This window comes from Theropithecus gelada, chromosome 11 (genome assembly GCF_003255815.1).
Source record: "Theropithecus gelada isolate Dixy chromosome 11, Tgel_1.0, whole genome shotgun sequence".
In the NCBI taxonomy this organism is placed as follows: domain Eukaryota; kingdom Metazoa; phylum Chordata; class Mammalia; order Primates; family Cercopithecidae; genus Theropithecus; species Theropithecus gelada.
This window is the reverse complement of record NC_037679.1, coordinates 97333206-97402420: the sequence shown is the minus strand read 5'-3', so window position 1 is coordinate 97402420 and position 69215 is coordinate 97333206. Positions and strand designations below refer to the sequence as shown.

At 41.2% G+C, this 69215-nt stretch overlaps 3 protein-coding genes across 3 annotated transcripts; 2 read left to right on the top strand and 1 right to left on the bottom strand.

Moving 5' to 3' along the window:
* Window positions 1-6: 6 nt before the first annotated feature.
* On the top strand, window positions 7-3766 carry LOC112635236 (eukaryotic translation initiation factor 4B-like). Its single transcript, XM_025403260.1, has 4 exons — window positions 7-208; window positions 792-953; window positions 1247-1319; window positions 1702-3766. Exons 1-4 carry the CDS (start codon window positions 108-110, stop codon window positions 1780-1782), a joined length of 417 nt encoding a protein of 138 aa, XP_025259045.1. The 5' UTR covers window positions 7-107; the 3' UTR covers window positions 1783-3766.
* A 26349-nt stretch (window positions 3767-30115) lies between these two features.
* Window positions 30116-54281, top strand: ACSM4 (acyl-CoA synthetase medium chain family member 4). Its single transcript, XM_025403184.1, has 13 exons — window positions 30116-30316; window positions 32299-32509; window positions 36316-36523; window positions 43020-43163; window positions 43911-44067; window positions 46614-46693; window positions 48313-48436; window positions 49129-49209; window positions 49353-49454; window positions 50191-50318; window positions 50417-50516; window positions 52890-53009; window positions 54195-54281. Exons 1-13 carry the CDS (start codon window positions 30116-30118, stop codon window positions 54279-54281), a joined length of 1743 nt encoding a protein of 580 aa, XP_025258969.1.
* A 4062-nt stretch (window positions 54282-58343) lies between these two features.
* LOC112635459 (THUMP domain-containing protein 1-like) lies at window positions 58344-59727 on the bottom strand. Its single transcript, XM_025403603.1, is given in 3 exon segments — window positions 58344-58750; window positions 59498-59654; window positions 59656-59727. Coding segments are annotated over 3 exon segments (612 nt in total). The 5' UTR covers window positions 59704-59727.
* Window positions 59728-69215: the final 9488 nt, after the last annotated feature.

Genomic DNA, 69215 nt, shown 5'->3' with positions numbered 1-69215 from the left:
GAAGGAGAGAGAGTGAGAAGTCTCTAGAAAATGAAACACTCAATAAGGAGGAAGATTGTCACTCTCCAACTTCTAAACCTCCCAAACCTGATCAGCCCCTAAAGGTAATGCCAGCCCCTCCACCAAAGGAGAATGCTTGGGTGAAGCGAAGTTCTAACCCTCCAGCTCGATCTCAGAGCTCAGACACAGAGCAGCAATCCCCTACAAGGTGAGTCAGCTTGGAAACAGTAGTTGGTTAGCTGTGCAGATTCTAAAATACTGTGATGTAATGACAGAAGATGCCCTACAGGATGCCAGCATTGTATAGCACCTTACAAGTTATGCTGGCTTTAGTCTCTTAGTGTGCTGGAATTGGCTCATAAGACCTAGTTCCATTTTCTGGAGTTTTGATAGCCAGTTGACATCACTTTGGTAGCTTGAAATCAGCTATGATGGGAGTACTAGTGCCGCATAAATCTGCAAATATAAGTCAGAGGCTTGAGCCCGGGAGGTGGAGGTTGCGTGAGCCAAGATGTGCCATCGCACTCCAGCTTGGGCAACAGAGTTAAGACTCCAAAAGAAAAGAAAATAGCAATACTAATCTTGCATGATGTGATGATTAGAAAGCATATGGCATTTAGTGTTCAAATGATTGCTTTCATTGCTTGCTTTCCCATATTTTAATGTTCCATAACATTGAGTATGATTTTGTTTTCTGTAAAGCTTACCTACTGCATTTGGAAGATGATAAGTTTCTTGGCTGTTTTCTCCCTGAAACAACTGATGAATGTGATTACCTGTTTTCCTTCTAGTGGTGGGGGAAAAGTAGCTCCAGCTCAACCATCTGAGGAAGGACCAGCAAGGAAAGATGAAAATAAAGTAGATGGGATGAATGTCCCAAAAGGCCAAACTGGGACCTCTAGCCGTGGACCAGGAGACGGAGGGAACAAAGACCACTGGAAGGAGTCAGATAGGTATGCTTGTTCTCTTTCTCATTATCATCTTTCCTCTGATCCACATGTTTGTGTAATTAAGAAATTAAGTTCTTGGTTCTCAAAGCACTGTCAGATCTCTCATTGTGAGCAAACTAAAGTCAGCCAACATAAGACAGTTAAGATTCTGAAAATCTAGAAGTAATACATCATCCAGACAACAAGGACCGTTGGCTAGAGGTGCCTGTTCAGTGCCTTGAAACTGCATGCATGCACATATTTGTATTAGGCGAGTCCTTTCCTAAAGATGTGGTTTTATGCTTACGTCTCTGCAGGAAAGATGGCAAAAAGGATCAAGACTCCAGATCTGCACCTGAGCCAAAGAAACCTGAGGAAAATCCAGCTTCGGTAAGTGTTGAAGGCTGCTCCCAATTTTTCGTAGAATACTTTTTGCTGTTGGACTTCTTTCCATTTGGAATACAAAGTGTTTGGAAATAAGACATTGGTCTTTATCTGAAATAGCACAAGAAGTTTAGCTTTTTCCTGGTTTCTGCCTTCCTTTGTTCTCATCCCTTCTGCAAGGTGTAGAGGTGGTATGGGACTACAGTAAGATCACATGTGCCTCTGACCCTCTTCCCTAGCTCCTCTCCAGTGGACCATGCTGATGACTAAGCAAGTGGGTGTCATCTGACTGTCATCCCCCATTGCCAAAGGATCAGTATTCTGTGTCTTGGGTTTTGATGTGATAATTCAAGGCCTTCATTATCCTGTCACTCTCGTTGTGTTACAGAAGTTCAGTTCTGCAAGCAAGTATGCTGCTCTCTCTGTTGATGGTGAAGATGAAAAGGAGGGAGAAGATTATGCCGAATAGACCTCTACATCCTGTGCTTTCTCCTAGTTTCTCTCCACCCTGGAACATTCGAGAGCAAATCAAAACCTCTATCCAGACAAGACAAAATAAAACTCACCATCTCCTGAAGACCTTTCTTACCTTTTTTTAAAAACAAAAAATGAAATTATTTTGCATGCTGCTGCAGCCTTTAAAGTATTGAAGTAACTGGAGAATCGCCAATATAGCCAGAGAGAAAGGGACTACAGCTTTTTAGAGGAAGAGTTGTGGTGCATTATGTCACCACACAGTTGCCAGTGTGATTAGTGCCTAGGGGCCTCCATTTAGCAGAAATGGTAATGACAGTGATATAACGTCTGGAACCTAGTTGGGCAGTAGGGGAGGGAGGTAGAAGGAAAATTGTGAGATTTCTACCTTTTAGTTTTTATCCTATTGTGGCATATATGAATTCTCAAAACATTATCTGAATAAATTTTCCACTCTTGGAAAGGTAGATTTAGCCTCAAGTTGTTTTAGTCTCCAGGAGGCTGCCAGCCCCTCCTCTTATTTAATTCTGAGTTTTGGGGGCCAGCCTAGGGGGAATTTTTTTTAACCCCCCAGGGGGGTAGTTGGGAGTGAGACTATAAGCCATAAAGAATAGGACTGCATTGGACCAAAATAAATGGAAAATCGTGGTTTGAAAAGAAGCTTTTGGGAAGTGATGAGTCATTTTGTACCAGGTAATAGGGGAAAATTGTGTGACCTCCAGCAAACACATGAATGGTTATTTCCTGGAGCCGGAAGCACTTGGGGGTCGTGGTAATTCCCAGTGTTTTCTGTGTCCTAGTTTTACCCTTTCTAAACACTGTCCTTTTTGAAAGTTTGAATATATCCACATTCTGTTGAAACCTTGAAACTAAAAACTTAGACTCTTGTCGTCATCTTAAGTTCTTCGTGCTACTCTTAACCTCCCAAAAAGCAATCTCTTAAGTCACATAGGTGATGTCTTGGGCATTTTCTCTCTCAGCCATGGAGAGCTGTGAAAGGAAGAATCGCTGCTTTTCTCAAGCAAATCGGTTTCTTGATGTCTTTTGGTTCTCACTCCTTGCCTGCTCCTGATGCTTTGACCCTTTGATAGATCAGAGTGCTCTAGAATAATGGATGGTCTTGGATGGTGGATAAATAGGGACAGGGACAGTTAAATTGGGAGCCTTTTTTACAACCTTGATGAGTTTTTTTCCCCCCACATTTCCTTCTCCACTGAAATGCTACACCAATGCTTGTTGGATTCATGAGGTAGCCAGACCAATGTGTTGTTTTTCTTTATTATTATTTTTTAAAGCTTCCCTTGAGAGAATAAATGGTAATGGAGAGAACTATTTAACAAGGTCCTGGTTTCTCTTGCAACACAGTAGCTAAACTTGCCTGCTTGTATGTGCATTTTTGTAGGGATCGGCTTGGTAGACAGTATTAGCAGAGAAACGACACCTTGATCTTGGTTTGCAAGCCAGTCTCCCATCAGTCCTAGATTAGGCCCTGTTCATCCATGCAGGGGTGTTGGTTTATGCGTGCTGCAGCAGTGGGCATAATATAATTTACCCAGTTGACAAAGGTGTGTACCAAGTGAATTTAAATAATTGGTGTGGATTGGCCAGTAGCTAAGAAGTGGGCTTTTAAAGAGTGTTGAAGATTGAAAGTTTTTTTTTTTTTTTTTAAAAAAGGAAAAACCATTGATTGTAGATAATGAAAAGCTGGGGTTTGCCCTCTTCATGTCTACTCTCCTTCCAAATAGTTATATCCAAAACTGTTTTTCCCTCTCCCCTGCCTTGTCCTCCCTATTAAAATAGAAATGGGGATTAATGTCCCGCTCCTGAATACATGTAAAATTTGTACAAAAATATCTTCTATGAAAATGATTTGTAATCTGTAGACTTATTACCTGGGAGATGTCTTGATGTAAAATCCCATCCTTTGGGTTGTGGGTTTTTTTGTTTTCTCCAAATAAATCTGATCTTTAAAGTTCAAACAAACAAACAAACAAACAAAATACCAGGCGAAACTGGGACTTCTTTCTGCATCAGAAAGTAAACAAGTGATCAAAAAACGATATTGATATGTCAAAAGGATACAAAAATCAACTAGAGAGAGCTCTCACTGGCCAAATTTGAGACAATTTATGTATCAAAAAGAATAATCAAGGCAATTGGTTAAAAAAAAAACATAGAATCTTTAACATTCTGAGTCTACAGTGATACTCAAGGTGGACTGGGGGATGAAAGGGTGGAGGGAGAAAAATTATTTTTAGAGGAAAACTCTGGTTAGTAAAAGTAGAAGGAGTAATAGAATTTAGAAATCCTCATTTTGCAGTTTCCAATGATTGATTCAGGTAAGGATCATAATTGGATACTATGTCCTCTAGGTGAAAGTTACACTTGTAAAATGTGGCTGACACCATCTGAACCAACTGAACAAATTTAACATCATCAATAGTGGGACAATCTGACATCATGTGCCTAGTAAGATGGTGCAATGCATTATACATGGATTATTTATGAAAAGTCCTGCTAAAAGTGTTTAGCCTGAATCTAATCTGGCTCCAGCTTAATTTAAACCTAAGTCTGTGAAAATTTTAAAATATATTACCCATTTCCCTCCAGAAAGATGACCTCAATTTGCACTCTCAGCAAAGTAGTAGACTGCCAGTTTCCCTGAACAAGTTAATTGAGACCACGAGGACAAAAAAATACACATGCAGTATGTGAGATCCTCATCAAGACAACTGACATGGATTCTTCTCAAAGACAATGGGGAATAAAAGCAAGAGAATTTTTCTACATTGCAGGAGACCTACTTGAATCCTGGATTTTTAAAAATGCTATAAAAGACATTTTGGGACAATTGACATTTTTAGTGTGGAATGGTTATAAATGATATTTAGGAATTATGAATGTCTTCGATGTGAAAATATCTAAGGTCATAATATTCTCCTATTATGGCTATGTGGGAGAATGTCCTCATGTTTTAAAGATGAATGCTGAAGAATTTAAAAAAGAAAATAATGTCTGCAACTTACTTTCAAATGGTTTAGAAAAATCATGTAAATAGGGCAAAAAGTGAAAATACCCCCAATTCTTCTGACTCCGAAGGTCCACAAAACATACTTGAAAAGCCACTGGGCTACGCAATGAACAATCTGGATTCTCCAAATGAGTACTTATGATGGTGGCTGGGTGGAGCTCCTGGAAACCTGACATCTATCCATTTGTGTATGTCTCTCCCAGTGCCTCAACACCTGGGGTTCCTTAAGGCAGTTTCATGAATGAATTTGTTCCCACCGGTTCTTTTTCTGACATGTGAAAGCTTTTATAATCTCAGATCCTGTCTCTTTATCTCAGAATAAAGAAAGCTCCCCTCAGCATCTATGTCAACACAGACAAAGGGTTCAATCTGCCAAAAATGCCGCAGCAAAGTCTGGCTCTTGACTACAATTGGGGTGTGGGACGAGGTGGCTTTTTCCTCTGATTTCACAACCTCTCAAGCAAATGGAGTTTTATTGTTTCTTTTTCTTCTGTAAGCTAAAGGAACTAGGGCTCTAGGGTGGCTTCTACCACTAAGTTTCATCCTTTACCACCAACTGACTCAAGAAAAAACTGTGCAATAAGAGACCACAAACAACGTCCTGAAACATGAAAATAAAATGCATGTATTTTCACCTGAATATTTAGAACAATAGGACTTAGCATTAGAAGACTGGGTTCAGGTCCTGATTCTGCTTTTAACAAGTATTGGACGGGTTATGGACAACTCACACCCTGTTAAGTCTCAGTCATTTCACCTGTAAAACTGGGGGGCTAATGATAATAATAGCTATGAAAATAAAATGAAGAATAACCATGGAAATGAGTTAATGGCTATCAACGTGCTTTGTATTATGAAACGGCTATAAAATGATCCTAGCTAGTCTAGCTAACTGAATTAATAAATGAATAACCTGAAGTCCAACAAAGACATGACTTGATTGACATTATAGCACAAATTCAAATTAACAAATGAACAATCTGAGGTTCAACAAGGACATGACTTTATTGACATTACAAAGCAAATGTATTTATCTGTTCAAGAGTATCTCTCCTGGGTTAGGACTTAACACTAAAATATGGAGATGAATGAGACTGTCCTCTCAATGCACGTAGATGTATTTGTAGAGATCCATATAGATACATAAGAAATACAGCTGTCTTGCCAAATTTACTGAGTCGTCACAGCACCATACTAAGAGTTTGGGTATACTACCTCACTGAAGCTTATGACTGTCCTATGAGATAGCGCCTATTATTATCCCCATCTTATGAATAAGAAAAATGATGATACAAACGAAGGAGAGATTATAAAGGCCTGAAAAATATCAGTGAGAATGTAGGAGAAGGAATGAACTTTAGACTGAGCAGGTTAAATATGCAGGACATAGGAAACCAATGGGATATAAGGATTAAGGAAAAAAGAGATGACAAGAAACTGTGTTGCTATAATTGGGCAAATGTTACTGCCATACAGAGGGAAGAATAGGTTGGTGGGGAAAATGTCCACTCATTTAACCAATATTAACTGAGCACTTAATATGTGTCTGACAATATTATAAGCTCTAGGGATATAGCAATAAACAATATTGGTAAGAATTCCTATCTTCCTGAACTTATATTCTAGGAACAAGAGAATATGTTCAAGAATTGTTATGTTCTTGATTTTCTGAGGTGCTCATTGAACATTTGGGTGAAGATGTCCAGCAAATACCAGGAAATAGTTGGAGAAATGGGTTTAAATCTCAAAAGAGTTGCTTAAATGAGAGATGAACTTGGGGAATCTTCAGTGTATAAATGGTGATTGAATTTATGAACATGAATGAGGTCACCCAGGCATAGAATATAGTTCCAGAAGAACAGCAGGCTAAAGGTGAAGCCCCTGCAATGCCAATATTTAAGAAGAGTCCAGGAAAGAGATGAAGAAGGAACAGTTAGACAGGTAAAAGGAAAGGCAGAAGAGAATGATATGATAAAAACCAAGGAAAGAGAAAGTTGTAAGAAGAATTGGTTAATAGTTTCAAATGCTGCTAAGAGATAAATATGTATAATGAAAAACTGAATGTGGCACCCAGAGGGTCCCTATGATTATGGCAAAAGCAGTTTCAGGAGAGAAGTTGGGGCAGGAGGCCAATGTAGTGTGTGGAGGGGTGTCTAGAAGAAAAGGCTGTAAAAGCCTCAATTAAAGTGAACTTTTCTGTTGAGAACTTAGCCTGCCAGCAGGGGCAACATAGTGATATGTCATCTTTACAAAAAATAAAAAATTAGCCAGGCATGGTGACACGCACCTGTGTTCCAGCTACTCTGGAGGCCAAGGCAGGAGGATTGTTTGAGCTCCGGAGTTTGAGGCTGCAGTGAGCCGTGATCAGGCTACTGCACTCCAGCCTAGGTGACAGAGCAAGACTCTATCTCAAAACAACAACAACAACAACAACAAAAAAGAACTTAACCTGGAGAGAAACATTAATATAAGCAACAGGAGACCTAGAGTGAGGTATTGGCTTTTAAGATAGAGGAACAATGTCAGTGTGTTTGACTGCTTGTGAGAAAGGGTCAGTAAGAGAGAAGCTGGAGGAGAAAAGAGAGGGAAAAATGGGTGAGGCCACTGCAGAGACAAAGAGGAGGGATCCAGAACACCCTCCTCCTGACCCTGGGAGCAGGGAAGATGGGATGTAGAGAGAAAAACTGAGTGAAAGGGAAAGATTGCAAGTTGAGGAACTTGTTGCTGACGGCTTCTGCAAGGAGGAGATAATTTTACCTATATTTTCTCATTTTCTTTTACTACAGTTTTTTGAGACAGGAACTAAAAAAAATAGTTTTGTGAGAAACTATTAGTGTCCTCACTTCATTAATGAGGAAACTGAAGTTCAAAGAGGTTAAATGACCTGCTCTTGGAAATTGCGGGGTCAGAATTCAAACCCAGACATTTCATTTTAAGTTCCCTAGTCTTTCTTTTTCTTAATGATCGCTAGAGAGAGAAGTTTAAGGAAAAGAAACATCAATGCCTTCAAACCCAAACCTTCAGAATGATGGTAACCAGTGAGAGAAAAGAACAAAATGGACAGGAAAACAGGATAGAGCAAAGGCCATAGGTACAATAATCGTAATAAAAATAGGTATTTATCTATAGCGTTATCTCTTTTTTCTCCCTATAAAAAATAGTTAAACAGTATAAACTATGTAAAGGGGCATGAGAAAATAGAAACTGCAAGACTTGCTTCTAAGGAAATGATTGTTTTGTAAATATATCGTAAGGACTCATCATTAAAATGACATTTTGTAATTATATTAGTTAACGGCAGACAAGAATGATTTATTCAACAAATACTTATTGAGTATCTACTATGTGCCAGATATTGTTCTAAACCCTGGACATATAATAGTGAATAAATCAGACAAGAGCTCTACTTTTTTGGAGTCCACATTCTAATGAGGAGACAGGCAGGAAATAAGCAAATTAATCAGCAAATAGCTCATGTAAAACCAGATGAGGAGTGCTACTTTAGAATGGGCAGTGGAATGAAATTCTGAAGACATGACATTTGGGTTGAGACCTCATGAACAAGAATCAGTTATATGGAAATCTGAAGCAACACACTTAGGTTGAGGGAACAGTGAATGCCAAAGTCCTGAAGTAGGAACCACCTTGGCATGTTCAATGAACACACAAAAAGCGTGGTGAGCAAGGGGAGGACAGTGGCAGGAGATGAGGCTGGAGATGTGGGCAAAAGCAGACACGTAGAGCAGCAGTTCTCAATCCTCACTGCTCACCAGAATCCCCAGAGGAGCCTTAAAAATATAGATGACTGGGTCCCCACTCCCAGAGAAGCTGATTTAATGGGTCTGAGGTGGGACTCAGGCATAGGTCTTTTGAAAAATGCCCTGGGGATTTTTGGCTCAAGAAGCACCAACTAATAAAATGTAAGACTTTTTATCTTCCAAGCTAACTCACATGTACTGAATTGGTAATATGTACCAGATATTGTATACTAAGCAATTCACTAGATGATCTAGTATCTTCACAACAATTTCATGTTATCTGTGAGTAAGACCCGATTTAGAGAGGACAGTACTCATCTTGGAGAGATGTAGTGTCTTATGTAATGGCACACAACTATTAAGTAGCAGAGGTGCATCTCCCTGACTCGAAGTCTATGATCATTACTGCTGCAAGACCTAGTTTGCTGAGGTTACAAAATGGCCAGTCTAATTTTTCAACTACTGCTCTCTAGGAAAGTGCTCTCGGGTTCTGTTAGGAAAAACTACACCAGCCGGCCATGGAGGCACATGTCCTTAGTCCCAGACACTTGGGAGGACAATGTGAGAGGATCACTTGAGCTCTGGAGGTCGAGGCTGCAGTGAACCACAATAGCACCACTACACTCCAGCCTGGGCAATAGTGTGAGACTCCGTCTCAGAAAAAATAGTTATTTGCCAGAGATTGGGAAAGAAAGAAGAAAGAAAGAAAGAAAGAAAGAGAGAAAGAGAGAAAGAGAGAGAGAGAGAGAAAGAAAGAAAGAAAGAAAGAAAGAAAGAAAGAAAGAAAGAAAGAAAGAAAGAAAGAAAGAAAGAAAGAAAGAAAGGAAGGAAGGAAGGAAGGAAGGAAGGAACTTGGCAGAAATAAAATCAATCTAGAACACTGTGGTAAAACAACTGTGGTAGTTATTACCCAGTTATCCACCCCTGTATTAGTCTATTCTGTTATTGCTATAAAGAAATACCTGATTAAAAAAAAAAGAAAAAAAAGAGGAATACCTGAGACTGGGCAACTGGGTAATTTATAGAGAAAAGAGGTTTAATTGGCTCATGGTTCTGCAGGCTGTACAGGAAGCATAGCAACTTCTTGCTGCTTGAGGGACCTCAGGAAACTTACAGTCATGGCAGAAGGCAAAGGGGCAGCCAGCATTTCACGTGGCTGGAGCAGGAGGAAGAGAGATGGGGGGAGGTGCTACATACTTTACACACTTCTAAATAAACAGATCTCATAACTCACTATCAGCACCGATGGGATCGTACTAACCCATTCATGAGAACTCTGCCCCCATGATCCAATCACCTCCCAACAGGACCTATCAGGCCCCATTTCCAACACTGAGAATTATAATACGACATGGAATTTGGTGAGGACACAGATCCAAAGCATATCAACCCCCTAGATAGTACTACAATTTCCACTTGGACCATGTGACAAGCTCTGGCCAATGAATTATGAGCTGGAATGATGTACACCATGTCTAGGCTGGAGCACATAATTGCTTCCTTTCCCACACTTATAATGGGTAGTTCCATCAGCTGGGTCATAGATGATCTCTCAGCTGACCCATACTGGACAAGTAGTGAGAGCAAAAGATTGTGGTGTTATAGATCACCGAGATTTGGAGGATTATTTATTAGGTAGCATAGCCTAGTTCACCCTGACTGATACAAACTGCATCCTTTCTCTCTGAGTTTGTCTAGAGATGACAAATTACCAGCTCTACTTACGCATCACACATGCCCAAAAAGTGTATGTGTGTGTGTGTTTTGTGTATGTGTGTGTGCTTTATTTTGTTGCTAATAAATCTATCAGAAGTGGAAAACTCTAAGTCCATCAGCAGAAAACATTCCTGTAGATATTTCTTCAGTACAAAGGATGTCAGCTGTTCAATCTGACAAGGCAATTAATGAATGAGAAACTCAAGAATACCCACATGCAGTCCACAAATACTTCCCTTGGAGAAAGATGCATACATGGGCCAAGCAAGGGCAAAAGAAAGGTCCCTAAAGAGCCCACACAATGATGTTGCTCTGGGAGAAATGTATTAATTTATTTAACAAATAAAAAAAGCTACTATGTGCCAGGCATTGTCCAAAGTGATAAAAATAGAACAGTGAACAGAACAGACAAAAATCTCCCTTTTTATAGAGTTTATATTCCAGTGGAGTGAGGGAAGATAATGACATGGCTCTAAAAGCATTTAATTGTTCTAGCATAGACCTTCCCCATTTCTCATGATCTGCTCATCCAGCTGAATAAATGAGAAATGTGACAAGCCCATCACCCCCCACTAACTGACAGGGTAAAGTCTGAAGCAATATATGGGGTAATCCAACCTACACCATCTGGAGCCCTGAAATGCAGATCATTAATTTGGCTTAAACTCTTAAATACTGGTTTCTGATTTCCATTCATAGGAAACAACAGCTCTTTCTTCTTCTGGCTGCACCTGGGGTTCTGCCCACTGGCCTAGAGGAAGAAATGAAATTCATGTTTTGATCACTACATCTGGCACTGGAATCCCTTCATCCACTTGAAAACCTCTGAAGATCTGAGTACTGTTTAAGAGCAGACTCCCTAGGGCAATTATCTTCTCAGGCCAGAAGTCTCAGGAGGTAGAGGTTGGAGTCTATGGCAGCACCATCTCTGACTAACTGGTCTGTCTGCATAGAAAATACTGCAGCTCATGTTTAGTTATTGTCTAATGTATGTGCCATCAGCTCCTAAGAGGACAAAGACAGAGTGACAGCCCCTTCCAGTGACAGTTACTATGGGACTGAACGAAGGAGGATGAACACAGAAGACAAAGACAAAGATCTGTCTTAAAAGAAGGGATTGGGGGCTCCTTGTTTCTAGTGAGCAAGGGCCCTGAGCTTCTACAGCCCTTTGTATTTGTTACATAGAATCAACAGGGAGGAAAGGTAACGGTTGGTCAGCTGCTTGATTTATCACAGGTTCACCTAATTGCTTTCTTTATACCATGGGCGTCAGGTGTTCCTATAGATAACCACAAGGAACATTGTGTTTGGGACGTGACTGCCCTCAGCATTCCTTCTGGCGGCAGATGCAGTTTGTTAGTTTGCCAACATCCTGCTTTTGTGAGAACAGTTTGCTGTTGGCTCATATAGCCTCCAGTGGTATACTGAGGTGGTCATGACCCTCATTCTTTTGGCCTCCAACACTTTCCCATTTCCTTTATTCCAATAACTGTGCTGTTGTGTATCTGTACCTTGTGTACCTCTAAACTCTCCACTGAGTGTGATACAAAGTACATTAACTAGTAAATATTTGAGGAGTAAATAATCCTGTGTTCCAACCAAATATAGACTGATGCAGACACATAATGCTAAGTCACAAAAGAGGAGGTCTGTTCAGCTTCCTGTCTTGCCTCATGGCTCCTTTCTGATACTGTGCCCTGCAGGCCAATAATGTTAGTTACTAGTCTAAGACTATACTACAAGGCCTAACGTGGTTAGTCATTCTTGTATTAGTAAAGCTCAACAGCAAATAATGGTTGATTTACTGATTGTCAAATACTATTTCTCACTAAAGGAAACCAGAACTCTTTGGTGAAATGGCTGACTTCAGAACCCTGACAGGAAATGTACAAGATGAACCTGGGACATCTTTTTTGTGCCAGAAAGTAAGAAAGCTTTCAAAGACAACTAAGTCATGTCAAAAAAGGACACAGAAGCCAGCCTGAAGGGGCTCCCTCCTGAGTCACTTTGGGACAATTTGAGCATTAAAAAAAAAAATGACTGCATTGGGTAGAAACACTTTGTGTGTATATGCATATGTATATAAATATATATAATTGCATATTTATGAGTTCACAATCATTCTTTAAAAACTCACCAGTCACCACTGCAGGTTGCTAGGGTACCAACCTATTATGCTGAAAGTTGGTAATAATAATAAAGACAAAGAATCAAGCATGAAAATAAGGCTTGGTCCTAGACAGTTTACTTAACCTCTCAGAGCTTGTTTCCTCATTTATGAAATAATAGTACTGGTAGTCCCTACTTCACAGGATTTTTGTGAGGATTAGATAAAATAATAACATATGAGATCCCAGGAAATTACAATGTACTATACGCATGTAAAGAATACCTGCTATTATTATGTGGACAGTTTTCAAGTGAAACAGATCTCTGATGATTTATAGGCACCTGGTTTGGGATTGATGTGATTATAAGACCTTGAGCAATTCAACATTCTCAGCCTCTGGTTCAAAGAGCTTACCTAAGGGGTAGATTCTCTGTTCTGTATGATTTGCCATTTTCCCTTTGAAATCCATGCAGGGCTAGAATTACTTTAGTTCCTCACTTGCCAGGGATGGAGTATACTCCCTAAAGGCCCAGCTGATGATCAAGCTGCATGTACATATGCTCCCTGGGCTCTCCTGCATAACAAGGTCCCTGGTGCTTATTACAACTGGAAGAAATCTTAGTCCTTCCAGAAGAACCATTAAAGGGCTGGTGGCAATCCAATGGTGACTTGTTACCTGGCCTTCCTCATTTAAGCAAGTGAGTCCCACAGGACGCCTGTATAACCAAGAAAGAAAGCATGAAATACCTCCTGCTCCTTGTAGAAGGGAGAATCCAGCTCTTACAATCCTTTTGCAGCATTCAAAACCTTCAGAGATTCTCAAAGAGCCAAATGGATCCCAAATGAAAGGGTTGAATGACTTCAGCCCCAAATACCAGATGAAAGCAACTGAGAAGTTGAATTCAGGAGAAAGTTGTCCAGGAATTAGTGATTGTTTTTTTCATGACTTCTCAAAGAAGATGGGGCACTGCCTCACATCCCCAACTGCTGGAGCTGAACATCGTATAAAATCAGCATTAACCTAGTGGGGCAGAGAGCTAGGATTGTATGCCCAGCAATCAATTTCTTGGAAGAGCCAATCCTCTCAACTATATGGCCAACATGACTGCTCCCATGCTATTTCTTGACCCCATCCTCATCTTGGCTTCTGTGGATTGATCCTGTGGTTGGAAATTAACCCTATCCAAAGCTCTTCTCCAGAATTTCTCAAAGTATAAATAAAATAGCCAATCTCTTGAGTGGCAGGCTGCTTAAGATGAAAAATATAAGAATTGACAAAGTCCCGTGTTTACCTCCATGTGGAGAAAGTCAATCTTCGGAAAAAGAAATGCAATCAATCCACATAGAGAAACAGACAAGAAATGGAAAGACAGACTCCTGATGATGTTTGAGCCCCTCGTTTTTCTAAGGTCCCACTGTATCTTGTTCTTCATATGGTTTGACTGATCAGTACATTCTTGATTCAGCAAGCCAATAAATTCCCTCCCAATTCTCCACAAGTTGTATTGATTGGAATTCTGTCACTACAACCAAAAAGGTCCTGACCAATATAGTATTGGTTCCTCCCACTTTCACGTTGGGATAGAAACAGAATTCAGTAACCAACTGACCTTTCTATGGATCATCGCCCAACTCTTCTCTGCCTCTGGAATCTTCATTTACTACACATGCTCCAGATCATTGCCAGAGTGACCATCCTAAAATATCTCTTCTTTTTTTTTTTTTGAGATGGGTTCTTACTCTGTCACCCAGGCTGAGTGCAGTGGTATGATCATGGCTCACTACAGCCTCAACCTCCCGGGCTCAAACAATCCTCCCACCTTGGTCTCCTGAGTAGCTGGGACTACAGACTCATACCACTACATCCGGCTAATTTTTTGTAGAGATGGGGTCTCCCTATGTCGCTCAGGCTGGTCTCAAACTCCCGGACACAAGCAATCCTCCTGCTTCGGCCTTCCAAAGCACTGAATTTAGAGGCATGAGCCACTGTGCCCAGCCTAAAATACCTCTTCTTTATAAAACATTTCCTGGCTTCCACATCTCTTTCCTCACCACAATCAAGGTATAATCCAGTACTCCCTTCATAAACCTATTCACATGTTGACCATAATATAATCACATTTTCCTTATCCACTCATTGATTGATGAGCATGTGGATTGGTTCCACATTTTTGCAATTGCAAATTGTGCTGCTAAAAACACTTGTGTGCAAGTATCTTCTTCGAATAATGGGTTCTTTTCCTCTGGGTAGATACCCAGTAGGGGGATTGCTAGATCAAACGGTAGTTCTACTTTTAGTTCTTTAAGGAATCTCCACACTGTTTTCCATAGTGGCTGTACTAGTTTACATTCCCACCAGCAGTGTAGAAGTATTCCCTGCATCCACACCAACATCTACTATTTTTTGACTTTTTGATTATGGCCATTCTTGCAGGAGTAAGTTGGTATCGCATTGTGGTTTTGATTTGCATTTCCCTGATTATTAGCGATGTTGAGCATTTTTTCATATGTTTTTTGGCCATTTGTATATCTTCTTCTGGGAACTGTCTATGCATGTCCTTAGCCCACTTTTTGATGGGATTGGTTTTTTCTTGCTCATTTGTCTGAGTTCTTTGGATATTCTGGATATTAGACCTTTGTCAGGTATATAGATTGTGAAGATTTTCTCCTACTCTGTGGGTTGTCTGTTTACTCTGCTGGCTGTTCCTTTTGCCACGCAAAAGCTCTTTAGTTTAATTAAGTCCCAGCTATTTATCTTTGTTTTTATTGCATTTGCTTTTGGGTTATTGGTCATGAGATCCTTGCCTAAGCCAGTGTCTCGAAGGGTTTTCTCCAATGTTATCTTCTAGAATTTTTATAGTTTCAGATCTTAGATTTAACTCCTTAAACCATCTTGAGTTGATTTTGGTATAAGGTGATAGGTGAGGATCCAGTTTCATTGTCCTACATGTGACTAGCCAATTATCCCAGCACCTGGGGGTAAGGGTGTCCTTTCCCCACTTTATGTTTTTGTTTGCTTTGTCAAAGATCTATTGGCTCTAAGTATTTGAGTTTATTTTTTGGGTTGTCTATTCTGTTCCATTGGTCTACGTGCCTATTTTTATACCAGTACCATAATGTTTTGGGGACTATGGCCTTATATTATAGTTTTAAATAATGTAATGTAATGCCTCCAGATTTATTCTTTTTGCTTAGTCTTGCTGTGGCAGTGTAGCTCTTTTTTGATTTCATATGAAATTTAGATTTTTTTTTTCTAATTTTGTGAAGAAGGATGGTGGTATTTTGATGGAAATTGTATTGAATTTGTAGATTACTTTTGGGAGTATGGTCATTTTCACAATCTTGATTATACCCATCTGTGAGCATGAGATGTGTTTCTATTTCTGGGTGGCCATTTGGGCAGAAACTGAGCTAGCTGTAGGAGTTCCTTTTCATAGCCCAGTGGCACCTGGAAAGTCAGCAAGACACAACTGTTCACTCCCCTGGGAAGGGGGTTGAAGCCAGGGAGCCAAGTGGTCTAGTTCAGTGGATCCCACCCCAGAGAGCCCAGCAAACTAAGATCTACTGGCTTGAAATTCTCGGTGCCAGCACAGCAGTCTGAAGTCAACCTGGGACACTCCTGCTTGATGAGGAAAGGGGCATTCGCCATTGCTGGGGCTTCAGTAGGTGGTTTTATCCTCACAGTGTAAACAAAGCCACCAGGAAGTTCAAACTGGGCAGAGCCCACCACAGCTCAGCAAAGTCACTGTAGCCAGACTGCCTCTCTAGATTCCTCTTCTCTGGGCAGGACATCTCTGAAAAAAAAAAAAAAAAAAGGCAGCATCCCCAGTCAGGGGCTTACAGATAAAACTCCCATCTCCCTGGGACAAAGCATCTGGGGGAAGGGATGACTGTGGGTGCAGCTTCAGCAGACTTAAATGTTCCTGCCTGCCAGCTCTGAAGTGAATGATGGATCTCCCAGCACTGTGCTTGAGCTCTGCTAAAGGACAGACTGCCTCCTCAAGTGGGTTCCTGACCGCTGTGCCTCCTGGCTGGGAGAAACCTCCCAGCAGAAGTTGACAGACATCTCATACAGGAGAGATCTGACTGGCATCTGGCAGGTGCCTCTCCGGGACAAAGCTTCCAGAGGAAGGAACAGGCAGCAAACTTTGCTGTTCTGCAACCTCTGCTGGTGATACCCAGGCAAACAGGGTCTGGAGTGGACCTCCAGCAAACTCCAGCAGACCTGAAGCAGAGAGGCCTGACTGTTAGAAGGAAAACTAAAGAAAGGAATAACATCAACATCAACAAAAAGGACATCCACACCAAAACCCCATCTGGAGGTCACCAAAATCAAAGACCAAAAGTCAATAAATCCATGAAGATGAGGAGAAACCAGCACAAAAAGGCTGAAAATTGCAAAAACCTAAAAGCCTTTTCTCCTCCAAAGGATCACAACTCCTCGCCAGCAAGGGAACAAAACTGGATGAAGAATGAGTTTGACAAATTGACAGAAAGAGGCTTCAAAAGGTGGGTAATAACAAATGGCTCTGAGCTAAAGGAGCATGTTCTAACCCAATGTAAACAAGCTAAGAACATTGAAGAAAGGTTAGACAAACGGCTAACTAGAACAACCAGTTTAGAGAAGAACATAAATGACCTGATGGAGCTGTAAAATACAGCACGAGAACTTCGTGAAGCATACACAAGTTTCAACAGCCGAATCGATCAAGCAGAAGAAAGGATATCAGAGACTGAAGATGAACTTAATGAAATAAAGCATGAAGACAAGATTAGAGAAAAAAGAATTAAAAGGAATGAAAAAAGCCTCCAAGAAATATGGGACTATGTGAAAAGACCAAACCTACATTTGATTGGTGTACCTGAAAGTGATGGGGAGGATGGAACCGAGTTGGAAAACATTCTTCAGGATATTATCCAGGAGAACTTCCCCAACCTAGTAAGGCAGGCCAACATTCAAATTCAGGAAATACAGAGAACACCACAAAGATACTCCTTGAGAACAGCAATGCCAAGACACATAATTGTCAGATTCACCAAGGTTTAACTGAAGGAAAAAATGTTAAGGGTAGCCAGAGAGAAAGGTCGGGTTACCCACAAAGGAAAGCCCATCAGACTAACAGTGGATCTCTCTGCAGAAACCCTACAAGCCAGAAGAGAGTGGGGGCCAATATTCAACATTCTTAAAGAGAAGAATTTTCAACCCACAGTTTCATATCCAGCCAAACTAAGCTTCAAAAGTGAAGGAGAAATAAAATCCTTTACAGACAAGCAAATGCTGAGAGATCTTCTCACCATCAGATCTGCCTTACAAGAGCTCCTGAAGGAAGCACTAAACATGGAAAGAAACAACCGGTACTAGCAACTGCAAAAACATGCCAAATTGTAAAGACCATTGATACTATGAAGAAACTGCACCAACTAACGCACATAATACCAGCTAGCAACATAACGACAGGATCAAATTCACACATAACAATATTAACCTTAAATGTAAATGGGCTAAAAGCCCCAATGAAAAGACACAGACTGGCAAATTGGATAAAGAGTCAAGACCCATCAGTGTGCTTTATTCAGGAGACCCATCTCATGTGCAAAGACACACATAGGCTCAAAATGAAGGGATAGACGAATATTTACCAAGCAAATGGAAAGAAAGAAAGAAAAAAAGCAGGGGGTTGCAATCATAATCTCTGATAAAACAAACTTTAAACAAACAAAGACCAAAAAGACAAAGGCATTACATAATGGTAAAGGGATCAATGTAATAAGAAGAGCTAACTATCCTAAATATATATGCACCCAATACAGGAGCACCCAGATTCATAAAGCAAGTTCTTAGAGACCTACAAAAAGACCTAGACTCCCACACAATAATTGTGGGAGACCTTAACACTCCACACTCAATATTAGACAGATCAATGAGACAGACAACTAATAAGGACATTCAGGACTTGAACTCAGCTCTGGACCAAGAGGACCTAATAGACATCTACAGAACTCTCCACCCCAAATCAACAGAATATACATTCTTTTCAGCACCTTATCAGACTTATTCTAAAATCAACCACATAATTGGAAGTAAAACACTCCTCAGCAAATGCAAAACAACAGAAATCATAACAAACAGTTCTCAGACCACAGTGCAATCAAATTAGAACTCAGGATTAAGAAACTCACTGAAAACCACACAACTACATGGAAACTGAACAACCTGCTCCTGAATAACTACTGGGTAAATAACGAAATTAAAGCAGAAATAAAGATGTTCTCTGAAACCAATGAGAACAAAGACACAACGTTTCAGAATCTCTTGGACACAGCTAAAGCAGTGTTTAGAGGGAAATTTATAGTACAAAAATCCCCACAAAAGAAAGCAGGAAAGATCTAAAATCAACACCCAAACATCACAATTAAAAAACCTAGAGAAGCAAGAGCAAATAAATTCAAAAGCTAGCAGAAGGCAAGAAATAGCTAAGATCAGAGAAGAACTGAAGGAGATAAAGACACAGAAAACCCTTCCAAAAAAATCAATGAATCCAGGAGCTGGTTTTTTGAAAAGATCAACCAAATAGATAGATCATTAGCCAGACTAACATAGAAGAAAAGAGAGAAGAATCAAATAGATGCAGTAAAAAATGATAAGGGCAATATCACCACTAATCTCACAGAAACACAAACTACTATCAGAGAATACTATAAACACCTCTATGCAAATAAACTAGAAAATCTAGAAGAAATGGATAAATTCCTGGATACATACACCCTCCCAAGTCTAAACCAGGAGGAAGTTGAATCCTTGAATAGAGCAATAACAAGTTCTGAAACGGAGGCAGTAATTAATAGCATACCAACCAAAAAAAGCCCAGGACCAGACAGATTCACAGTCAAATTCTATCAGAGGTACAAAGAGGACTTGGTACTATTCCTTCTGAAACTATTCCAAACAATAGAAAAAGAAGGAATCCCCCCTAACTCATTTTATGAGGCCAGCATCATACTGATACCAAAACCTGGCAGAGACGCAACAAAAAAGGAAAATTTCTGTCCAATATTCCTGATGAATATTGGTGCAAAAATCCTCAATAAAATACTGCCAAACCAAATCCAGCAGCATGTCAAAAAGCTTATCCACCATGATCATGTCAGCTTTATCACTGGAATGCAAGGCTGGTTCAACATATGCAAATCAAAAAATGTAATCCATCACATAAACAGAATCAATGACAAAAACCACACGATTGTCTCAATAGATGCAGAAAAGGCCTTCGATAAAATTCATGCTAAAAACTCTCAGTAAACTAGGTATTGATGGAATGTACTTCAAAATAATAAGAACTATTTATGACAAACCCACAGCCAATATCATAAGTAATAATTTTATTTTAATTCTATAGGAAAAAACCTCAAACTTGCCTTCCTTGTTGGAAGTGAGCTGAAACTCCAGAAAAGAGGCACCTGCTTTCCATCATTAGGGAAGCCGGAAAACTCACCTTCCTTGTTGGAAGTGAGTAAAACCCCAGAAAAGGAGTTGTACAGCAAAAGAAATCTTAGATATCAACCAAATTTTGGGAGATCAGCGATTTTCTGGAGCAGGGAGCTCCCCAGACCTGAGCAGATTGTCCTATTAGTTGGAGCAATAAAGATCGTTCAAGCTGGCACCAAGCACCAATAGGACATTTGTCGGTCAGGATCACCTCCACTTGGATTCCCTTCCACTGGTTGCCAATTTGTAAACCAAAAAGTATCTGAGACAGGTCTCAATCAATTTAGAGGTTTATTTTGCCAAGGTTAAGGGCAATGCCTAGGAGAAAAAAAGCACAGAATCACAGAAACAGTCTGTGGTCTGTGCCTTTCTCTGAAGATAATTTTGAGGGCTTCAATATTTAAGGGGAAAAGCAGGCTGGAGGGGGAAAGGAGAGGGTATGGTCACACTACAGAACCCACATGTTGCAAGAGAAAAGGAGCAGGTAGGTGAATAGTCAATTATATATTCATCTCATGCTCAGTAAATTGGCACTTTACCTAAGTAGCTACCTGTGCAGATAGGTAACATTTTATCAGTAGGAGCAAAAAGAAAATCAGCTTCTTGTATGACTTGGCCTTCAGCTTAATTTTTTTTCTTTCAGCATAATTAATTGAGGTCCCAAGTTTTTGTTTTCCTTCCACAGATCTGGAGTCAAAAGACCTGAGTTCCAGTTCTGCCAGCAACCTTCTGTGTATCCCATCAAATCACCTCTCCTCTTGGGGCCTTCCTATTAGTAAAATGAAAAGATTGGTCTGTGTACTTTCAAAGACTCATCCAGCCTCAACAATCTAACAGTCTGCAGGTTTCATACCTGGGAAGAGGGAGTACCTGCTTTTAAACAGGCCATTACTTTAATAGCTGTTGAGCTCCTACTGTGTGCATGGCAGACATCCAGCAGTGGTCAGGATGTGTGCAGTCTCTGAGGGTATTAGTTTCCTATTGCTGCTGTAATAAATTACCACAAACTTAATCGTTTAAAACCACATAGTTTATCATCTTACAGTTCTGAAGGTCAGGATCCTGCCATCAGTTTCACTAAGCTAAAATCAAGGTGCCAGCAAGCTTGTGTTTATTCTGAAGGCTCAAGAGGAGAATGTATTTCCTTGCCTTTTCAAACTTCTAGAAGTCATCTGCATACCTTGGCTGGTGGGCTTTCCCTGCACCTTCAAACTAGCAGCACAGAGTCATCATGTCACCTTCACTGATGAACCTTCCTGCCTTTCTCTTATAAAGACCCTTGTGATTATATTAGACCCACTCAGATATTCTAGGATAATCACCCTATTTCAAGGCCCTTAAGGTAATCAAATCTGTAATGTCCTTTTTCCTATTTAAAGAAATATAGCCGTAGGTTCTAAAGTTTAGTACGTAGATATCTTTAGCAGGGAGAGCCTTTATTCAGTCTACCATCCTGGGCTTAGCTTCATTTATTTATTTATTTATTTATTTTTGAGACGGAGTCTCGCTCTGTAGCCCAGGCTGGAGTGCAGTGGCTGGATCTCAGCTCACTGCAAGCTCCGCCTCCCGGGTTCACGCCATTCTCCGGCCTCAGCCTCCCGAGTAGCTGGGACTACAGGCGCCCACCACCTCGCCCGGCTAGTTTTTTGTATTTCTTAGTAGAGACGGGGTTTCACCGTGTTAGCCAGGATGGTCTCGATCTCCTGACCTCGTGATCCACCCATCTCGGCCTCCCAAAGTGCTGGGATTACAGGCTTGAGCCACCGCGCCCGGCCAGCTTCATTTATTAAAAGACCAGGAAGCTCTCTTCATATATGAGCCTATAAGAGATACTCTTCTCTGGATATTATAAGGGGTACCGATGAACTCTTAAAGGGAAAAGTGCCACCATCTGACCACTGTCACCATCACTGTCACCAACAAGCATAGACTTTGTGAAACCCAATTCCTGTTGCCAGCAACTGACATCCACAAGGGCATAGACAGGCAAAGTTTATGTTCAAACCCTTCAGCAACATTGTCTTAAGATAATTTCCAAATGAGATAACATCAGAACGGATATCCAGGAGCAGCCAGGCACACAGTAGATGCTCAACAAAAGCCAGGAGTTTGGAGGTTTTCTCATAATCTTCATTAATCAGTGAGTTGAGGGTTCTGATATGCTTTTTGGCTGTACTACTTTGGTAGGTTTGCCAGGCCAGATCCAGTTATGTCACAATAATCAAGCATGCCAATGCTTAGCCTGCTTGACAACAACGTTGAGAGGCTCTGATAAAGACCACTGGACAAAGGTCAATCTCTTTATCTTCAGCTCTGTGAATGAAAATAATCTGCTAATGCACTGGGGCTTAGCCATTGTTTGGCACTGACCTATGAGAGGAGGTTGCCCCTGCACTGCCTTTCTCTCCTCCCAGTTGTGTCTTATAAGCTGCTGTCACCTTAACCACAGGTTGTCCAGAGAAACGAAAACTCTCCTCCCAGGGGATTATGATCCTTCCACCTACACGCCAGAGACTTAGGGCTACAATGGCATAGATGCCACAAAAGAAAAGGAGAAAGGAACTGACTTTCTGGCAGATACAGAACTGAGTCTCTGTGAAGGAGTTAACAGCCTTTCTGGATCAATAATATCATTTTCTGGTAAGGAAACAATGCATTTGGTAACATGGAGGTGACTCTAGTAAATGAGAAGTTGGGAAAGTACCACAGTAGTAAGAGAAAAGGCATGTTGGCCGGGTGCACTGGCTCATGCCTATAATCCCAGCACTTTGGGAGGCCGAGGTGGGAAGATTGCTTGAGCCCGGGAGCTTGAGACCAGCCTGGGCAACATGGTGAGACAAAAAATTTAAAAATTGGCCAGGCATGATGGCACATGCCTGTGGTCCCAGCTATTCAGGAGGTGGAGGCGAGAGGACCACTTGAGCCTGGGAGGTCCAGGCTCCAGTGAGCTATGATCATCACTGTACTCCAGCCTGGGTGACAGAGTGAGACCCTGTCCCCCACCAAAAAAAAAAAAAAAAAAAAGAGAGAAAGAGGCATATTGTCTTGCCATAATTGGATAACTGCAGACCCAACCCTAAAAAACTGTCCTCTGACAGGAAAATAAAATGTTCTCCTACTTCATTAAGGCTGATAGAAATGTAGCAAAAACCTGGTAGTATTTCCTTGCACAGCTTTGGAGACAACAAAGGTGGGCTGGAATTTTTGCTGCTTGCTAGATGGATGGCTTTTTGATAAGTTGCTCACTTCTCAGTACCTCAGTGACCTTATGCATGAAATAATAAATTGCATATACAGAAAATAAAATGCCTGCCTCCTAGTGCTGTTGAAGTATTTAATACAACCACACACCAATTGGTCGATCATTTTTTTTCACTGTTAATGTTTCCCTTAACACTCTGGAAATCACTAAAACTTTTAAAATCATCTAGTTTGAGCCTTAATTTTACAGATATTTTCTGGATACTGTGTTACATTAATTTATATACAAATTTCAATGAAGATAATGTTTTGAGCTAAAATAGTCAGTGATTGTCATATTTGACCCTGGAATCATATGAGCTTTCTACAAAACCCTAAGTCAAGAAATGGTTCTGTTCAATGCAAAATGGCAGCTTTTCAGAGTTTTGTGATCTCCTTAAAGGTCTATTCACACCAAACCTAATCTGGAAATCAAAAGCAGATCAAAGAGTTAAAAAAGAAGTAATGTTGTTGGCAAAAAGATTTTAAAGTTTAATTGAAAAATTCTACTTTATAATATCTTAATTTATATTTTATGACTAATCATTATGTTTGCATATGCAATATGTATTTCACTCTATATATATACAACACAGGAAATGCTGAAATGTATATTCAGAGCTGATCTGTTGACATTTAGTTTTAGATCTGTTGGTATGTTAATTGGGTGTTTTCTTACGATTTAGAAAATTTGTCCATAGAAGCAAGGAATAAAAGAGCAATTCATAAAAAATCATTTTTCAATTTAGAGGGGATGGAGAAGAGATTTGCATTAAAAACTATCCACTATATTCTCTGCACTATTTTCTTTAGGAAGCAAGAATGTTCCAGCTTCCCCCATCTTGGAAGTTTTTCCACTTAATCATTAAACTGAGACCAAGAAAGGACAAGATAATGGAAGTGAAAGTTAAACTGCTTCAGACTGATGGAGGCTCAGCTCAGCCCCAAGAGCTTGGAGCACAGTAACAGTGTGCATTATAAGAGGCAGAAACAAGATAACTTAGCAGCTCCAATCCAATAGCTTTTCTTTGTTGTTGTTGTTGTTGTTTGAGATGGAGTCTTACTCTGTCACCCAGGCTGGAGTGCACTGGTGCAATCTTGGTTCATTGCAACCTCTGCCTCCCATGTTCAAGTGAGTGGCCTGCTTCTGCTTTCTGAGTAGCTGGGATTAAAGGCAGGAGCCACCATGCCCAGCTAATTTTTGTATTTTTAGTAGAAATGGGGTTTCACCATGTTGGCAAAGCTGGTCTTGAACTCCTGACCTCAAGTGATCTGCCCACCTTGGCCTGCCAAAGTGCTGGGATTATAGGCATGTGTAGAGGACTACGTGCTCGCAAACAAGACGTCCCCGATAAGTCCTGCTCTTGCAAACGAAGCAGGGAGTTCCCAATAAGTACTGCTCTTGCAAACCAAGCAGGGCATTCCTTCCCTGTAAACAGGGAGGACAAAGGAGCCAGCTGCAAACAGCAGACCCTAGGGGCTTGTTTATGTGTAAACATCTTGAAAATCCAGAAAGTCAGGGAAAGGTCAGAAAAACAACAATGTATCTTGTGACTTGGCAACATTCCACAAACGACTGTATAAAATAAAGCAGAGCGTGCCATTCGAGGCGGCTGCCATGTTTGTCTTACCTTGTGTTGTCTTGTGTGTTCATTCCTTTGTTTAGGAAACACGCGGACCCCAACATCTGGCGCAGTAAGCAGGGTCCATGGCTCCATGAGAGCAAGGAACCGGAGGGGGAACACCCCGGGCAGGTAAATAAAGAAAGGGGGACCCATGGGAAAATTATGGGGAATTCCACCTCTCTGGCCTCTGCATATTTGCGGTTACTCCAGGGACTGTTGATGTCTATAGGAGTAGAAGTTAGTTAAAGAACATAAGACTTTGAAGCGATTGTTTGCCCATGTTGAACAATATTGTTATTGGTTTCAATATCAAACCAAAGTGCAGTTAAATCGAAAGGAATGGTTACAAGTGGTTAAAGTCCTGCATCAAGCTCATCAGCGAGGGCAAACGATGCCTCTGACTTTGTGGACTTTGTGTAGTTCCATTACGCAGGCATTAGAGTTACTTGAAACTGACTCAGAGCATGGCAATACTGCCACAGGAGGTGAGGCGTCTGAAGCTTTAGAGAGGAATGATCCTAGAGGGGAACATATTTACGCCCCGGTTGTTGAGGACAAGGAATTGGAAAAAGAGCTAATGCCTCCTTCATCTGAAGGAAATTCTGATTTGCAGCACATTTTAGAGATGTTACAACAGTTGTTAAAATTGCAAGGTACCGCTGCTCCTGTTTCTCCTCTCTCTCCACCATGAGCCTTCCCTGTTACCTTCCCTTCTGTTCCTTTGGAAAAGGATTTCCCTTTGCCTCCACCTCCAACCTCTTTGCCTATGTCAGGTCAGGTTTTCTCTGTGCCTCTTCCTCCTGTAGGAGAAAAGAAGGAATCAAAGGAAAAGGATGATTTCGAGGAATTAGATTTATTCCCAATAACACGGGCTGCTTTCGGCCCCAATGCTCAGTTCCCAAACGGTGGCCAGAATGTGACTTTTACAGCCCTACAACTTAAATTTTTGAAAGAAATGAAAGCTGCAATTTCTAATTATGGACCTCAGTCACCATTTGTTCTTGGCCTTCTCGATTCCTTCTCTTTAGAACATATGATGATTCCTATTGACTGGGAAACGTTGGGACAGGCTGTCCTTGATCGTTCGCAATGGCTTCAATTAAAAAGTTGGTGGTGGGAGGAAGCAAGAGTACAAGCTAAAAAAAATGCTACCCAAAATCCCCCAGGACCTACTGAAGAGCAGCTTATGGGTTCAGGACAATACGCCACTCTTAATGCTCAGGCAGGCCTAGATGATATAGCTCTCACTCAGATTAAAGCCTTGTTTATAAAAGCGTGGACTAAGGTTGAAATAGCGGGTAAAACTTCTTTATCTTTTGTAAAGATCCTACAAGGAGCCACTGAGCTGTATCCAGATTTTGTAGCCCGTCTTCAAGATGCTGTATTAAAGACTGTAGGTTTAGGCCCTGCTGCTAAAATTCTTTTGGATACTCTGGCTTTCGAGAATGCTAATCCCGAGTGCCAAAAATTGCTGCGTCCTCTAAAAGCTAGTGGAGCTGATTTAGCTGAATACATTCGGGCTTGTGCAGGTGTTGGAAGAGCTATTTACAATGCTCAATTGTTTGCTGGGGCATTTTCTAAGGCTTTAAAAGGCAATTCTAAACAAGGTATATGCTATCAATGTGGGAAACCCGGTCATTTTAAAAAGGAATGCCAAAAAAATTAGGCTCTTCTGCTCTAAAAGAAAAAAGGTTACCATCTGGTATGTGTAAATGATGTGGCAAGGGTCGACACTGGACCAATGAATGCCGTTCAAAAACTGATAAAAGTGGGAATGTATTGTCACCCCTCTCAGGAAACGGGAGCCGGGGCTCGCAGGCTTGGGGCCCCAACAACTACAATGCAGGCCTACCCCAGTACCCAGTGAGCAGTGGCTTACAACATCAAGGAATGACCTCGAGTCCTCCTTAAAGACATCTTACCCTACCCCAGTTTCTCAGCTTTATGCTGCCACTAAGCAGAGTGCTGCTGCTGACCTAGCTATTGTCCAACCTTATACTTTATCTCCTAATGGAGGCATATATAAGTTGGTGACCAGAATGTGTGGTCCTTTGCCAAAGGGACATGTAGGACTTTTACTAGGTCGAAGCAGCAGCGCTATGCGGGGGTTAATGGTGGTCCCAGGAATTATTGATTCTGATTTTACTGATGAAATCCTTATTATGGTACAAGTCTCACAATTTATGCGCCTAGAGGCAGGGGAACGCATTGCACAAAGTTTGACGTCTTTGAACCCTATGAGCCCTGTAAAAACTTTGCTGACCTCTGTTTCTAGTAATGTATTGATTGTTGTTCTTGCCTTTGTCATTTTCACAGTCTGCTGGAGATGGTGCCAAAGGGCAAACACCGAATCCCAGTGAGCCCAACATATAATGATGGTTTTAAAAGAAATTCAAACTTGTAAATAAGGAAAGGGGAAATGTAGAGGACTACATGCTCACAAACGAGACGTTCCTGATAAGTCCTGCTCTTGCAAACGAAGCAGGGAGTTCCCGATAAGTCCTGCTCTTGCAAACCAAGCAGGGCGTTCCTTCCCTGTAAACAGGGAGGACAAAGGAGCCAGCTGCAAACAGCAGACCCTGGGGGCTTGTTTATGTGTAAACATCTTGAAAATCCAGAAAGTCAGGGAAAGGTCAGAAAAACAACAATGTATCTTGTGACTTGGCAACATTCCACAAACGACTGTATAAAATAAAGCAGACCACGCATTTGAGGCAGCCGCCACGTTTGTCTTGTCTTGTGTTGTCTTGTGTGTTCATTCCTTTGTTTAGGAAACATGGGGACCCCAACAGGCATGAGCCACTACACCTGGCCTTCCAAACCAATAGCTTTTCTAGGTTCCTTTATATATCAAGAGCTGAAGTCTTCTGCCACAAATGCTTCTGAGGTTTTATTTTTAATATGTAGCATTTATTCATTCCTAGCCATGAACCATGCACTGTGTTAAGGTACTCACTAAAACCTTGCAACTACCTAGTTAAGAAGGTATTATTACTGTCATTGTACAGATGAAAATGAGACATGGAGATGTTAAGCAACTTGGCAAAGGTCATCCAGAGAAGCAAGTTTGGATGCAAGTGTGGTGCAAGTGGTGTGTGTGTGTGTGTGTGTGCGCGCGTGTGCACATCTGGGTTTTAGGAGAGGGATGGGAGTCTCACTTTTGGCAGAATGCTAAACCATGAACATGGTCCACTCTGCTTCTCTTTTCTCCCTCTTCTTTACTCTTGATAATTGCACTATACTTCCAGAAAATTGCCAGGTAAGGCACTATCCCTCTTCGTTTTTACCTTGCCATAACAGAGAGTTTAACACCAACAGTATTGCCAGAAATAGCTTTTCCTGAAATACAGCAAATTGTGTTTGCACCAAATGGACCTGCCACTTATCCAGAAGTCACTCTGAGCAGCACAGAGGACTTGGCAATAACAATGATGGACGGCACACCCTGCACCCTCCTTTCTATTGTTTATTTGCTATCACCATGCTGCAGACTCAGGTACTCTTTAATTTGCAGATTCTTCCACTCCGTTCATAACAACTACACAAGCCTGAAGGGCAAAAGGGTGAAGGCCTTCACCATCAACAAGAAACCTTTATTGAAGAAGGCAGCACAAAGGAGAATAAGTAGCAGAGAAGCTGAGTAGGTAAGCTTTGAAGTCAAACCAGAGAGGTTCAAACCTTGCCTCTGTCTGGTTGTGTCATTGAGCTCATGGTGGTAGAGGCAAGACATGGTTTGTCTTGAGCTGAATGACCGTGGATAAGTTCCTTGAGTGTACATAAGCCTCAGTGTCTTCATCTGTAAGATGGAGATAATAATAGCACCAACCTCACAAGCTTTGCATGAATATTGAACGACATTAGAAATGCAAAGTGCCTGCCTACATCAAGAACCTAAAAGCTGCCTTTTATTATTGCAGATCTTCTTTGAGTCATGCTTAGTGCTAAGAACTTATTACGTCGCCTCCACCCATACCAGCTGGGTAGGGAGACAGGGCACATATATGAAAAACTATCATTGATAATACAAGGTAGACAACTGTCACACAAATAGCATAAATGCATGTTGTAGAAAATCCAAGGAAGAAATAAACACCAAATTATAAAAAAAAGTAATTAGATTACAGATGGCAGTCCAGAAAGAGCAGGCAATTTTACCAATACTAAAAGCAATTTTTGAAAAAGAAATAAAATCCAAGTCTTCTGGTACATATTGTAGAATTTTTAAAAATAAAACTGTGCCACAATAATATTAAGGAAAATAATCTTAACAACAGCAGTAGTTGGCTGAGTGCAGTGGCTCATACCTATAATCCCAGCACTTTGGGAGGCAAAGGCAGGAAGATTACTTGAGGCTAGGAGTTGGAAACAAGCCAGCCTGGGGGACATAGTGAGGCCATATCTCTACAGAAAAAAAAAATTAGCCAAGCATGGTGGTGTGGCACTGTAGTCCTAGCTGCTCAGGACGCTTAAGTCAGGGGGATTGCTTAAGCCCAGGAGTGTGAGGCTTCAGTAAGCTATGATTGCACCAGCCTGGGTGAAAGAGCAAGACCTTGTTTCTCAATAAGAAACAACAAACAAACAAAGAACCAAAAAAACAGCAGTAGTAATTAACACTTGGAAGTCACCTTTTATGAGCCAGGCATTTTATACACATTATCTTATTAAATCCTCAAATTAACCCCAGGAGGGAAGTACTGTATTTTTCCCTATTTTACAGAAGAGAAAATTGAGGTACAGGAAGATAAGTAACTTGCCCAAAGTCCTACGGCCAGAAAGAGGCTGAACAAGGACTTAAACCCAGGTTTTCAAGCAATCACAATGGAACGTTGAAGGGGAGAGGAGAACAGGGTAAGCAGGAGCCAGGGAAATGACAGGCCAACTCTTAGTAGGGGAAACAGACATTCATGGCAAGTTAACGGGCCACCTCTACTGGAAGAGAAAATTCAAGTAGAGGAGTTAGCAGACACAGAACAGTGTATAAAGCAGATGAAAGAAGGCTCTGAATGCCAATCCAGACAGCAAAGTTTCTCTTTGTCTGTTGTTTGGTTGGGGAGAAGACAGGAACAGAAGACGGGAGTCTGACAATTCTGTAGTTAAGGGGTTTTTTTAGACTCATCTGGTTACAGACAGAGTGAAGAGGAAGAGTCCAGTGGGAGGGAGACCAGTCATTGGCTAACAGCAGCAGCTCTGAGGAAGGATGAGGTGTTTTTCAGGTGTTCCCCAACTTGCCAGGGACACACAGCCACAAATCCACCTCCCAGTCTCACCACAGAGCATCGAGAAACTGATACTGTCTATCCATCTCTCCCTACAGGCTGTAGTACTCTGTGTCCACAGCAGTAGACAAAGTCCTTTGGGAATCATGAAGATTTTTTTCCGTTACCAGACATTTAGATTCATCTGGCTCACCAAGCCACCTGGCCGGCACTTTCACAAAGATCGCCAGCTTTGGATGCCTCTGACTCTTGCTGACTTTGAAGCCATAAATCGCTGTAACAGGCCATTGCCTAAAAACTTTAACTTTGCTGCGGATGTGCTGGACCAGTGGGCCCAAAAGGAGAAGGTATACGATGATGGGCTTCCAGTAGATGCTTGGTGTCCCCTTATCTCTCAGTCTTCCATTTCCTTGTTCTGTGGTCTACCACTTAATTCCAATGCACTCTTTCACTCTCTTGGTTTCCATTGTTTGTTTTCCAATTGTCCTCCCCTCTCCCCAGAAGATCTTAGATCCTCAGCTACAAATGGCTGGGTGGCCCTGAAGCCTTCTCTGTCCCCCATCCCCAGGGTGGTTCCTCACAGAGTTAGGCCTCTTTTCCTTCTCTTCTCCAAGCCCCACGCAACAGTGCTTTGTTTTTAAGTTGGTCACAGGCTTATCCAAAAAGCAGTAAATTGAGTTTTGGTTTTATGAATACAGTTATCATTGGAGTAATTAGGAGAGAATTGGAGGTTGACAAGAATAAAGCAAGCAGCCCTTATGCAATGTTTACAGTGCAGCCTCAGGATGAGTTCTCTGTGTACTGATCCTCACCCCCTGCCAGGCACTGAGCTAAACACTTAACCTAGCAGTGCCTATCAAAATGCACTGCAGGCCCCATGGATGGGAACATGATGTTAGGTACTAGACAGACAAGGTATTAAATAACATTGAATCAATTCTTCCTGTTGAATACATGGAGAAAGCCTTCCTTGAAAACCATTGTGTCTTTAGCACCTAACACTTGCTAAACAGTCTCGAATAAAGACCACAGGTAGAAGCTAATCATCTCTAGATAAAATTTAATGGCATAGTTTTTTTCTTAGCATATTTGTTTTTCAATAACCTATTTTTTAGCAAGTGGTAATAACTGTCCAATAATGGTGCTGATTAAATGTATATTCCTTCTTAGGTAAATGTATACACCTAAAAAGTGAGTCAACGTAGAGAAGTATACAAAATAAAGAATAGTGCAGGTGCAGACAGAGCTGACAGAAACAGTGATACTTAAATGACTAAAGATTGAGAAATACTGACCTATATTATTTCACCAAATCCCCATAACAACCTGGGAGGTTTGCAGATGAGGAACTTGACCTCATAGAAACTAAGTTACTTATCCAAGGCCACACAAAAGAACATAAACCGAGTCCCTGATCTTTACAGAGGTTACATCCATAGGAAAGAGACACATCTGTCATATAATGAATTGGAGTTGTCTGGAGTATGAGCACAACAATGAAGGAACACGGAGAAGTCAGTGGAGAAACAAAGAGAAATCTAAGAAAAGCTCATAGACTAATTGACCTGTCAACAGGGCTTTTAAGGATTTGCCAGCCAGAAAAGATAAAATAAGTTCTCCAGATACGGGAAAGAAGGGGGAGGAATTTTTTCTTTCCAAGTAATACATAAGGCAAAGAGGTTTTGCAGTACAGATGACTCACTTTGTAGAATGAAGGGGAAGAAGTTTCCTCTAGAAGTCAATCAATTGATGCCTCCCTCGACCCTGCTTCTTGTGACTTGTGAAAACCACACCTCAGCCTTAGGGTACAAAGAGATGTTTGGTTCTCAATTAAACTTAGCAGATTCATTCAGGTTATTTGGATGGGACAGAATCTAATTTAAGCAAGAAAGAAATTTATTCAAGTACTATGGGAGAGCTCACAAAATTAGGCTGGACGCTGGAGAGTCCATCTCGATGAGGACAGGAACCAGGACAGTTCTCTGAGGATGCATAAGCACCAACAACCCATAGACAAGTTTTGTACCAACCATTTTCTATCTTTTGATTCCTCTCAGAAAACCAAAAAGTCCAGAGAGAGAAGGTCTGATTGGCTCAACTTTGGTCAAATGCCCACCCACTGCTCAGGGAAGGGTAAAAGCACTCCGAGGGATTCTCTTTTCAAGGCTGTGTTCAATAGGAGAGGAGCAGTGCCCTCAAAGTCGAACTCAGGGTGCTGTTAGCAGAATGCACCAGAGCCGGTGCCAAAGGGGGAAAACAGCAGATGCCCCATGTAAGAGTAATCAGTCATGTAAACCTACTCCTCTCTTTCCCATGTGTCCCCGGTCAGACAGGGGAGAGACCAGCTAACCCAGCCCTGTGGTGGGTGAATGGCAAAGGGGATGAGGTAAAATGGAGCTTCAGAGAACTGGCCTCCTTGTCCCGAAAAGCTGCCAACGTGCTCACCAAGCCCTGTGGCCTGCAGAGGGGAGACCATGTGGCCGTGATTCTGCCGCGAATCCCTGAGTGGTGGCTGGTCAATGTGGCTTGCATACGAACAGGTCAGTGCCAATATTTAACATTCTAAATCACACAGAAACATAGAAAAACTGAAACTCAAGGGTTTTCTGAAATGTTAGCTCTGATTAAAGCTATGTGTACAGAAGACCAAAAAAAAAAAAAAAAAAAAGAGTTAAGGTAATCATGATATAATGATAATAACAATAACACTAAGAGGGAGGTATTAGTGTGATAACCATTTTGCAGAAGAGGAAACCAAGGCTCAGGTTAAGAAGACTGCCAAGGTCAGCTGGGCATGGTGGCTCACGCCTGTAAGTTCAGCACTTTGGGAGGATGAGGCGGGTGGATTACGAGGTCAGGAGTTCGAGACCAGTATGGCCAACATGGTGAAACCCCATCTCTACTAAAAACACAAAAAATTACCCAGGTGTGGTGGTGTGCGCCCGTAATCCCAGCTACTCGGGAGGCTGAGGCAGGAGAATCGCGTGAACCTGGGAGGTGGAGGTTGCAGTGAGCCGAGATCTTGCCATTGCACTCCAGCCTGGGCAACAGTGCAGGACTTTGTCTCAAAAACAAACAAACAAAAGCTTGCCAAAAGTCACAATTAGAAAGCCATTCTAGTCAGTCACAGCTAGAAAGCTATGCAATCGGAATTTAAAAACAAAAGCTCTATAAAAGCAAATTTGGGTACCAACATCTCTTTGCAGTGCTGGATTGTCTAGGACATGTTCATCCAGATCATCCAAAATTTACTTCTCTGGATATATTTGGATTCTCCCTAGCAAAAAAATTACAAGAAGAAGAAAAAGTATTTATACATCAGGACTTGTAAGAATATGATTGGCACTTCCCAGTTGAAAAATCTCTACCTTTTTTTCAGACTAACTAATGTATTCAATGACACACTTTCTCCCAAAGTAGTAATTTATAATTTACCCCAAATAAAAATTCCGACAGGATTTTTTCCACTCTAGGACAGGAGTTGACAAGCCATGGCCTGTTGGTCGGGCACCTATTTACATAAGTGATTTTAATGGAATACAGCCATGCTTATTTATTTATATACTGTCTATGGTTCCCTTTGTTTCACAACAGCAGAAATCCTCATTGAGATGGAGATACTACGGCCCCCAAAGCCTAAAATATTTGCTATCTGGGCCTTTATTGAAAAAGTTTTCCAATTCCTGCTCTAAAACATGACATAAATGTTTATAAGTCAATTAAAAATAAATAAGAATATCAAAGGATAGAATACTGTAAAGAACACAAAGATGTTTGTTGCAATGCTATTAATAATAAAAATTTGGAAACAACTGAATAGAAATGACTGAATTATAATAGGTGAGACTAAGTTTAGTTGAGGTGTGTGTGCATAAGTGATTAAAATTATGGTAACTCAACTTGAAATACTCCTAAAATGATAATTACAAAGATTTCATAATACTGTTGAAAATGATCTTTCTGTCAATATTAAATAAAAACAGCATTATATAAAATTTGTTTATATAAAATTCTTTTTGCATTCACTAAAAACAACCTGCAAATGTTAAACCAATTGTGTGTTGAGAGTAGATTGAAGGTGATTTGTTATAAAAAAATGTAATATTGCTTAACGTAAGTTATGAAATGTATAAAATAATAATGAAAACTAAACACACAGGTTGAATGGCTAACATAAAACACTAAATTAAATGCAAAGCAAGGAGGTGAGATTATATTTTCTAACTCAGAATTATTAAATCTTCAGTGAGAATATTGAAATTGTACTATACCACACAGGAAAATATTTTGGATTTTTGCTGTAAAGTGTATCCAGTAAAGCCTAAGGTATTTGCTATCTGAAATCCACTAGAAGAAAACTTCTCCCAACCCTGAATTTAGCGGTCTACCCATTGAGCACATTCATATCACCAGTCTACCAAGGGTACTAATTATTTGTGAGTCATTAAGAACAAATGGTTTCTAAAATAAATAATCTTAAATTTTTACATTGAGTGAATATTCTAAGGTGTTTTCTTAATCAACTTCCTTATCCTTTTGCATTTATTCACTTTCTCAAGAAGGGATATTTAAAAGCTTTTAAAATATATTTATAAAATAAAATCTTTCTAGCAATTCAACTCCACATTTTTGTCTTTAGCAAGCTTCAGGGAACTCACCAAGAAATAAGTAGTTTGGCTTATAGCACAGGTCTTGGGAGTTTGGGAAATGTATCTTTGAATCTTTTCTATCCTTTGCCACTTACTGACTTTGTGATCCTTGTGCAAGTTATTATTTATATACTGGGATTAATTTTAAGTGAGATACTGGGCACGTAATAAGTGCTCAATAAACAGTAGTGATTATCTGTAATACTTTATTTATATACACTCCACTTCTTCTTCCCAATAATTCACTTTAGAAAGTACAAACTTTTCTCTTTCATCTAATTTGCCCATGTATGTTCTTCCCAGAATGAACTGGTACTTTAAAATCAGACGTCTCCAGTCAGTGTTTAGGATGAAATGAAGAGGTGAGATAAACTAAGCATTGCTAAAGTAGTCTAGGCAAACCTTGATGATGCCAGACCACTGGAATCCATAGAGTTGAGGGCTGGCTCTGCCACTCACCAGTTATGACCAAATCTCATATTCCATCAATGGGCACAACCACATGGACCTACTAGGGTTGCTTAAAACAGTAGTCTCTAGGCATTTTTGATTGTATAATCTATCAATAAAAATATTTAGGATACACATCTTCCCATCTGGGTATAGCTATTTATTTGCTTCTACTGCACTAATAAGACTATGCATATTATAAAACATACAAAAATGAGATAAAAGCATTAAAAGAATTGTAGTTTCCCAATAATTTCTAATTCTTTAAAATTTTTAATTTTAAAAATTAAACAGGAACGGAATCTCATTATGTTGCCCAGGCTGGTCTCAAACTCCTGCGCTCAAGTGGCCCTGCCTTGGCCACCCAATGCACTGGGATTACAGGTGTAAGCCACCATGCCCAGCCAATAATTTTTCAGATTTCTATTTTCATTTCTTAGTCCCAATGGATTGTTGAAAAATTCACTTTGGAGACCACTGTTTTTTTTCTTTCTTTTGTTTGTTTGTTTGAGACAGAGTCTCACTCTATCACTAAGGCTAGAGTACAGTGGTATGATCTCAGCTCACTGCAACTTCCATCTCCAGGGTTCAAGTGATTCTCTAGGCCTCCTGTGTAGCTGGGACTATAGGTGTGCACCACCACACCTGGTAAATTTGTGTATTTTTAGTACAGACGGGGTTTTGCCATGTTGCCCGGGGTGGTCTCGAACTCCCGAGCTTGATTAAGCAATCTACCGGCCTCACCTCCCAAAATGCTGGGATTACAGGTGTGAGCCACCGCACCTGGCAGGAGACCATCAGTTTAGAGAATTGAATGAGAGAGTGCTCATGAAATGTGTTATAAGCTGTAAAGTGCTATTTAAGTGGTACATAATAATGATTCAAACGTGACGTTAAAATGTTACATAGTAATGGCCCACCATTATAATGTCTACTATATTCCAGACACTTGTTGTTGTTATTCCCATTTTACAGATAAGGAAAGAAAGGCACAGAGACATCAAGGTCACAAAGCTTGTAAATTGCAAGGTCAGGATTAGACCCATGGTCTGTCAAACTCTGAAGCTAGTGCTCTAAGGGATCTCTCAGGGATCAGGGTCCTGTGCAATATCCTTGGGGATCCAGGCAGAGGTAGCCAAGGTAACTGAAGAATGGATTGTGATGCTTCTCCTCACCGAGGCACAAAGCCCAAGTCTTCCACAATGGACAGCAGTTCCGTTCAGTGCAGGGCCCTCTGTCCTTCCCAGGGATCGTCTTCATACCAGGAACAATCCAGCTGACAGCAAAAGACATCCTCTACCGGCTGCGAGCATCCAAGGCCAAGTGCATTGTGGCCAGTGAAGAGGTGGCCCCAGTGGTGGAGTCCATTGCATTGGAGTGTCCTGACCTTAAGACAAAACTCCTGGTGTCTCCACAAAGCCGGACTGGGTGGCTCAGCTTCCAGGAGTTATTTCAGTGAGTATTTTTCCCAGCCAATCTACTCTGCTGGCAACACCACAAATTATAGCTACATCGGGGAATCTCTTTGCCTCTAAGGACTCAGGAACACTGTGAATTGATCTGGGCTCTTACTTAGAAAAGAGTTACCTAATAGCTGGGTATGGTGGTTCACACCTGTAATTCCAGCACTTTGGGAGGCTGAGGTGGGCGAATCACTTGAGGTCAGGAGTTCAAGACCAGCCTGGCCAACATGGTGAAACCCTGTCTCTATTAAAAATACAAAAATTAGCTGGGCGTGGTGGTGCCCGCCTATAATCCTAATTACTCAGGGGGCTGAGGCATGAGAATCACTTCAACCTGGGAGGTGGAGGTTGCAGTAAGCCGAGTTTATGCCACTGCACTCCAGCCTAGGCAACAGAGTGAATCTTCGTCTCAAAAAAAAAAAAAAAAAAAGAAAAAAAGAAAAAGAAAAATATTACCTAATAAATGGATTTAAGGGCAGAAGAAAGGGACATAGCTCTGCCTCCACCCTCCTGCTTTCTACTGTGGTCTATGATGAGAATCTTGTGTGATTTGGCCCTTGCTTAAAGCTGGACCACATCTCCTACTACTCTCCCTTTTCTTCCTCAAACATGCCCTACCTCAGCTCCTATTATTTCTTCTGCCTGGAGGGCTCTTCTTATCCCTTTTCATGAGTGGCTCCTTCTTGTCATATTTTGACTCAATATTTTATCCTAAGAAGCTTCCCTTGACCACACTACCTAGAATAGAACTACAAGCCACTCTGTCACATCGTCCTCCTGTTCTCTTCATATCACTCATCATCATCTGAATTATCATGTCCATTTATCTGTTCCTTTATGTAGAGTCTTTTTGCTCCTCTAGAGCAGGGTTTGGTAAACTCAGGCCCAAAGGCCAAATCCGGCCTGCCACCCTTTTTGTTGGTGTTGTTTGCTTGTTTCCGGTTTTTTTTTTTTTTGAGACAGGGTCTCACTTTGTTACCCAGGCTGGAGTACAGTGGTGTGATCTCGGCTCACTGCAACCTCCACCTCTGGGTTCAAGTGATCCTCCCACCTTAGTCTCCTGAGTAGCTGGGATTACAGGCACCGGCCACTATGCCTGGCTCATTTTTGTATTTTTAGTAGAGAAGGAGTTTCACCATGTTTGTCAGACTGATTTCGAACCTCTGACCTCAAAGTGATCCACCTGCCTCAGCCTCCTAAAGTGCTGGGATTACAGGTATGAGCCACTATGCCCAGCTCTGTTTTTGTAAATAAAGTTTTATTGAACTGCATCCATGCTCATTTATTTACATATTGTCTATGTAACAACAGCACAGTGGAGCAGTTACAACAGAAACTGCATGGCCCACAACGCCTGAGATACTTGCTATCTGCTCCTTTACAGAAAAAGTTTGGCAATCCCTGCCCTAAACCATAAGTTGTAAGAAAGCAGAGACTTTGTTTGGTTCATCTTTCTATCTCTAGTTTCTAATGCGTAAATCGTGCTTAATATTTATAAGCGAATGAACAAAAGAGATCACAACTGCAGTTTTCCTCATAAGTAAAATGGCAATAATTATACTGTACTTATCTCAAGTGTTGTTTTGAGGATAACTTAAATGAATATGTGAGAAAGTGTTTTTTAAGCTACAAAAAATGTGTAAAATGTTAATTAATGGTATTATCCTTCAAAGAGGTGTTGAATAGCTTATGTTTAAAAAGAATTCTTCCAGAGAAGTGTATAGAAAGAGAAGACATGTAAACCCTGCTGAATAATAGGGCAGTTTTTCTTGTTAGAATGAAATTTTATCTTACTAATTAATATAAACCAAATACTATTGGCCAATCCCAAAATTCTTTCCCAAGGGCCACACCAGTGAATACTGCTTGTGTCTTTTATAAGCTGTGTAACCTTGGATAAGTCAAGTAACACTGCTGAAACTCTTTATCTTATCCATAAAGTGGAGACTATGATAGTATCTACCTCATGGGTTTGTAGAAGGACCAAATGTGATAAAACATGTAAAATTCTTAGCTGAATGCCTGGCACAGAGTAATTACTCCATAAATATCATAGTAATTATAACGGCTATCATTATTATTTTCAAGTTAACAAAGTCATTCAACAGTGTAGTGATTCCCAAGGTAATGGTATTTATATTATTTGAATATGCATCTCCATTAGTAACATACTTTTTTAACATACCTCCAATACATGTATTTATTTATAAATTATATACATGTACTTTTATGCATTATACAAATATCAAAAATAAAAATTTTAGAGGATGAGTAAAACAGTACTATTGTGCCACTGCACTCTAGCCTGAGTGACAGTGAGACTCTGTCTAAAAAACAAAAAACATATAATTTGCAATTCTTCTTTTTTCTTCTCTACCCCAGTTGCCTTGCACACCCTTTGAGCAGCAAGCACTTCCACTTCGGAGACTTCTGTCCTAAAAATCTTTGCAATAATCTGTTGAGTCCCCAAGAAACCTTAAAGATGCCACAAAATTTACAACAGATAAAGGACTTTAAATTCATGTGGATTTCAAATTGAAATTTGCACACTTTGGGAGTGGTTTTCAAGATGGAAAAAATCCTCATTTTAAACAAATGACTTTGGAGTGTCATACCTCCAAAAAGGCCATGGATTGTTTCTCTAAAAACTAGGGAAGGGATAGCCGTCTCATTGCCAACAGTTGGCTAGTTTTTCAGAAGACTACACATAGCAATAATGTGGGCTAATTTTACATTGCTAGAGTTGATCTTTTATTCAATAAGTACATTTTAAGGCTTCTTGCCCTCCTTCTGCCTCCCAAGTATAGAAGTCCATTAACACTTTCCAGAATATTCATAATGGGATAAGGGAAAAGGTCAAAATTATAAGCCAGATTGATATGTCTCTTTTTCTGTCCTAGTACAAAGGACCCTGTCCTGTGGGGTCCAGGACTCTGGATTCTGACCATGACAGGGTCAAGATGGTGTTCCAAGCACGGGAACAGCATGACCAAAGGATATGGAAGCAAAAAACCAAAAAATACCCTAAGTTGTGCAGGGAATGGACTACAAGCAGTTTGGTTTAGGTAGAGAATAAAATATGGAGTCCAAGTGAAGCCTGGAAGAGCAAACAGGCCAGATTATGGGAGATCTCACATGCCATGCTAAATCTTAAACTTGACCCTGTAAACAAGGGAAGCCATTCATGGGTTTTAAGAAGGGAAGTGCCACGGTCAGGTATGGATTTTAAATAGATTTATCTGGCAGATATGTAGAGGATTAGTTTGAGGAGGAACAAACTGGAATCAGAGAGGCCATTCTGGAGCCTCATCTAGGGCAGAGATAATAAAAAATCTAAATCTGAGCTCTGATGAATAGGATGGAGGAAAGGAAACAAACTAAACAACTTGCAGGACTTGAAGAGTATTGGATGTGGAAGATGAAGGAAGAAGGAGTCAAGGCTGAGCTGCTTTTTGACTTAGGTGATTGGTGGGTAGGTACCATAAGTTGGAGAAAGAGCCAGTAGATGAGGTTAACATAACAAGTTTAGAGTTGGACATACAAGATTGAAGGGTCTGTGAACATTCAAATGTCTAGCAGGTAGTAGATACATGAGTCTCAGGGACAAGAGGCAAAGATACAAAGCAAGAAGTTATTAGTATATAATTAGCTCTGAAATCTGGAAAGGCATAACTCAGAACTCAGGTATTCAAGGAAAGGAAGTCAGATAATGAAATCACTGCTTGAAAATCTTCCTGTCACTCACAGGTTGTGATGCTTTTTCTTTTAGATAGATAGATAGATAGATAGATAGATAGATAGATAGATAGATGGATGGATGGATAGATGAAAGATGGATAAGTAGATAGGTAGGTAGGTAGACAGGTAGGTAGACAGATGGATGGATAAATAGATAGATGAAAGATAGGTAGGTAGATAGATGATAGACAGAGATAGATAGATGACAGATAGATAAGATAGATAGATGCCTTCTATCAAAAGGTTCCGTACTGTCCATCTGAATTATCACCATCTGAATTATCATGTCCATTCATCTGTTCCCTTATGGATTGAGAAATGTTTAAACATAAGAGATCTCCCCATAGGTATTAGATTCTGTGAAGTAATGCCCTTCTCTAGGCCAACACATATCAACTTCACTCTATACATACATTGAAAAGAAAATCAATATAGTTGAATGAATGATCTTTTTCTATTTTAAGGGGAGGAAGCAAGTTACCAAGAAAACCATGTTAATATTTTATGAAACTATTTTTAAATAATCCTCACTGTTGGCTGGGGACGGTGGCTCATGCCTGTAATCCCAGCACTTTGGGATCCCAAGGCAGGCAGATCACATAAGGTCAGGAGTTCGAGACCAGTCTGGCCAACATGGTGAAACCTCATCTCTACTAAAAATACAAAAATATAGCTGGGCATGGTGGCACATGCCTGTAGTCTCAGCTAATAGGAGACTGAGGTGGGAAGATTGCTTGAACCTGGGAGGTGGAGGCTGCAGTGAGCCAAGATTATGCCACTGCACTCCAGCTTGCGTGACAGAGTAAAAGTCTGTCTCAAAAAAAAAAAAATCCTCACTGTTTTTACTGTTTCAATGACAATGTCACTTATTCACCATCAAGATGAACTAAAACAGCATCCTTAACCCTGTTCCCTTCAACCAGAGAAATTAAAAATATGATACACCAGCCAGGTGTGGTGCTTCTCGCCTGTAATCCCAGCATTTTGAGAGGCTGAGGCGGGTGGATCACCTGAGATCAGGAGTTTGAGACCAGTCTGGCCAACATGGTGACACCCCATCTGTACTAAAAATATAAAAATTGGCTGGGTGTGGTGGTGCATTGTCTGTAGTCTCAGCTACTTGGGAGGCTGAGGCAGGAGAATTGCTTGAATCTGGGAGGTGGAGGTTGTAGTGAGGCGAGATCATGACACTGCACTCCAGCCTGGGCGACAGAGTGAAACTCCATTTCAAAATATAAATAAACAAATAAAATAAAAATATGATGCACCAGTCTCAAAAATTCTCGGATACTGTACCAGTTATCCATCACTGAGTAACAAATCATCCCAGCACTTAGTGGTGTAAACAGTAGTTATTTTATTTGCTCATGAGTCCATGGGTCAGAAATTCACATAGGGCTCAGCAGAGGCAGCTGGTCTCTGCTCCAAATCAGCCTGACTGGGACTCGAGTATCCAAAGTGGGTTCACCTTTAAGTCAGGCTGGCTGCCAGCTGAAGCACCTCAGTTTTCCTGCACATAGCCTCTCCCTCCAGCAGGACAGTCTAAACATCTTTATATGGTGGCTAAGGTACCCCACAGGGAAAATGAAAACTATGAATCTTCTTGAGGCCTAAGCTGAGAAGTCCCAGAACCTGTGCCACAGTGTATTAATGAAAAAACGTCATGAGACCACCCCAGATTCAAAGAGAGAGGACATAAGCTCTGCCCTACAATGAGGGAATGACATACAAGGATGATTTGTTACTCAGTGATGGATAACTAATACAATATCTAAGAATTTGTGTACAGGGACGGAAGGAATCATGGAGCTATCTTTGCAGACAATCTTACACAGAGATTGTTATCAGTTTGGTGAATTCAGTGGGTCAATGAAATTAACATGGACACAGATTTATTCATCTTCCTATCACGCCACTCTCAGTATAAATCCAAGATGGCCAGGGTAGCTCCAGACATCCTGTACTTGCACAACAATACCCAAAGGCCATAAAACAGGATGGGCTGGGGAAGAAGGCTGCATCTTTTCCTCATGACTCTTTTTAGAACAAGAAAACATATGCCATTAAAGCCTTACATCTCATTGTCCATAACTGCATCATGTGTCCAATCTTCAACCAAAGGAATGACTGTGACTGGCTTAGATTAATCAAGATTTGCCTGTAGGAGCTATACAGGGACAGTCTCCCCTGAAGCACTTAATTGCCTGATACTTGAACAGAATCAGTTCTATGAGTGCAAGGAAGAAGGAGACAGCTATTTGGTAAGCAACTAGCTGCATCTGCCACAGATATCAAAGATACTGAAAAAAAATTATTTAAAAGTTTGATCCAAATGCCAAAAGATCTTCCTTTAAATAATAAAAACCCCTGAAACATTAATAGCAATGTATGAAGATTCAATGCTGATTTTTAAAAACTCACAGACTTTTTAAAAACACACTTGGAAAAAAAAGTTACGATCCATAAAATGCATGTCTTTTGTTATTAATATTGAAAGTTATCTTGGCTATTTCTTTACCCTATACGGAGATGAAGCTTAAAAAAAGAACTGGGCTGTTAAATCTTAGCACTGATATTCAAAATCCCGCTAAGATTTCTTGAGGAATTCCTCTCAGGAAAGCTTTGGATTAGGTTCAGTTCTGTTAACTATCTTCTGGTAGCAAGAGGGCATAAGTAATTGAGCAGAAGAAATATCAGAGTTAAACTGGTCTGCCATCTTCCACCACCATCTTGGGGTCCATATTTTGCAGATTCGCCTCTGAAGAGCACAGCTGTGTGGAAACAGGAAGTCAAGAACCAATGACCATTTATTTCACCAGTGGGACCACAGGCTCTCCTAAAATGGCCCAGCACTCTCAGAGCAGCCTCGGCATTGGGTTAACCCTCTGCGGAAGGTAGGGAAGAAAATTCAGTTTGTTTTTGGTGAACTCCCCAAAGCTGCCAATATGTGTATCCAACTAACTAACTGATACTTCTCGTTGAATTGCTGTAAGATATTGCCAATATAATAGCTACAAAACAGAACTCTTGCTGGCCCTGCCCAACCCAGCTCAGTAAATGGCAGCATCTAACCAGCTGATCAAGCAAGAACTTAAGAATTGACTGCAATTAATCCTTTAACAGCATGTCTGGCTCCCTGTTCTCATTGCCAGGAAGGGCTACCCAGAAAGGTCTTCCTAAAAGAGAGGCTGTCCTACAATTGTCACATTATCCCATTTTATTTTCCTCATAGCATTTATGCTACTTGAAATAATGATATTTATTAATACACTTAACTCACTTGATTGTATATTTATTCACTATCTGTCACCCTAAAATAAGAGCAGAGATTTGGTCTACCTTGCTCACTGCTGTAGAACAGCGCCTAGAACATTCCAGCTTAACAAGTATTTGTTGCATCAATGGACAAACTCAAAAAATCATGCCACACCCAGCCTCTCACTGTACTCTCAGACCACCTGGGATTCTGAAAATGCCCTTAAGAAGAGTAGAAGTAGAATCTATCACCTTGCCTGGGGCTTCTTTTGACCCTTCTCTGTAGCCCTTAAGATTTTGGGGCAAAGTCACCCCTGAAAGATACCAGTTTGTAATTTTTGTTTCTTTACTTTTGGTCTGTTTTGTTGCTTCTTCATATCGTTTAGGTATTGGCTGGACTTGAAGTCCTCAGATATCATATGGAATATGTCTGACACGGGCTGGGTCAAGGCCGCCATTGGCAGTGTGTTTTCTTCCTGGCTTCGTGGAGCCTGTGTTTTTGTGCATCAAATGGCACAGTTTGACACTGACATCTTCCTAGACGTAAGTCAAGTCCTTCAGCTAGATAGATCTTTAGAGTTCCTCCTTGTTTCCCGTAAAATCATGAAGAAATTATTCCTCAGAATATGAGGCTTCTTGGGCTTCTGGAAATCATTTCTTTATACAAAGCAAAGTCTCAAGGGTCTTGGCTTTTGAAATGTATTTGACAGAATGGAGGGGGAATAACTGCAGCACTCTTAGGCAGGAAATCCGGACTGCTGCTTCAAATAGCTTAGGATTTGCTAGTGTTGCTCAATCTGTAGCTACTTAAGAAACTGGTTCTAAATAACAGATTAGGAGTCTGAAGTCTAAACAAATACTTCATTTCTGATTCAGTGAAATAAAGATAATAGCTGATAAACCGGAACTCTTGTGTGGAGTGGACATTAAAAGTGGGGGTGCCTTTCTCCCAGAGCAGCTCTTCTTATTCTCCCCCAGCCTATACTTCCCACTTTGTTAGTTCTCAGAACCCAGTACTCTGTTGGAAACCGGGCATGCATGCCCTGCCTTCTCAGCCGAGGACAGCTAGATTGAGATATCAGATAACTCCAGTTTCTTTAGACTTTAGAAAAATGTGATTAGGGCCAATTATTTTTCAACCATGACAAATTTATTAAGTTTAACAAAATACATATTATTACATACAAACTACACTGGTGTGTGAATAAAAGCTCTTCACCTGTTATTTTGCTAACTGGTCTGACAAGATGGTTTAAGGCAGCAGTCTGCAACCTTTTTGGTACCAGGGACTGGTTTCGTGGAAGACAATTTTTCCATGGAGACTGGGGGGAGTGGGGAGATAATTTCAGGATGATTCAAGTGCATTACATTTATTGTGTGCTTTATTTTTATTACTATTAAATTGTAATGTATAATGAAATAATTATACAAGTCACCATAATGTAGAATGAGTGGAAGCCCTTAGATTGTTTTCCTGCAACTAGACAGTCCCATCTAGGGGTGATTGGAGATAGTGACAGATCATCAGGCATTAGATTCTCTTAAGGAGCACACAACCTAGATCCCTCACGAGCACAGTTCACAATAGGGTTCAGACTCCTATGAGAAATCTAATGCCACTACTGACCTGACAGGAGGTGGAGCTCAGGCGCTAATGCGGGCAATGGGAGTGGCTATAAATACAGATGAAGCAGGTGTAATCCCAGCACTTTGGGAGGCTGGGGGGGGGGGGTGGTGGATCACGAGGTCAGGAGTTCAAGACCAGCCTGGCCAAGATAGTAAAACCCCTTCTCTACTAAAAACACAAATAATTAGTCAGGTGTGGTGGTGGGCGCCTGTAATCCCAGCTACTCAGGAGGCTGAGGCAGAGAATTGCTTGAACCCGGGAGGCGGAGGTTGCAGTGAGCTGAGATCATACTACTGCACTCCAGCCTGGGTGACAGAGCAAGATTCAGTCTCAAAGGAAAAGAAAAGAAAAAAAAAATACAGATGAAGCTTCGCTCTGTTGCCATACCACTCACCTCCTGCTGTGTGGCCCAGTTCCTGATAGGCCACAAACAGAAACCAGTCTGTCCTGTGGGTTGGGGATCCCTGGTTAAAAGGTCTTAACATAAATGTATGCTAACATAAGAACTGGGATCTCTCCATCAGGTTTACAAAGTGCCCTAAAGTTGGTAAGTTAACTTTGCAGTTTCAAAACCTATGTTTTTAAAATAAGAATATTTTTATTTTACAAAAATCGTGTGTGTATTTTAAGTGCTATAAAAACCTTTATAGATGTATGCTATTTTTAGGTGTATACATTAAACTTTATAAAAATAATTAGAATCTACGGAGCAGATACACACAGTAGAAATGTTTACTTACTGATCAAACGTTATACTTTATCTGTGACAATCCAGGTAGCCCAGATATACATTTTGAGAGCCTTCTCCCAAATACTTAAGTTTAATGCAAATTGTCAATACATTGAGGGACATAGTGGAACTTCTCTAGAAGAAGGAGCTCTAAAACAGTATTTCTCTAGATTTAAGACGCCTAGGCCATATCTTATTTAAGAAACCAGAGGCATAATGAACTCAGCAAATTTTTAAAAATTAAGAAAAGGCCTAAAAAAATGCTTGTTTCTACATTTATTCAACTTACTCAAAAAGACTAATATATTTTATAGGAATGGAGCTGGAAAGGTCCCAGTAGGTTTGCTTATACATCCATAGTCAATACTATCTATGAATATATGGGCAGGAGGTTACAAGATTACACTATAAAAGGTAACTTGCAGCCCTGAGGAAGAATAAACCAGTTCATACTTTGGGTTGTTCTCAAATTCAGTAATTCACTTGTTGAATTAGATTGTGTATGTCTGTTACTGTGATATTAATATATATACATTCTTTTCAGTAATTGGAAATTCCCAACAGATATACACTCACTAGTGACAAGTAATAAATATTTGTTTTCTTATTCCTAGTAGTGACCATGGGATGGGCACATATTAATGGAGGAAAATAACAGGGTGTAGAATAACAGCTCTAGTCATGGCCTTTGATTGACCACTTCTGACATCTGTGTCTTTCTCCATCATCCAGACGCTTACCACTTATCCCATCACGACCCTGTGCAGTCCTCCCACTGTGTACCGGATGCTTGTGCGAAAAGACCTTAAGAGGTACTTGGGCAGAAATCTCCATTTGAACCACAACCAATAGCTACCATCCAGGATCACAGATCTCCCTTTTTCAGCTTAGGACAGCTGAGGCTTTGTCAGTCTTACCACCACTGACATTGTGAACCGAATAATTCTATTGTTGGGAGACTGTCATATGCATTACAGAATAATGAGCAGCATCCCAAGACTCTATTTGATGCCAGTGGCATGTCGTCCTCCCCATTTGTGAAAATCAAAAATGTCCCTAGACACCGCCTAATGTCTCCTGGGGGGCAAAACTGTCCCCTAGTCTAAGAACCACTGGAATATCTTCTAGGACAACTGGACATTTTTCCAGGGACAATCAGACCTCTATAGTCCCAGAACTCCCACTCAAAAAAAATTATCCTCTAGTTCTACTCTTTTAGAAACACTGTGATTTAGAATCAGCCCTCAAAAAAGAAAGAAAGAAAAGTGCATTTATATTGCTTTGAAGAAAAGCTAACAAAGTTTATGACTTGAAGGTCATATTCAATTTAGCCAAACCATATGAACACCCAGCAGAGTTGCAATGTAGATTTGTTTAATTCAAACTCAGTACATGAGGAGAGAAAGGAAGAGAGGAGCAAATTCAGTAGCATAGGCTTGTCCATCCTCCTTTGCCACCAAAGTGTGGTTGCCCAAGAGGGAAAGTGCTATGCGAGACAGAATAAAGCAAATATGAATCTTCTCTTTTCCTAATCAGTGTCAACTCCTTTGCTCCTATGTCACGGCCTTTGAAACACGAGCATCTTGTTCACGTTTTAAGAGTAATTCAGGGACTATTCAATGATTATTTTGAATGCATATGATTTGTATTCTACCCCCACTCTCTGGCCCATTTGGGGCCTCAGCGTATGAGAAGCAGGCTGTTCCAGGCTTTCTTACTTGTGTCCAGTAAGGCTAGTGGTTAAAAGCTAAGCTCCAAAGTCAAACAGGCAGGGCCCTGCTACTTACTAATCATGTGGCCTTGGACACTCAAGATAACCTTGCTAAGCCTCCATCAACTCCATCTTTAAGAGAGGATTAAGAGCCCCCTCATAAGGTAGTGGTGAGAATTTAATGTAAGTGACATGCTTGGTGAGATCACCCTGAGAAGTGGGAGGTGCCTGGTAGAGTTTCATGAGTATCAACTCAGTCCTTTATTACATGGGAGGCTCTGGGCAAGTTCTTTAACCTCTCTGAGCCTCAGTGTCCTCATGCGTATATAGGGGTTGAGAGAAGTCTAAGAATGCTTCTAAAGCCCTTACGACATAGCGACTACTCAATCAATATTAGCTGTTATATCATGTGGCTCGTAATAAACACTCGGTATCATTAATAGCATTTTCTCCTGCCATTTTACATCTTTAGTAGCTAAGTTCTCCTCCATCTGCTAAAATGAAAGCTCTCAGGAATTTTTGTTATAATCACTAATGTGCCCCCATATACCTAGAACAATGTCTGGCAATATGGCAGGTGTCAACAAGTATTTATTGAATGAACTTTTCTAAGACTTGCCTCTCCCAGCTGCTACGCTTGCTGCTTGAATGTCCTCATTGTCTTGCAGTGAAAGCACTCAGGTTCCTCTTGAAAAGACCCATGCAACTCTGTCTCTCCAGGTATAAATTCAAGAGTCTGCGGCACTGCTTGACGGGAGGGGAGCCACTCAACCCAGAAGTGCTGGAGCAGTGGAGGACGCAAACTGGGCTGGAGCTATATGAGGGCTATGGACAGACGGAAGTGGTATATCTAGCGGGCATCTATGTTTAGCATATGAGGGGGCCTTTCTGCCCCAGGTTTGCCAACTGAGACCCTGCAGTGCCTCCCTCCCACTCTAAATTTGTATAGAGTTTCCCAGGATACCTCACCTTGCCAGTAGTTACCAAAACTTGCAGATTGCTCAATTAGGTTTTGCTGAAGGGGAATGATGATTATTCCATCATTCCTACCTCCCCCTTTTGCAGGAGAAACCTCAGAGGCATTAGGGGGTGGGTGAGGTTCAGAACTGAGCAGCTCATCTTTCCATTGTGCTGGGAATAATCCTCTGAGAGCGTCCATGGGAAGCTGATTCTCAGGTGCACTTAATGGAGTCTAAGGAGTGGTTTTCAAAGTGTGGCCCTCAAACCAAGCAACATCAATATCATCTGGGTAGATTTGGTAGAAATGCCAAATTCTTAGACCCCACTCCACACCTAATGAATCAGAAACTCTAGGATAAGGCCCATCAATTTGTGTTTCAACAATGCTCCAGAATCTCAAATTTGATTCTAATGCACACCTAAGTTTGAGAACTACTGGTCTCAAATAATATATTTCGGAAGGTGTGCCTGCATGCCAGGAAAATCAGTCAAAATCAAATCTTAATTTTCATTGCCATGATATAGTTTCAGAAAAGGAACTTTTGTATACTTATACAAAGCTTGTCCTCTCAATAGGGAATAATTTGTGCCAATCAGAAAGGCCAAGAAATCAAACCAGGTTCAATGGGGAAAGGAATGCTGCCCTATGATGTCCAGGTAGGTTGAGAAAATATCTGACTGGTTCAATAAAGGAGAGAGAACGTGTTCCTTTTCTGCTATTCATTGTACAACTATTCACAAGCTGCTTTCATTTTGTGAAAAGAAAATTTTAAGAACATCACTTGTTTATTTCATTCCAGATTATAGATGAAAATGGCAATGTTCTACCACCTGGCAAAGAAGGGGAAATTGCCCTCAGACTGAAGTCTACATGGCCCTTCTGTTTCTTCTCTGAATACGTGGTATGAGGACAGAAAGTGCTGGTCATGCCTTAAATACAGACTTGGGTTCAAATTTCATTTCCACCATGCCTTGCTATGTAACCTTGGGCAAGTAACAAAATCTTTCATCCACCGTAAAATGGGGAGGCTATCATCTATCACCCAAGAGTACTGTAAAGATGAAATTCCAAATGTAAGAAACTGGTTGCAGTGGTTATCCTCAGAAAGGAAAACTGGACAGGCTGGAATGAGGATGCAGTTGGGGGGTGCTAGAGGTAGAAGAGGGGCTTTTAATTATACTCTTTAGGACCTTTTGTATTTTACACTAGGAACTATCTTTTAAAAAAATTTAATTTCCAGCCAGGCACAGTGGCTCATGGCTATAATTTCAGCACTTTAGGAGGCCAAGGTGGGAGGGTGGCTTGAGCCCAAGAGTTCAAGACCAGCCTGGGCAACACAGTGAGACCCCATCTCTACAAAAACATAATATAATTAGTCAGGTGTTGTGGCACATGCCTGTGGCCCCAGCTACTCAGGAGGCTAAGGTGAAAGGATCATTAGAGCCCAGGAGGTCGAGGCTGCAGTAAGCCACTGCACTCCAGCCTAGGCAATGGAGAGAGACTCTGTCTCAAAAAAAAAAAAAAAAAAAAAAAATTCCTTTAGAAGTAGGATGTGTAATGTACTAGTAACTTAATGAGTGCCATACCCATCTCTGTTCTGACCAGACTAATCCCCAAATGTCATCCTTGGTTCCTAGGACAATCCACAGAAAACTGCTGCCACGATAAGAGGAGATTTTTATGTTACTGGAGACAGAGGAGTGATGGACAGTGATGGGTATTTCTGGTTTGTCGGCAGAGCTGATGATGTCATTATATCCTCTGGGTTTGTACCTTTTCCACTCTGAAGAGGTAACAATTTGACAGGGAGGGAGATCTCTTACTTGGAGGATGTGGTGGTCAAAAACTTCTTTTCCTCTTCAGGTACCGTATTGGGCCATTTGAAGTGGAGAGTGCACTCATTGAGCACCCAGCAGTTGTTGAATCGGCTGTTGTCAGTAGTCCAGATCAAATCCGAAGAGAGGTAGATGAATGTCATTCATTAAAGAAACAACTTCATGTTTTCAAGTTCTGTCCATTTGACCACTGTAAAGGCTGAACCAAGAGTGGTCAATCTATTAATTCTCATTATGAAGCATGCATTTGGCCAAAATATAAATCAGGCAACCAACTTTACAATAAGTTGTGTCCCAAAGAGGCGGTATTAGAATTCTTTTGATGGCAAGTGACAGAAACACAAATCAAACTGCCTTAAAAGAAAAATAAAGGCATTTGGCTCATATGAGTGACAAGTACTTAAGTACAGCCACATCCAAGGGTTCACGTGAGGTTGGCAAGATTTAGCTTCTCTTCACTTTTGACTCTGCTGTTCTTTATTATGGCTCCATTTGATCAGATTCTTCCTACTTGATATCAACCAACTCCAGACGTATACACCTTAGCAACCCTCCACCCCTTCAGGGAAGGATACAGCTCTGCTTTCAGTTGTTTCAAGTAACACTTAAGACTTCATTTGCCTACCTTAGATCATATCTCTAACCAATGTGGTTCAGAGACTGGTATATGCTAATTGGTCAGCCTTGGATCATATGTCTATCCTTGGAAGTAGGTGTTGGTGTCAGTCCCACCAGACAGAAGTTAGGGTAACACTCCATAGGAAAATTAGTTACTAAAAAGGAGGAACAGATACTGCATAAGCAAAAGCCACAGATTTCACTGAATGGAAAGCTGTCATGGAATTCAGAATATATTTTCTCACAGAAACAAGACAAATAGAAAACTGTGGGCACGGTGGCTCATGCCTGTAATCCCAGCACTTTGGGAGGCCGAGGTGGGTGGATCACTTGAGGTCAGGAGTTCGAGACCAGCCTGACCAACACGGTGAAACCCTGTCTCTACTAAAAATACAAAAATTAGCCAGGTGTGGTGGCGGGTACCTGTAATCTCAGCTACATAGGAGGCCGAGGCAGGAGAACTGCTTGAACCTGGGAGGCAATAGTTGCAGTGAGCCACGATTGCACCACTGTACTCCAGCCTGGGCAACAGAGAGAGACTCCGTCTCAAAAAAAACAGAAAGAAAGAAAAAGAAAATTGTGGCCAGGTTCCCAAACAATCTCATGAGCCTATTTAGGGCCTAAGGAAACGGAACTCTGGGAATGACAGTAATAGCCTTAATTCTAGGAGGAAGCCTTATTTTCATAATTTGTTTTCCTCATGGAAATTTCCTACGGACATAGCAAGTGACAAAATTTCAAAACAGTTTGTCAGCATCATTCCACATCTGTACCTCCCTCTCACACACCAGTTAGCCTCTGTAGTGACACTGTGGATCCCATACTCTTACCTCCTGTACCCACTCTACTCTCCATCTACTCCATTCTCAAAAATAGTTTCTTCCTGCCACCATGTTCTTATTCTCTCAATATAAATGATTTCAGCTGAACCGAAGTAACCACGAATTAGAATCAATGTATGAACAATAAATGATATAAATTATGCTTACTAACCTCAGTAATTATCTAATTGGTGGGTTTTAAACAGTATTTCAAAGAGAAGCAAACAATATGAGTCAAAAAAGACCTCACAGAGATAGATCGATCCTTCCTGAGAGGTTTTGATTTTTGGCTTTGTTTTTTGGAGATGGAGACTTGCTCTGTCACCCAAGCTGGAGTGCCGTGGTGCAGTTATAGCTCACTGTAACCTCTCAATCTGCTGGGCTCATTCGATCCTCCTGCCTCAGGCTCTTGAGTTGCTAGTACTACAGCTGTGCACCGCTGCACCCTGGCTAATGTTTTTTTAAAAAGTCTTTGTAGAGATGGGGGTCTCACCATGTTGACCAGGCTGGTTTCAAACTCCAGGGCTGAAGCTATCCTTCTACCTCGGCCTCCCAAAGTCTTGGGGGTTATAGGTGTAAGCCACCATGCTCAACCCCTTCCTGAGGTTTGATCTCCCAGGATACACAGCCCTTCCTCCACTGGGACCCTCCAAACTCCTTTGAAACCACATGTTCTCTAGGAGCTCCATTTGTCCCCCTCCTACATGCTTCTAATGGTACCGGTTTAATGGAGTAAGTGGTCATCCATAAACCAAGGACTGCCCGTATAATAAATAGGATCAGTCTGATTGCAATGTTAAATACATGCGTGATCTGTAAATAGAACTTAACTTTCTTGAACCACTGCACTCCTCACACTCATGCACCATTTACCTGAAAATATTCTGAAAAACATCACTTTGCAATTGTATCCAAGCTTTGTTCAGAGGTAACCTCTGGCATTTGTAGTCATCACACGAACTGTTGTTAACAAGTAGTAAGCAACTGCATTCAGCATTGGCTGCAAATCCTTGACATGTCTGAAAAACAGATGAGCAAGATAAATTAACTTTTCTGTTGCAGGTGGTGAAAGCTTTTGTTGTCTTAGCTGCACCCTTTAAGTCCTACAACCCAGAGAAATTAACTCTTGAGCTTCAGGATCATGTGAAAAAATCAACTGCACCTTATAAATATCCAAGAAAGGCAAGTACTTTGCCCAAAAGTTAAGTTTGGATGTTACCAAACTAGGGTCTAAGCTAGAATTAGATTTTACTGGATTTTGACTTTATAGTAGCTCATTATATAGGTAGATGACTCTTTTCAATTTGTTTAACCATAAGAATTTTGCTTTAAAATGTTTTATATTAGAACGGTATAAGTGAATTATAAACCAGAACCTTTAATCAACTCTGCAATACTGAATCACTACTAAGAGTCTTTCTAGGACTAATTAGTCCCATTCTGTATGAGAACAACACAGTGGCAAAGAATTGCCAAGTGCCTTGTTTTTAGGGACAGCCCTTGATTCATCTATCTCACTACTCTTATCCCTAATACCCCTATAAATTCAAAGTACATGCCTTGAAGTATCAAGTAACCTCAGTTAATGTTCAGAAGAAGATGGTATCCAAAGAAACTATGGAATCTTTCCTGAAACCTTCTTCAAAGAAGGATTTAAAAACAACACTATATAAATACATGAAGATGGCCCTGTAGTTTCCTTCTAACTGTGGAACTGGTTGATAATTACTGATCCGCTGCATGAGATTTCTATTTCATTTGGCATCATTTCAGTCAAAAAGCAGTTAAACCTAAAAACTACTCACATTTCCTCCATTAAATTCACTAAATCAGTAATCGTTGACTTTCAGAAAGACTATTTGGGGGCATTTTAAAATACACTAGTCTTATTTTGAGAGAAGAGAACAAAAGGAGGATTTTTGTGGTCAAGTCAGGGCAGAAGGGAAAACTGTATATACTCCAAATTATATACTCCAAATTACCCCTAAAACTCTTCCTCAAAACCTCCAGGATCCAGCTCTGAAAAGACAAGAACTGTTCTTTTTGTGTTTAGCTGTGATCTCCGTTTCTTGGGAAGAGTGGAGGCCTAGGACTTATTTGAACTAGGGGAAAGAAATGGGGTAAAGGGACTATGACTTTCTTCTGGCAAAGCATTTCAGTGAATTTGCACTAAAAATCCATCAGATGGAGCTACACTGTCACCCTTCCTATATAAACAGACCAGTTTCTGGTGTCCATGAAATTCAATGAGCTTAGGCTAAGATAATCTCGACTTTAAAATTCAGTCAGAGTTTCATGCAAGCTCTCTCCCATTGCACTGACAATTGGAAGGATAAGTGTCTCATAATGTTTTTTTCTGTCAATTAGGTGGAATTTGTTGAAGAACTCCCAAAGACAATCACTGGGAAAATCAAACGCAACGTTTTAAGAGACCAAGAATGGGGACGAAGATAGCTTGATAAGAAAACTGAAAGGTTAAGTAGTAATATGGTTGCTTTCTTTTAGTATTTGTTCCTGATAATTCAGTGACTACTCTCTTAAAATGTTTAAGATCTTTCCTGCTTGAAAACTTAACTGTTGAGTTTTTGGTTTTTACTTAGCTTTTTAAATTTTAAAGTAAATAAAAGCCTAAAAAATATATGGATGCAAATTGTTATAATGACCAAACTGACAAAGGTAATGATGATGATTTGTAGTGTTGAAAATAGCAGGAATCAAATGATTGCTTAGAACAAGAAAGTGCACAATGAATCTGTATTTCATTTACCTTGTGCCTGATTGATTCAAAATAAAGATATATCCTGAGAGAAATGTTCAAGACAATTTCTTCTGCTTAACATCTTTATGAGACCAAACTTCAAGACATTAACATAAGGAGTATAAATAATTAAAAAATTAGTGAGCTTAATGAAATTAAGTACTGTATTTTTGTGCCTCATTTTGAAGCAAATTAACTGTAAAATATCTGAATGTATATATATCTATATATACAGTATATATGTACTGTGTATACAGTATACATGTGTATACAGATACATATACATATACAGTACACATGTATCTGTATATATACACGTATACTGTATATATAGACACATATATACGTGTGTATATATACGTATGTATATTATAGATATATCTGCATTAACTGCAATACTGAGCTATATCTGTATATATACATGTGTATATATCTGTATATATATCTGAATGTATATATACACATACGTACATCTATATACATATATATACATCTGAATGTGTATGTGTGTATATATATACACAAAGCAAGAGATTTACTAAGAGGCCAAAAGAAAGAAAAAGTACAGAATACTAATCTTTAGGGAACAAATTTACTTTTATTTTTCTAAAAATATCAGAAACTATGAAAAACAAGCTTGATATTTGGCCATACAAGTAAAAATAACATTTGAAAACCATGTTTAACCTTAGAGAAACACATATTAAAATACAAAGCTTAACATTCTTTCCTCTATAAAGCAAAGCAAATTTTCTAAACCACAAGACTACAGTTTTTTTTTTAAACTGACATAATTTTTTGAAAGAAAAAACTAAAGGGGGGCAAAAAGGCACTCGATTCCTACCCTGGAATCTCATCATTTACCAAATAACATGCTCAAATGTCAGTAAAAATAAATAGTTGATAAACCTGAAAACAAGTCTTTCAATGAGGATTTTATAGCTGGGAAAGAACAGCTTGTATAACAACCGAGCCTTACCAAATACAAATAAATATAAAAGCCAATTAAAAATAAACTATAAAATCAAAATCTTTTCGCAGAGTAGCAGCTTTCACAAAGTGAAAACAACTCAGTTCCACAGAGCTGTATGTTCTGTAGGCAAACGGCCAATTTTATTCTGAGTCCTTTGGTCTTGTACTATCAAAAGAATCTTTGTCTTAGAGCAAGTCTACTGAAGAAGGCACCAAAATCCTATCCTCCCTATTTACCTAAACACTTTTAATAATCCTCTTATCAATCCTTTCAAGGTAACTACAACATTATTAAGAGTTAACACTCTAAAAATCTAAAGCTATGGAAGGAAGGTCCTGCCTATTCTCTTTGCCCCTCTCAAATCTTTCTAGTCTGGTTTACCAAGCAAAAGCACTAGCTAGGAGGGTACAAATTTATTCCTATGTTCACTAGCCATTAAATAAACATAGCCACCTGTGTGGGAAGCCTAACCTTTTTTGCTACTTTTTAAAATTTAAGAATAAGTCCATTTCCATAAGCTAACTTTACAGCCCCTCAATATTCTTAATCTGGACAGTTTACTTCACAGACTCTGTTGGTGTCTGTCTCTTCTAGCCTTTTTCAATTGTGTTACCCAGGAATAGTCCTTGAAAAAGCTTTCAAATTCAGGAAACCCCTGCAGGGAACCCTCATGGTATGTGAGTGTTAGCTTTAAGTTGAAGAAACTCCTATTTCACAGAAACCTAGAACTGTCTGACTAGGGCTGAGTTCACTCTCTTCCTTCAGAGACAAAATTTCAGGCTGAGCAAATTTAGATAAAGCTTTCCTCATCCAGTCATACACTAGCGCTGGGAAAAGGAGAGAAAATTCTATTTAATTTGATTTTGTGGTTCCTCCAGGTGGGTTATACAGCAAGATTTGAGAGTCGTACCCTTCATTCTGAAGTCCAAGTGGCTGCAAAAACATTTCAAGAGTTCCTCTGGCAAGGTGGCAAGTCAGTTTCCTTTTAGAACTAAGACTCTTGTCACTTGAGGAAAAAAAAAGTTTTTTTCTCCAGAACCTTTTAAAAACTTGTTCATTTGTTCATGTGACGAAAAATATCTGCTACACGGGCTAGTTTCTATAGCCATTCTTCATTTTTAAAGCACAGCACTCAGCAAAAGCTGGCTTACTGTTTTCTTGTAAGTACTCTGGCAATTCACCTTTGAACTCAAATATTCTGTACAGAGCTCTTCCTCTAATAAAGCCACTGGATGTGTATGGTGCAGATTTGTGTGCTGTTTGTCCAGGTTTTTGTTTTGGGTTTTTAAAAAAATATTTTTAAATAAATGGGTCGTTGATACAGGTAAGTATTATTCAGAACTTCGCTGTATCTCCAAGTTTTTGATAACAGCATCTCTGTGAAGAAAGCAGTGTTATAACGTCAACGTCAGGATTTTTTTGTCATTGTTAATGAGGCAAACTTATCATGGAGACAATCACCAATGGGGCACCAGGAGTACCGATGACAGACTCTGGTTATAAGATAGGATGACACAACATTATAGATTGGCCTTTGTCTCGGGAGGCTCCTAGCAATAGAGAAAGTTTTCTTTGAATTTCATCATTTATAAATCTTACAAATGCTACAACATGACAAATACTAGTGAAACCCGTTGACTCATCAACCTGGATAGAGAAGCTGCTGCTTTTCAGTTAATGACACAAAACCTTTTTAGCATCATATGAGATATCTTCAGTAATTCAACTTATTGAGAATAAAGTCTTTTCAATTTTGTACTACATCATGCCCCAGCATTTTAATTTTATTATTAGATTCTCACCAACCATGCAAATTTTTCTTTTCTACGTTCTGCTACAAAATAATTTGCTTCCTAAACCTTTTGACTGAATGTGATTTTTGAACAAAAGCCTTACTGTTTTGATGTTCCCAAAGCCATTGAAAATAATATTCTTTCTGGTCAAGTGGCTGTGATTTATAGTTACAACTGCAGTTTTGTAAGTTTCATGCCACAGAAAATGCACAATGGATTGGACAGCTTGGACCAAGTCCATATAAAACGCTTGAGAAGTAGCTTTCTTTATAAAGACATAATAAAGAGAATTTCTTTGTGTCCCTTGTTGCACTCGTATACTGAAGTATCCTCAGAAGACTGAAATTCTTCATCACCAACCTTATCAGAAATGTCTGTAGCTCTATGCCTAAAACGCCTAAAATGGGCCTCTTCTTTCTCACATCTTGCCTTCCAAAATTGTAGCAATGGACTGCCAGCTTGTTACACACAAATGTTAATAAAATATAAAAACAGACATAACCAAACAAGAAAATCACAATAGTACACAAACTTCACTAAACAATTCACTTCTAACTTATATGATCCACATTTTTGCAATGTTTACAACAAAGTGGCAGGAGGAAAGCTGAGCTGTGATGTGTAAAAACTCCTTCCTTAGAATGAAAATTTCCCTCTGATTTTCTACTTCACAGTCAGTTTACTCCCAGAAGTCAGCTGGCACCGCAGAAGAGGAGCCTAGGAGAGGCCAACGTCCCCCTCCTCCCATCCTCCTCTCTGTGCAAAAGCAGCATATGGGTCTGACTATACATACTACCATATGGGGCGGAAAGATCCCTAACACAACTGTTAATAGGCTACAAAATCACTGTTCGCAAAATCACTGTTGTGAGAACAGCATTATGCAGCACACAAATAAAAACCAGTATTTTTAGTCACAATTTTAGGTGGAACCCCAGCAACATCTTGTAGAACCCCAGTTGAGAAACCCACCTCCAACACCAAATGACTTCCTAGGAGAGGTCATTTCCATTTGATTTGGATCCTTCTGTGACTTGACTTGCAAGTTCAGGTTTGGCTCCGCCCTCATTTACCCGCTGTGGATCAGACATCGGTTTTGTCTGCTCCAGCTCCTCGTTATTCTCTGGTATGACCTGCTGGTTGTTTTTTCCTTCTGCTGGGTTTTTTTGATCTGATTTGTCAACAGATTCTGATTTAGCTTCTTTCCCATTTCCCTGCTTTGGGTTAAATTTTGATGGATCCTTAGGGCTCTTCACCACCTCCTGGAGATTGTATTTTCCAAACATGTAATCTTTCAGAACATTCAGGCAACACACAGCTTTGATGATTTCTACTACCACCGTGTACTGTGGATTGGTGAGATGTACTTTATTTTCTGAGTTAAGGGTGCCCACTATTCCTGTAATAAAAACAGAAAACCATGTAGCTGAGGAGGATACCATTAAGTTTGATAGATACAAAAAATCTTTCATCCCTGTTTCTCATTAAAACAAGATATATACTAATCCATTCTTCTAAGTGGACTTCAAATACTCTGAACCCTTGCAATAAATAAATACAAATGAAACCCTAAGACATTTAATAAAGTACTTTTCTCCAAAGAAAATTCAATTCTCAGTTAAAGATTTTATCCAACTACCAGCAAATCTCATATCCAACAAATTGAAATCAGTTAGATTTAATATTAAGAACATTTTAATATATTTGTCCTACACTCAAAAATGTAAGCCTTAAATGTTTAAAAAGAAAAAGTCCTTAAAAACAAGAACAAGTGGCCAGGTGTGGTGGCTCACACCTGTAATCCCAGCACTTTGGGAGGCCAAGGCAAGCAGATCATGAGGTCAGGAGATCGAGACCATCCTGGCTAACACAGTGAAACCCCGTCTCCACTAAAAATGCAAAAAAAAAATTAGCCGGGTGTGGTGGTGGGCACCTGTAGAGCCAGCTACTCAGGAGGCTGAGGCAGGAGAATGGCGTGAACCCGGGAGGTGGAGCTTGCAGTGAGTCGAAATCGCGCCACTGCACTCCAGCCTGGGGGACAGAGCGAGACTCTGTCTCAAAAAAAAAAACCAAAAAAACCCAAGAACAAGTGTTTACCATTGAACGTCTATGGAAAATCACTAAACGCCTACGGAAAACCATATACCTGCCAATTCTTTGATAATGTCTTCTCTATTCATGTGACTGTTATTTTGAGATTTGTACACAATCTGAAATGTCCCTTTGTTTGGAGCTTTAAACCAGGGTTCCAGCCATGTTTCTGCACATGTTTTCATATCTTCTAACAAAGTGCCTGAGATGGGTTAACATTCATAGAATAACTGAAGTCTTCTTCTTCTTGGTTTTGTACATATCCTGGGGAATATGATGCACCACTTTCTCACAAAATTAGCCAGGTGTGAGGGCAGGTGCCTGTAATCCCAGCTACCTGGGAGGCTGAGGCAGGAGAATTGCTTGAACCCAGGAGGCGGAGGTTGCAGTGAGCTGAGATCACGTCACAGCACTCCAGACTGGGCCACAGAGTGAGACTGCGTCCCCCCCTCCGCAAAAAAAAAAAAAGCTTGAACTCTAAAATGAATATTTACTGGCAATGACATAAGTTGACAGAAGAAGAAATTCTCATAATACATTTTAAATGAATCTACCTACTCATTTTTCTAACTAAGAGTAACGCCTTCACCAGATATCTCTGTGCCTGACACGACACTGTCCTTTTAGTGAGATTAGACCAAATACTTGTGGAATTAAAAACTCTTACTCTTGTTCTACTTAGGAACAAGGCACAGAAATATATTGTTCAATAATTTTGGCCAGGCATGGTGGCTCTGGCCTGTAATCCCAGCACTTTGGGAGGCAAAGGTGGGCGGATCCCTTGAGCCTAGGAATTTGAGACCATCCTGTGCAATACGGCCTGAGAACCTGTCTACAAAAAATTAACTGAGCGTGTGGTGGCACATGCTGTAGTTGCAGCTACTCGGGGGCTGAGGCAGAAGGACGGCTTCAGCCCAGGAGGTGAAGGTTGCAAAATCAAGCCACTGCACTCCAGGCCCCAGCTTGGATGACAGAGCAAGACCATTTCTGCCAAGACCAGCTCGGTTGGGGAGGCCCTAACCCAGGGGCGCTAGAGGAATTAAAGACTCACACACAGAAATATAGAGGTGTGAAGTGGGGAGCCCTGAACAGAGATTTACCCACATATTTATTAACAGCAAACCAGTCATTAGCATTGTTTCTATAGATATTAACTAAAAGTATCCCTTATGGGAAACGAAGGGATGGGCTGAATTAATTGCAACAGGAACATGCCCCTAAGACACAGATTGCTCATGCTTTTGTTGTGGCTTAAGAATGCCTTTAAGCGGTTTTCCACCCTTGGTGGACCAGGTGTTCCTTGCCCTCATTCCCGTAAACCCACAACCTTCCAGCTTGGGCGTTAGGGCCATTATGGACATGTTACAGTGCCGCAGAGATTTTATTTATGGCCAGTTTTGGGGCCAGTTTATGGCCGGATTTTGGGGGGCTTGCTCCCAACATGTTTCCAAAAACAAAACAAAACAAAACAACAGAATTTGCTCAAAGTATCAGTGTAGACGGGACATGTACCTGTTGCTCAGTTTTCTGTCCCCCCGTGCCCAATGGGATTCCCCATCAGGCACAGTAATAATTATACACATTTACAGAAACTTTATACCACTATGCACTTTATGTATATAAGGAACTCTCTAGCCAATCTTAAAAGTATTCTTTTTTATCAAGCTCAGCAGCATCAAGTAATGTGCCCATGTTCGAGTCCCCGAGCTAGTAAAGGATAAGCCTTGAATTCAAATTCCCTCTGTATTACCCTTCTTCATTTAGTCCCTCACTGTGCATGTGTGTAGTGGTCCAGAGAAGCCAATAAAATGATTTCCATTGAGACCGGCCCAATTAAAGTCTTAATAACAATGAGACTTTAGGTGTTATTGGTAAACAAGTTTTTACTTTCTTTTTTCTTTGAGACAGAGTCTCGCTCTTGTGGCCCAGGCTGGAGTGCAATGATGCAATCTTGGCTCACTGCAATCTCTGCCCCGCCAGGCTCAAGTGATTCTCCTGCCTCAGCCTCCCTAATAGCTGGGATTACAGGTGCGCGCCTGTAAACTAGCCAGCTAATTTTTGTATTTTTGGTAGGGACGGGGTTTCACCATGTTGGCCAGGTTGGTCTTGAACGCCTGACCTCAAATGATCCACCCGCCTCGGCCTCCCAAAGCGCTGGGATTACAGGTGTGAGCCACTGCGTCCGGCCTAAAATGTATCTTAAGTGCAATAACTAGCATTAGTACTAAACGTATTATTTCAGAGATATTATTGCTGCAGACAAACACATTATTACTGCCAACTTCACAAAGCTGTCGTGAGAAGTGTGTTTCTAAAGGAGCTTCAGCACACCGCCTGGCACTCAATGAACAATCAATAAGCAGGAGCTAGGCCGGGAGAGCGGCTCACGCCTGTAATTCCAGCACTTTGGGAGGCAGAGGCGGGAGGATCGCCTGAGTCTAGGATTTGAGACCAGCCTGGGCAACATAGTGAGACCACTTATCTACAAAAATACAAAAATCAGGCAAGAGTGGTGGCGCACACCTGTGGTCCCAGCTACTATGGAGGGTGAGGGAGGAGGATCGCTTGAGCCCGGGAAGTCAAGGTTGCCCTGAGCTATGATATCCTCCGGCCTGGGCAACAGGGCGAGACTCTGTCTCAAAAATAAAATAAAATTAAATTAAATTAAAATAAAATAAAATATAAAACAAAACAAAACAAAATAAATAAAATAAAATAAAAAAAAATAAAATAAAATAAAATAAAATTTAAAAAGTAAGTGGGAGCTACTGCGATTTATGATGGAAAGAAAATGTTAAAGTACTTGAAGCACAAAACCGATCCCCCCAGAGTCTGCGAGCGCCAGGGGTAGGTGTGGAAACGCAGGCGAGGCCGCGCCCCTACAAGCTTCAGGCCAGAGACCCAAGGCGCGCAAGCCTACGCCCGCAGCCGGCCCTCCAGCCTTCCCTCCCCTCCTACCCCAAGGTCTGCCCGCCGCCCGCTCACCCAAGACCGGTACCTTTTCTGGCCCCTACATGTTGTCGTCTTACTCGCTGAGAAGGCTGTAGGCCTCCACGCACTTGCACTCATTCATTCTGCAGATGATAAGGATGCCCTGTAGCCCGTGCTCCAGCTGCCAAGGCCCACCAGAGTCGCGGCGGAGTTCGCTTGGCCAGCACACACTGAGCTTGCCTTTCTCTTCTGGCCGCCAGGCTGAGTAGGCTGCTGGGCCGGGGCCGCCATGGTGCGCGCAAGCTGAAAGGAACGAGAAGGGTGTTTCTCCACGACTGTTGGCGTCCTCACCTCTACCAGAATGGATGGTGACGTCAGACATAAGCAAAGGCCTCCCATAGCCGGCCTCCAAGCCTCCTTCCGTGCTGCTCGGTTCCTAAAACCCTGGTTAACCACCAGAGAGGCGTGGAGCGAGACCGGCACAAGCCCCGCCTTCTCCCCCACCCCTGCCCCGCCTCTGCCGGATTCTGAATCCGGTAGGAACAGCATAGCAACCATTCTGGAAGTGGTGGCAGTGGCTCTCTCTCCAGACCCTTGAGCTGGCTCCATCCTCCTAGCTTCCTCCAGCCATCGTTAGTACCTGTTCCTCCAGCCTCCCTGTATTTTTAGTTACCCAAAAGGCTTCCAGTAAATTCCATTTCAGCCTCAATTTTCTAGGCTATGTTTCTAGTTGACTTATAACCGAGAATGTTGGCTGGTGTTAAGTGTTTCACACTGCTTTCTCTGTGTTTTTTTTGTTTTTTTTTTTTGAGATGGAGTCTCCCCCAGGCTGAAGTGCAGTGGCATGATCTCGGCTCACTGCAACCACCACCTCCCCAGTGCAAGCGATTCTCCTGCGTCAGCCTCCCAGTAGGTGGGATTACAGGCGCATACAACCACACCCAGCTAATTTTTTTATTTTTAGTAGAGACTGGGTTTCACCATATTGGCCAGGCTTGTTTCGAACCCCTGACATCACTCAGGCGATCCAGCCACCTCATCTCCCAAAGTGCTGGGATTACAGGCGTGAGCCACGGGGCTCAGCCCTCTGCGGCCTTTTTATCCATAGTTTGGCAACTATCAAGTTACTATCTTTTTAAAAATCATTGAAAATAAGCCACTTTTGAAGAATGTGTTTAAATGCAAGTGCTTCCCATACTGCTCTTCAGGCACTCAGGTACAAAGTTGTTACCAGATTTAAGTTCCTACAAAGTCCTAAAAGAGATTTTGATGGTTAATATTGAGTGTCAACTTGATTGGATTGAGGGGTACAAAGTATTAATCCTGTGTGTGTCTGTGTGGGTGTTGCCAAAAGAGATTAACATTTGAGTCAGAGGGCTGGGGAAGGCAGATACACCCCTAATCTTGTGGGCACAATCTAATCAGCTTCAAGCAAATATAAAGCAGGCAGAAAATGAAAAGGAGAGACAAGCCTAGCCTCCCAGCCTACATCTTTCTCCTGAGCTGGATGCTTCCTGCCCTCAAACATCAGATTCCAAGTTCTTCAGTTTTGGGACTTGGGCTGGCTCTCCTTGCTCCTCAGCTTGCAGACAGCCTGTTGTGGGACATTGTGATTGTGTAAGTTAATAAAATCATACACACACACACACACCCTGTTAGTTCTATCCCTCTAGAGAACACTTACTAATACAGATTTTGGTACTGCAACCACCGCCTCTCCGGTGCAAGCGATTGCACTCTAGAAGTGGTTCTAGAGGAACCGAATATTAAGGATGGAGTTCTTTGTTTGTTTTAGGTTTCTGGAGTTGGATGCCTAATATGATTAGACCCCAAAATGCCAAAGACTCTACTTCTAATACTATGGAGAACACTGACAGTCCTTGGTGGAAACTGTTTAGAGAGTTATGCAAAATAAATGCATTTGACACTCCTGATTCACCATTTGTGAGAGGCAAGGGGATTAGTGATTCTATACATAATATCTTTGACCATTTGTGGAGGACCAAAGAACATAATGAGGCTGGTTGGTTACCCCAAAGTTCAGTGGAAAAAGTGATGAAAGAAAATGATGAGCTAAGGGATTCTGTCTCCCAGCTTCAGAAGCTGATACTGAGTCTTAAATCTGCTAAAATTGCCCTGAGTGAGAATCTTATTTCCTGTAGAGAAAGTGCTAAAATTGTGGAAAAACAGACACAAGCTCTTATCCTGTGAGTGGCTGACCTGCAACAAAAGATGCATGCACAGCCTCACCAGGTGTCTACTGTTAAAGTGAGGATATTGACTGGAAAAGAATGGGACCCTGCAACTTGGAATGGGGATGTGTGGGAGGACCCTGATGAAGTTGGGAACACTGAGTTTGTAAACTCTGATGAACCTTTCTTTCCAGAAGGAACAGCCTCCCCATCCCCAGTAGTGGCAACATCCCCTCCTGGACCCATGCTGCCATCAGCCTTTCCATCTTTGTCTGAGGAGATAAACCCTGTGCTGCCTGAGGCAACAGTGATGGCCTCCCCTGAGGCAGTTGCCAGGCAAGATAATGTTGATTCTCCTCAGAAGCTGCCCCCAACACCTCTGTTTGCTTCTAGACTTTAGACTGAAGTCCTGGTGGCCCCTAGCGGTGAAGTTGAGAGTGTGATCCATGAGGAGGTGTGCTACACTCAAAAACAACTGTTTGAGTTCTCTAATTTACATAAACAGCAATCTGGAGAACAGGCATGGGAAGGGATATTAAGGGTACAGTATAATGGTGGAAGGAACATAGAGTTGGATCAGGCTGAATTTATTGATTTAGGCCAACGAAGTAGGGACTCTGCATTTAATGTTGCAGCTCAGGAAGTTAAAGAAGGTTTTAATAATATATTTGCTTGGTTTGCTGAAATATGGGTTAAAAGATGGCCCCCTGTGAGTGAGCTGGAAATGCCTGATCTCCCATGGTTTAATGTAGAGGAAGGGATCCAAAGGCTTAGGAGATTGGGGTGGTGGAGTGGATTAGTTATTTGATACCTACTCATCCCAGCTGAGAGGGTCCAGAAGATATACCTGTAAACTATGACTTGTGAAATAGATTTGTGAGGGCAGCACCTGCATTTTTGAAGAGCCCTGTAATTTCCCTTCTCTGTATGTCAGGTCTAATGGTGGGAATCACAGTCACTCAACTATGAAATTTAAATACAATGGAAATAATTGGGTCCTGAGGTAGCAAGGGTCAAGTGGCAGCACTCAACCATCAAAGGCAAGGTGGGCATAGCCACCATAATGGACACCAGAGGGAAAGCAGCAATCAGAATAGTCTGACTCGTATAGAGCTCTGGCATTGGCTAATTAATCATCGTTCTACTTGTATGTTCAGTACAGAATCTGGGTAGGAGACACTCTTAGACCCTCCTCCTGTTCTGACCTTACTCCCTACTCAGACTTCCTACCTTATTCTCTTGTTACCCAGCATCTTCAGGGAACAGATGTCCTAACACTGAAACTTGGTCTCCTGACTTGATTCCCAATGTCTGCTGCCTTCAGAGTATGTGTCATATGATTAAGACCCCAGGTTCGAAAGTCAAACCAAGTTCAAATCCTGGCTTTGCCATGACCTGGCTGTGGAACTCTAAGTAAGTTACCTAACCCAAGTTTTAGGTTCCCTGTTAGATTTTAAAAAATTAATGGAGATAATAATAATACATTATTGGTTATTGAAAATATCCAGTAAGATCAGGCACGACAAGTGTTTAGCTCACAGTCACTGTTCAGTTAATGTGTACTTAAAAACAGCTAGTTTCAGACTCATGGAAGCCTGTTTGCCTGTTTTTTCTTTTTGGTATGAGTATCCATCCCTCCATCTGATCACTTAACCTCATTATTTGTCTATCATTCTCTAATTTCAGTGGTTCTTTTATATTTCTGACTTACTGAAAGCTGTTTAATCCTTTTACTCAGGAGGTGAAAAGGGAATTTTATTTTATTTTTCCTTTTCATAGACCTCCTCTGTGGACAAGGGAATTTAAAAAAATATATAGTATAAAGTAAAATAACACAAAATGCATAAGACCTACATGCCTTCCCTCTGCCAACTGGTTTCTGCCTCACATTTGATTGAATGACATCCCATCTTTCACTGGCTTTGTAGCCTCACTGGCAGCTTTCATCACACCCACACACTGTGTAAGAAACTCACCCAACAGCCTGATCTTCCAGGCTGGAATCCAGCTTTGAACCACTGCGAACTTGAGTCTGTCCCTGGAGGATTCACATTTAGCCTGGCCCTTGTACCTACTCAACCCTGCTGAGTGGGAAGAACTGATCCCCACCACCTCTAGTTCATTGCATCCCACCAGTGTCTGGGTCCCAGTTTTGACACACATGTTTCTCTAAGGCAAACTTGGCATTTTGTGAGCCTGTGTTCTTAAGGGCAAAAGTGAATGAATCTTTTTCCCTCCAATTTTCTCCTCCACTTTTATACTCTATACATATAAGTCTTTCTTTCTAAACTTTTACTGGTGTTTTGTGGATACTTCCTTCCCACTCCCTTGAAAATTGGTTGAATAATTTATGTCCCAATGTAATTGTTTTATGATTTAGTTCTCCATCTTTGAGCACTTCTAGATCATTTGCCTGCTTCTTACTTTCACTTTAGTCAATGCTCCAAAGAATAAATCTCAGTTTGATAAGTTAGAGAGAAATACTTCCATTTACAGCTCAAGTCAAACTGTAGACTGCATACTCCACCAGTGCAGAACACTAGTCTCAAATAAAACACAAGAAGTATAAATTTCAAGGTAGGTATAGTGTACATTTAAGAGTCTCGCCAAGCGTGGTGGCTCATGCCTGTAGTCCTAGCACTTTGGGTGGCCAAGGCAGGTGGATGGCTTCAGCAAAAGAGTTTGAGACCAGCCTGGGCAATATGGCAAAGCCCCATCTCTACAAAAAATTCAGAAGTTAGTCAGACATGGTGGTTGGTGCATGCTTGTGGTCCCAGCTAATTGGGTGACTGGGGTGGGAAGATCACTTGAGCCTGGGAGGTCAAGGCTGAAGTGAGCCTGATGGCAACACTGCGCTCCTGCCTGGGGGACAAAGTGAGACTCTGTCTCTAAAAATAAATAAATAAACACATAAATACATACATAAATAAATAGTCTAGGATGACTGGGGTATAGACTCTCTTTCAGTACAAATGAGGCCTAACGAAGAATTACATGAGAGGATTGCTGGCAAGATGGCCAAACAGGAACAGCTCCGGTCTGCAGCTCCCAGCGAGATTGACGCAGAAGGCGGGTGATTTCTGCATTTCCAACTGAGGTACCCGGTTCATCTCACTGTGACTGGTTGGACATTGGGTGCAGCCCAGGAGGGCAAGCCGAAGCAGGATGGGGCATCGCCTCACCCGGGAAGTGCAAGGGGTTGGGGAATTTTCTCCCCTACCCATGGGAAACTGTGAGGGTCTGAGCCTGAGGAACTCCGGCACAGATACTGGGCTTGTCCCACAGTCTTTGCAACCCGCAAACCAGGAGATTCTGTCTGGTGCCTACCCCACCAGGTCCCTGGGTTTCAAGCACAAGACTGGGTGGCCATTTGGGCAGACACCGAACTAGCTGGAGGAGTTCTTTATTTCCGTACCCCAGTGGCACCTGGAACACCAGCGAGACAGAACTGTTCACTCCCCTGGAAAGGGGTGCTGAAGCCGGGAGCCGACTGGTCTGGCTTGGCGGGTCCCACTCCCACAGAGCCCAGCAAACTAAGATCCATTAGCTTGAAATTCTCGCTGCCAGCACAGCAGCAGTCTGAAATCAACCCAGGACGTCGGAGCTTGGAGGAAGGGAGGGGCATCCACCACTGCTGAGGCTTGAGGAGGCGGTTTTTATGCTTACAGTGTAACAAAGCCACTGGGAAGTTCGAACCGGGCAAAGCCCACTGCAGCTCAGCAAGGCCGCTACGGCCAGACTGCATCTCTAGATTCCTCCTCTCTGGGCAGGGCATCTCTGAAAAAAAAAAAGGCAGCAGTCCAAGTCAGGGACTTATAGATAAAGCCCCTATGTCCCTGGGACAGAGCACCTGGGGAAAGGGGTGACTGTGGGTGAAGCTTCAGCAGATATAAACTTTCCTGTCTGACAGCTCTGAAGAGAGCAGTGGACCTCCCAGCACAGCAGTCATGCTCTGCTAAGGGAAAGACTGCCTCCTCAAGTGGTCCCTGACCCCCATGTATCCTGACTGGGAAACCCCTCCCCGTAGGGGCTGACAGAAACCTCATACAGAAGAGCTCTGGCTGGCATCTGGAAGGTGCCCCTCGGGGACAAAGCTTCCATAGGAAAGATCAGGCAGCAATCTTTGCTGTCCTGCAGGCTTTGCTGGTGAGACCCAGGCAAACAGGGTTGAGAGTGAACCTCCAGCAAACACTAGCAGACTGGCAGCAGAGGGGCCTGACTGCCAGAAGGAAAAACTAACAAACAGAAAGGAATAGCACGTTCACTCAAAGACCCCATCTGAAGGTCACCAACATCAAACACCAAAGGTAGATAAATCCACAAAGATGGAGAGAAACCAGTGGAAAAAGGCTGAAAATTCCAAAAACCAGAACACTGCTTCTCCTCCAAAGAACCACAACACCTCACCAGCAAGGTAACAAAACTGGACGGAGAATGAGTTTGACTAATTGACAGAAGTAGGCTTCAGAAGGTGAGTAATAACAAACTCCTCCAAGCTAAACGAGCATGTTCTAATCCAATGCAAGGAAGCTAAGAACCTTTAAAAAAGGTTAGACAAATTGCTAACTAGAATAACCAGTGTAGAGAAGAACATAAATGACCTGATGGAGCTGAAAAACACAGCATGAGAGCTTCATGAAGCATACACAA

What these genes read in the sequence shown, in the direction of transcription:
- LOC112635236 (XM_025403260.1), top strand. Translation starts at nt 108, where the DNA reads ATGCCAGCCCCTCCACCAAAGGAGAATGCTTGGGTGAAGCGAAGTTCT. An exon ending in GAGCAGCAATCCCCTACAAG is followed by an intron (nt 209 to 791) that starts GTGAGTCAGCTT and finishes TTTTCCTTCTAG; the next exon opens with TGGTGGGGGAAAAGTAGCTC. An exon ending in CTGAGGAAAATCCAGCTTCG is followed by an intron (nt 1,320 to 1,701) that starts GTAAGTGTTGAA and finishes GTTGTGTTACAG; the next exon opens with AAGTTCAGTTCTGCAAGCAA.
- ACSM4 (XM_025403184.1), top strand. Translation starts at nt 30,116, where the DNA reads ATGAAGATTTTTTTCCGTTACCAGACATTTAGATTCATCTGGCTCACC. An exon ending in ACACTGACATCTTCCTAGAC is followed by an intron (nt 44,068 to 46,613) that starts GTAAGTCAAGTC and finishes TCCATCATCCAG; the next exon opens with ACGCTTACCACTTATCCCAT. An exon ending in GTGCGAAAAGACCTTAAGAG is followed by an intron (nt 46,694 to 48,312) that starts GTACTTGGGCAG and finishes CTGTCTCTCCAG; the next exon opens with GTATAAATTCAAGAGTCTGC.